Raw genomic sequence first — 71,361 nt, 5'->3', positions numbered from 1 at the left:
TATATAGTTGCTTTTTCTCTATTTATTCAGTAAGTTCTCACTTAATGTTGTTGATAGGTTCTGTAATTTGAAGCAAAATGATATATAATAAAACCAGTTTTACCATAGGCTAATTAATATAAATAAGAATTAAGGCCCTAACCAGTTTGGCTCAGTGGATAGAGTGTCTGCCTTCAGACTGATGGGTCCCAGTAGGGGGTGTGCAGGAGGCAGCTGATTAATGTTTCTCTCTCATCGATGCTCTAACTCTCTATCCTTCTGGCTTCCTCTCTGTAAAATAAAACATATATATTAAAAGAAAAGAATTAAGTTCCTGTGGCATCTCATCAACATTATAGCAATACAACATTGAACAAAACAATGTTATTCAAGGACCTGCTGTATATACATTTTTAAATTAAACCTTCTGAAAGTAAGTTTCAGTCACCAAGATGATTCCCCCACTATGTTTCAGTATATTTTTCTTTTCTTTGTTAAAATATTTTTTTATTGATTTCAGAGAGAAAGGGGGGAGAGAGAGAAAGATAGAAACATCAGTGATGAGAGAGAATCATTGATCAGCTGCCTCCTGCACACCCCACACTGATCAAGCCCACAACCCGGACATGTACCCTGACTGGGAATCAAACCATGACCTGGTTCATAGGTCGACCCTCAACCACTTATTATTGTTGACAGTATTACAGATGTTTCCCATCCCCCCTCCCCCGCCCCCATATATATATTTCTTAAGTAAAAGGACATTTTGTTTCTCTTTTTCTTATATATATATATTTTATTGATTTTTTTTTTTTTTTTTACAGAGAGGAAGGGAGAGAGATAGTTAGAAACATTGATGGTAGAGAAACATCGATCAGCCGCCTCCTGCACACCCCCTACTGGGGATGTGCCCGCAACCCTGGTACATGCCCTTGACCGGAATCGAACCTGGGACCCCTCAGTCCACAGGCCGACGCTCTATCCACTGAGCCAAACCGGTTTTGGCGGACATTTTGTTTCTTACCTATAATAATTAATGTGATACATTAAAAACAATACTAATGTAATATCTGTACTAAAATTCTCATATTTGACCTCAAAATGTTTAACTTTTAAGATTAAATCAGGGATTGCACCTTTATAGCCTTAAATCGAGAACTTCTTTAATTAGCTTGAAATGGAATATTTGGGGCAAGAATATTTTATAGACAATGCTATGTATTTAATACTGCATCACATCAGGAAGCTAATAAGGCCTGTTTGTTCAATATTTTTTGTTGTTTTTTGATTAATAAGAAATGTGTGAGGTGAACTTTACAAATATGAATTCCTGTTTTTCAAAGAACTTCCAATGATTTTAGCATTCATTGATGATTCTTGTGTGAATGTTTTAATACATTGGTGATTGTAGGATCATATTTTTAATTTAATGTCTTTTCTCATCCGTTGAAAGGATTTCTGTCTTAGACCCAAATCTACTTTCTCGAACAAGAAAGTCGTTAAGTTTGACTTCATGTCAGTGAATGGGAATAGCAGCAGTCCAGCCAATATGTTCTAAGATGCAAAAGTGGTGCATACTTGGCGCAGCCTATGGTGTATCCTTGGCAAAAGCTAGGTGGCAGAGGGATAGATAAGTTAGAAGATGCCATCAATATGCCAAGCCAGTCAAACCACCCTTGTCAGTTTGTGAGGCCTGCGGGGGGATATCCACTGCTGGCTGTCTTGAGGCTAAAGCCAGGCCTTACTAAAGGACACATTGCCTTATCCACCACCACCTTTGTTTACAGTTCAGTGGAGTTTGAAACTTTCAAGCAGGAGCTAGATGTCCCATCTGTTTGGACTACTTGAAAGACCCAGTGACCCTTCATTGTGGTCATAACTTCTGTCTCTCCTGCATCAATATGTCCTGGAAGGATCTAACGGATACTTTCCCCTGCCCCTTTTGCCAATTTTGCTGTCTAGAAAGGAAATTTGCAAGCAACCCCCAGCTGGGCAGTTTGACTGAAATTGCTAAGCGACTCCAGGTAAGAAGAAGCAAGAGGAAGAAACAAGAAGAGCTTTTATGTAAAAAACACAATCAAGTTTTGAGTTTTTTTCTATCAAAAGGACTTAGAGGTTTTATGTCCACAGTGCAGGTTCTCCAGTGATCACCAGAATCAATAAGGTCTGAATTTGAACAACTGAAGTTGTTTCTCCAAAATGAGTGAGAGACTGTTCTTCGGCAATTAAAAGATGAAGAAATGGATATTTTATTTTATTTTATTTTATTTTATTTTATTTTTTAAGAGGCCAGATCGCGACTGCCTTCTTTTTCTTTTCTTTTCTTTTTTTTTTTTAATATATTTTATTGATTTTTTACAGAGAGGAAGGGAGAGAGATAGAGAGTTAGAAACATCGATGAGAGAGAAACATCGATCAGCCGCCTCCTGCACATCTCCCACTGGGGATGTGCCCGCAACCAAGGTACATGCCCTTGACCGGAATCGAACCCGGGACCTTTCAGTCTGCAGGCTGACGCTCTATCCACTGAGCCAAACCGGTTTCAGCAAGAAATGGATATTTTAACAAAACTAAACGAAAACCTAACAAAATTTTCAGATCATGTTTCCACATTAAAAAACCTCTTAAAGGAGATAGAGAGCAAATATGTGAAGTCAGACCTGGAATTCCTGACAGAAGTTAAAAAGTATCTACCATAGATATAAAACCTTAAAGGCCCCTCTACCTTTTCATTCCAATTAAAGGAGTTATGGTTCCCATCTTCCTCCACAATATTCTGGCCTAAACAAAATTATCAAGCGATTTCAAGTTGATGTATTTCTAGACCCTGAAACAGCACATTGTAAACTTACTGTCTCAGGTGATAGAAAGACAGTGCAGTATGGACATAGGGTGAACAACTTATCTCGTAACCCAAGGAGATTTTATCATGGCCCAGCTATTCTGGGTTCGAGGGATATAATTCTGGAAGACAGTATTGGGAGGTAGAATAGAAAGACAAGTTTGAGTGGGTCTTGGGTGTCTATAAAGACTCTATTTCCAGAAGGAGTCAGAATCCATCAGTTTTTTTTGCAGGGTGGATTGTGGTGTATCGAGCAAAGTGGTCAGAATAATTATATTGCTTTGGGTCCTAAAAATATATATTTTGTGCCAAAAGTAATGCCTAGTAAGATTGGCATTTTTTAAGACTATGAATTGGGTGAGGTTTCCTTTTACAATTTGAGTGATAGATCTCTTCTCTATATTTTTAATGATTGTTTTACAGGAGCACTTTGGCCTTATTTCTATACTGGGATGGACTCAAAACCTCTCAGAATCTGTACACTAACAGATTCTGAATAATGAACTATTGTAAGACTCTTGTTTCTTTTAAGTTCGTGGACAAAACTAAGCTAGTGTATCTGCCTCAACAATTCCGTGTTTATTTTTCCTTTAGACAACCAGAATGGTTTTTATCTCAGTTTGGTCAACTTCTAGAGAAGGTGGCTAAATGCCTAGTTTACAGATAACTTATCAGATCCAATTTGGAAAGTGGTTTAGAAATTCTAAGATCAAATACTTATTATTAAAATATATTACTTTAGCAGTCCAATATTGACAAAATCCAATAACTTTTCTGTATTAATTGCCTCCATGTTTTCCCTTAAAAAAGAAAGCCTTTACTAAAGGCATGCATGGCCACTCCAGGACCACCTGCTCTGGAAAGGCAGCCACTCGACTTTCATCTGTTTACCGCAATAATTCTCTGTAATGTGTTTTGTTCTTTTTATTATGTCTTTGTCAATTTTGACTTAGTACATTGGATTTTCTGCGGAGACGCTCATATCATTTATAAATAAAGACTTTTTTACTTTTTTTTTTGTAATCTAGGTCCTTTTTCTTTTCTTGCCCATTTGCACTGACTTAGGACCTCCAGCACAGTGGTGATTCTTATTTTGATTGGTCTTGCTCCTCATTTTACTGCTCACATTTACTCAATTTTTATACTTTTTTTTTCTGTTACATTTTCGTTACCTAACTTTGATAGCTCCCAGTCTTCACATAAAATAATTTCTGTTTAATTCTGTCAATTCAATATTACCTAACCATTTCCCCACTGATGAATGTTTATTTGGGTCATGTCTAACTTTTGCAAATAAGGTACATTGAATATATATTTACACTTTTAAAGTGTGGTGAGATTCATCATTCTTTTTCTTAAGATTTTACTTTACTTTCTTTCTACTTCTAATAGATATTCAGTTTGAAACTTTCAAACTACATCTAGTGTTTTTGCAGAGTGAATTTCTGGATCTTCATCTTTATTGGGTAAAAAGTCTCCTTTTTAAATATATTTTTATTGATTTCAGAGAGGAAATAAATATTTTAAGAACTTAATGTCTGTAGGTTATCCTGATATTTAAAAGTTTTTCAGGGTATAGAATTCTAGTTTTGAAATAACTTACCCTTATATATTATTTGCATTTTTATTGTGAAATCTATTGTTATAATGTCTGAAGTAGACATTACAACAATAGACAATGCGCATTAAGCACAACTGCTAATACTGTATATAGAACTGGTCAGTTGCCCTAATCATGAATTCATATCCAGGGATTGTCACCTGGCTTCCCAATGAAAAAAAAAAAAACCTTAGGTTCCATATGCTACAGTTTCAATCATCTTAATCTCTCATAAATTCTGAGACTAAAATTAAAATACTGGACACCAAAATAATGGAATGACATGGGTAGAAATGGACATCATGATTGGCTGAAGTACTTGCGTAACTCCACACTTTGGCATGTATAGGACGATAAAGTGTAGGGAAGGAAACCTGCAGTCTGTACTTCATCAAAGATAAGCCTAGAGCTCAAAAAAGTAAAAACCTGTACAGCCAGTGGTTTTGAGGAAGGTGGTAGCCTCATGATAACTATAATATTAGATGAGTCTTGCTTTCTGGATTGTTTCTGCTTGAAGTGAACCTTTCACAAGATCAAAGCACCTAAAGGATATTATGCTGGGAACATTGAGCTTACCAAGACTATGAGTGTATAGTGACTCTGCTAAGTAAATGGCTACTTAAAAAATGTCTGCATGTAGGGCAGAATTTTGACTGAGACTTGATTTTGTTATTACATGTTTGGTTTTGCACAATTATTGCTCTCTCTGGGCTTAATTAATTGAACATTTTTTATGATTCCATTTCATTTCCTCTATTGAATTAATATTTTATAACTTTTTAAAAAAATATGTTTTATTGATTTTTTACAGAGAGGAAGAGAGAGGGATAGAGAGTTAGAAACATCGATGAGAGAGAAACATTGATCAGCTGCCTCCTGCACACCTCCTACTGGGGATGTGCCCTCAACCAAGGTACATGCCCTTGACCAGAATCGAACCTGGGACCTTTCAGTCCACAGGCCAGCGCTCTTATCCACTGAGCCAAATCGGTTAGGGCTTTTATAACTTTTAAAAATATTTCTAGTGGTTCCCTAATCCTCACCTGAGGATATGTTTTTATGTATATTTGAGAGAGAGAGAGAGAGAGAGAGAGAGAGAGAGAGAGAGAGAGAGAGAGAGAAACATTGATTGATTGCCTCCCATGTGTGCCCTGACAAGGAATTGAACCTTTTGGTGGAAGGAATAACACTCTAAGCCAACTGAGCCACCAGGCCAGGGTTACAATATACATTTTTAAGTAATCTGGGGCCACCTTTAAATAATATACCACTTCCCCCCCCTTTTTTTTTTAATGTTTATTGATTTTAGAGAGGGATGGAAACATCAGTGATGAGAACCATTGATCAGCTGCCTACTGCACGCCCCCCAGGGTGTTGAGCCCATAACCTGGGCATGTGCTCTGACCGGGAATCAAACCAACAACCTTTCTGTGCATGGGACAACACCCAACTGGCCAGGGCGTATTTCACTTTTATATATGCTAGAAACTATACTATAGGTTTTGCTATTATTACTTTAATTAGCAGTTATCTTTTAGAGTCATTACCTTCTTTATAAGTATTTATCCTGCACTTTTGAGAAGTATTTCCATAGGTTAGTGAATTATGAGTTGACAAGTTTTTTTGTTTTAGCACTTTAAAGATGACACTTTTAAAATATATTTTTTTATTGATTTTAGAGAGGAAGGGAGAGGGAGAGAGAGATAGAAACGTCAATGATGAGAGAGAATCATTGATCAGCTGCCTCCTGCACACCGCACACCAGGGATTGAGCCTGCAACTGGGGCATGTGCCCTGACCAGGAATTGAACCATGACCTCCTGGTTCATAGGTCGATGCTCAACCACTGAGCTATGCCAGCTGAGCAAGATGACACTTTTTTAAAAAAAAAATCACCAAAAAAGCGTTTTCCACTTAAAAGTGGTGAAGACAATTAAGATTTGTAAAGACTATATTTACTGATTGAATTATACAGCATATGGCTTCTCTCCTAAATAAAATCAAGCAGAATGCACAATAGTTTTTAAATATTTCATCATAATCTTACTGTACAGATTGCAAGAAGTTATCAATTATATCCAGTATAAAATAAGGCTAAATATTATGGTAAATATATCACTTGAAGAATAGATATGAAACCTGCCATTCAAATCTTAAAATTAAACCTTTCCAATTTTAACCCAGAAAAATGTCAGTCATACTGGGTTTTACTTTTAGCAGAAACGAGATTGCCCCTGTAACTAGTGCAGGAAAGCTATCACAGTTCTGTAGCTGAAGATTCTATAGCATAAATCTTATTGTGCTACTGTCTTCCTCCTTCTTCTGGGAAGGTAATTTTTACAAACTCTTATATCCCAGTCATGTTTGATGTTGTTCTTCCTCCATCTCTTGCTCTGAATGATGCTACCCTGACAGAATGTCTTTTGATTATAGTTTTCTGGTGTATTTCCAAATTTCAATGTTTTTCTTCTCCTTAGTAAAATTAGGCTGTAGCTGTTTCAGGATCTAGAACCAAATTAATCATGAATTGATAGTTTTGTAGACTGTAATGTGACAAAAAGCCTGTAATCATCATTCTGTAGTTAAAATGCCCTGGAGTTTTTATCATTTGATAGCTATTGTGGGTACTTTAATATCAATATTGTCAATCTGACTGATGCTGTTTCCTCTGCTCTCTCACTTATTAGAGCTTTGAGTATGAAACAAAAATGATCTAATATCTTATTTTTATACTTTAAGGCTTTCGATGCTTCAGCCTGTTCATTTTCTAATAAGAGCATATATTGCTCAAAACCAGAGTTTAATCTCTCTAATATTCTGCAGCTTTAATGTATTTATAATAGAGTATAATAATACTCTTTGGGCTTTTGCCTCTTTGAGGCAGCTGCTCTGTGGAAGAACAGGTGAGCCCAGTGGGAAACTCTATTGCAGACAAACCCTCTAGGTCCTCCCCAAAAAGCTAGACTCATAGTATTTCCCTTCGGGCCATTCCTCATGCTACTATTTGGAATCAGTTGGCAATCTCAGCGATCTGTCAGGGTATCCTATATAATAAAAGGCTAATATGCAAATCAACTGAACAGCAGAACCACTGGTCACTTGTCGGTAAATGTTTCCCTCCACGTCCCGCATGGTTCAGGGTTCAGTATCTGGAAGAGGAGCCACACACAAATGAAAGAGAAAAGACAAGAGATAATTTGGGAATATTGGGGGACCAGGTGGGTAAGTCCAACTCAGGAGAAAGGACTTCCACTGGTGCTCAGGCCGCACCAACCTTTTGTAGTCAGAGGTAAACAAGGTAGGTAGTTACCATAGTTACACAGTTCTTGAAGTTTCACTTGTTTTGACCATAGTTACACTTCCTGCACTTCCCTCAGCCCTTTAGCTTCCCAGATAAGATCTAGGGAGTGTTATAAGGTCAAGCCTAATTATGCTAAGAGGACTGTGCCCTCTAAGCTGAGACTTGTTTGTGACTTTGCCAACAGGTCAGTCCGAGGCTTAACCCTATATCAGTTTCCCACAGGCACTATGACACGCACTGACCACCAGGGGCAGGCGCTCAACACAGGAGCTGCCCCCTGATGGTCAGTGTGCTCCCATAGGGGGAGCACCTCTCAGCCAGAAATTGGGCTCACGGCTGGTGATTGCAGCAGTGGTGGTGGGAGCCTCTCCTGCCTCTGCGGCAGAGCTAAGGATGTCGGACTGCCGGCTTAGGCCCGCTCCCCATCCTCTCGTTGGTAATAAAATTCCTCCCAGCATAGTGAGCAGCAGACAAGGCTGGGAGAGAAAGCTTTTAGCTTCTCCCAGGTTATTGCAAGAGCAGTGGCAGTTGTGCCACATGGTTAGTCAGTGGGTCTCTGAGAACAGGCCCAGTCAAGGCTGCCACGCTTCAAGTACAGTCTGTCAAGACGACTAACTCAATGCCCTGAGCAGAGAACACAGTGCTCACCCAGCTGACCCTGCATGGCCAGCTCTCCAGTCGCTGAGTCCAGGATGAAGAGGACAGCTCTTCTGCCCATCCCATGTGCCTTTCCATCCACCTCCTTGTGTCTCACCTGGAAGCCCAGACCCAGAACCTGCTGTGTGCCACTGCTAATCACAGGTTGGCCACCAGGAGCCCCCAGAGCTGCTGACCCATGGGCAGGAGGCACAGGGTCCTCCTATGAGCAAGAATCCTTGCACTCTGAAGGACCCCAGGGTAGTTTTATTTGTTTCCTGATGCCTGTCCCCACCCCTGCTGGATTGTGCACACTCTCTGCCACCTTCCAGCCTAGTACAGATTTCTGGTCCCACCCTTAAATCTCATTCTAATACCACAGTGGATCCTCCCCACATCCAATGCACCCTACTCTGCTGCCATGTTCATTATATCCTATATAATCCTATATAATAAAAGCCTAATATGCTATGTGTCCAGTAGTCTGTTTAACCAATGAAACCATAATATGCTAATGATATGCTAAGGCCACTCACTGTTCACTATGACATGCACTGACAACCAGGGGGCAGATGCTCCAACCAGTATGTTAGCTTGCTGCTGGGGTCCAGCTGGTTGGGACTGAGCAAGATGGGTTGGACATGCCTTGGAGACCTCCTGGTTCATAAGTCAATGCTCAACCAGTGAGCCCACCGGCTGGGCTCAGAGGTCTTCTTTCAGGCCTCCCTTGTCACCCAATCTAAGATTGATGAAAGAACAGACTTTTCAGTGAGACACTGCAAGTGAGATTTTCTAGGCTCCACTAGTCTAATAGGGAAAAGATTACTAAACTTCCCAGACTGTCAGGGATACCAGCAAACGATGGTAACAGCCCCCTGGGTTTCCTTCTGACTTGTGAACATTTAGCATAAACCTAATCACAGCATTTGGCACATTTGCCCTTGATCTACTAGAGTATCTTAGGCAGATAAGTGTAACATACTTCAAATTTTGGTTTAATTTTTACACTTGTATTTCCTTTTATTTTAATCTGCTGGTTGTATTAAGCATGAAAGTATTAATCTAACAAAAGAAAAAAGCCCAGCAGAGTGGCTCAGTTGACTGTGCACCTTGAGATTGTCAGTTTGATTCTGGTCGGTTGGAACTGGGTTGTGGGTTCCATCTGATCGTAGCTTTTCTCTCTCTTCCTATCTTTAACTCTCTAAACATGTCCTCGAGTGAGGTTTGTTTTTTTAAAGGAATTAATCTGTATAGATGACTTGGCTATTACTTCTGATTCTTGATATTCCATGTGTCATATAATATTGAATCCCACCTTTAAAGTGTAAGCATAAAAATACACTGAAGGCATTTAGGAAGATTTTAAATATTTATTTAATTTCTGAGGAAGGAAGACTATGTATATATTCCCTTAAACCCCAAAGCCATACAACACTGTCAAAAGTTTGACTTTAAACGAAAGTGCCAAAATATATTTGTAACATTACGGATTATGATTCGTATCTGTAAGGGTTCAAGGACATACGATAATAATAATACATGACTCAAAAAAATGAAAGGTTAGCCTGGCTGGTGTGGCTCAATTGATTGGACATCATCCCATGAACCAGGAAGTTGTCAATTTAATTCCTGGTCAAGGGCACATGCCCACTTGCAGGCTCGATCCCAGTGGGGGGGCCATGCAGGAGGCAGCCCATCAATGTTGCACTCTCACATCAACGTTTATTTCACCTCTCCCTTCCTACTTTGTTATTTTTCCCCCCAGTATTATTTTGTCTATTAGGTGTCTCTTACAGCACCATATAAATTCTATCAGCTATCCATTTCTGCCTAAAATGACCATTAGGGTTTTGATGGCAATGATTCTGTATATTGCTTTTGGTAGTATTACTATCTTAGTAATATAAAGACTTCCAGTCCATGAGAATGTGATATCTTTCAATTTACTTAGGTCTGTAATTTCAGCAATGTTTTATAGTTTTCAGTGTATAAGTCTTGCTCTCCTTGGAAGGTTCAACTTCCTAGTTACACCAAAGGGTGGAACACCTGGAATTCTCAGCTGTCTCAGGTGTGAGAAAAAGAGTATGAAAGAAGATGAGACCTAAAAGTCTGATCAAGACACCATTTTTAAAAATAGACTTATAAATAGCTGGAAGACCTGCTTGGTTTGGTTCAGTGGATAGAGCATCTGTCTGTGGACTGAAGAATCCCAGGTTCGATTCCTGTCAAAGGCATATGCCTGGGATGCAGGCTTGATTCGAGTAGCGGGTGTGCAGGAGGTAGCCAATCAATGATTCTCTCATGACTGATGTTTCCATCTCTCTCTCCCTTCCTCTCTGAAATCTATCAAAATGTATTTAAAAAAATAGTTGGAAGCAATCAGTACCTTACTCTCAACACATGCAAAAATAAAATAACTGCAGGGGATTGTCAAGGGCGGGGGAAAAGAAAAAGACATATGTAATACCCTTTGTGATACTGTAAGCAATAAAATAAAAAAAATAACTGCAAACTACTGAGTCCCCCCTGATTCTATTGTCTCTGCCACTTGGAATGTATAAGGAACTTACGCATAGAGCTGCATCCTAAAACACAGACAAAAACATTCTAGTCCTAAAATTTCAGAAACACTTCAGAAAGAATTGATCAATCATTGTTCCAAATATTCCACACTTGCATTTGTTCCCATTCACATTGCTCTTAAAGATAAATGGGGAGAAAAAATGAGAGAAAAGTCCCAAGTGTTGAAGTCACAGAAGTGCCTTTTTACAAAATTTTGGTGCTAACCCTGGCCAGTGTGGCTAAGTTAGTTGGAGCATCATCCGTGAGCCAAAGGGTGGCAGGTTCGATTCCCAGTCAGGGCACATACCTCGGTCCATTCTGGAGGCAACCAATAAATAATTCTCTCTCACATTGATGTTTCTCTCTTTTCCTCTCTAAAAATCAATCAAACAAAAAACAATTTTGATGCTAGATCACTGATAGTTGCACAAAATTCTACCTACACAGGGACCTATGTAATACTTTCAACAATATTTAAAATAGATATGAAATAAAAATAAAAGTATGATTTAAAAAAATTCTACCTACTGCCTATAAGTTACAGGAAGAAAATGAACCAAAGTGACAGTTCATCCTTCGTAATCTCTTAAAGCACAGATGGTAAGAGGTTTGGGATCACACCCGACATAGAAGTAAGGCTTTAGCACCTCAGAAAAAGTATCCCTGAAGGAATAGATGTGAGACATGTCATTCAAACTGTAAAAGGAAACCTGACCCAACTCATAGTCCAGATAGATGCCAATCCCTCTGGGCATTTCCTGCAGCACAAGGGTGACAGGAACAGGCCCTCGAGCCACATAGTCACCATCCTGCAGCTGAATCGTCCAACATCTCTTCCCCCGTCTGAGCAGGGGCTTCTTTCTCTCCTTGGAAAGGGAGTCTTTACAGACCCCCACGGCCCACTCAGGCTTGCCATCCACCTGGACCTCCCAGTAATGTCGGCCACAGTCAAACCCTTCAGAACCCAGGACAACTGGGTCGACTGCAAATCCCTTCGGATTTTTATGAACTCTCTGCTTTTTCCTCACAAATGTCACAGACTTTTTATCCTCAGACACAAGCAGATGAGGATGTGCAGTTTCGGGATCCAGAGTAACTTCTTCTCTAAATGTCTGCATGATTTGCAGCAGGGCTGAACACTGTGGAGGAAGACTGAATTCTTCTCTCTTATACTCCAAGCAATAGACACCTGGAGGTTCTAGGTTATCACAACGGTGGAGGACACCCTTGATGTTCATCAGCAATTTCACATCTGACACCACACTCGTCTCTGCCATCTCCTTTCGTAGAACTCTAAGTTTGGACATGTGGTCTGAAAATGCAGCTTTGTTTGCAGTGAGATTCCATAGAATGTGCTTCTCTTGTTCAGCTAGCCTTGAGAGAACTGCCGCTTGCTCACACTCTATGGATGCTAGCACACTCTCATATTCAGAGGCTAACTTCGCTCTCCGCCTTTCCACCTTTTCTCTCAGTTCTGATCGTTGCCTGTCTTGAGTGGCTAATAGTTTCTGAAGGTCTGCCAGCTGCTTCTTCAGGGGCTCAATGTAACTTCTGAGCCTTTGCCTGTGATGAGAGGCAGCCTCCTCCATGGGCCTCACCTGGTGGCCCTGGTGGTCAGGGGGCTGAGTGCACAGGGGACACAACAACTTTAGGTCCTCCTCACAGAAGAGGGTCAGGGCCTGGTTGTGCTTCTCACACAAGCGCCTCTCTTCCTGCTGCTTCATCTTGGCCCCGGTGATCTGGAGGAGCTTGGCCATGTCAACCATCCTTCCCAGCTGGGTGTTGCTCCACAGGTGCCTCTCTTTGCATGGGTGACGGCACACAGGGCAAGGGAACCTGTCCTGCAGATCAGCCCAGGACTGCTGGATGCAGGAGCGACAGAAGTTGTGTCCACATTCGATGGTGACAGGGTCTTCCAGGTTACTAAGGCAGATGGGACAGTTGATTTCTGTCTGGAGTTTTGCCACAGCTCCTTCACCTGCCATTTCTCTTGGTCAACTAAGGTCAGCCCCTGGTGTCCTGTGAGGTCCTTAGCTACAGAGGTAGGTGCCCAGAGGAGCTCCACTGCCCACCTGCAGACAATCAAAGTAGCTGGATGACTACTGTCCTTGGCAGCTCCGAGGATATGAATCCAAGTTCAGCAATTCTCGATGACTCTTAAGTACCGATTGGTTCCTGGGGATGAGAAAATACAGTTTCATGTAAAAAGAAGAAAAAAAGACTACTTACTATTTGTCTTGTTGCCCTGCCTTGTTAGCTGCCACCTTTAAGGGAACCATTGATTTCTTTTCCCCAGCCCGACAGGTCACCTACGCCCATATTAATCACTGTGGTCTGCATGGAACTGCAAAAGTGTGAGAATGTTTCCTGCTAGATTCTCTGTCCTTGGGCTAAGTTTCAGCTTTAGTCACTTATTATCTAGGGCCATGGTCCACAAACTGAGGCTCGCGAGCCACATGCGGCTGTTTGGCCCTTTGAGTGTGGCTCTTCCTAAACCTTAGGATACCCTAATTAAATTAATAACAATATGCCTACCTATATAGTTTAAGATTTAAAAATTTGGCTCTCAAAAGAAATTTCAATCGTTGTACTGTTGATATCTGGCTCTGTTGATGAATGCGTTTGCTGACCACTGAACTAAGGGATTAGGGGAAGTCCTTAACATCAGGTTAAGAAATGTAAAAATCCCAACTTGAATCACTTCCGATTTTTGAAAAACCTCAGCAACAGATTTGACACTTTTTGTCTTAAAATACAGTTATTTCTGCCCTGGCCAGTGTGTGCCACCGATTACAGTGTTGACCCATGTACATAAGAGTCTTGGGTTTTCTGGTGAAGAGCATGTACCTAGTGCAGGTTTGATCCTTGGCTCCAATGGGGGCGAGCTCAGGAGGCAGCCAATAGACTTGTCCTTCACAGCAATGTTTTTCCCTTTCTCTTCCACCCCACTCCCTCACTGCCTTCCACTCTCTCTAAAACCATCAATGGAAAAAGATTCTCAGGTAAGGATTAACAAACAAACAGAACACAACAGTTATTTGTGGTAACACTGAATTCATGATACAGTCAAACCTCATCTCCCATCTCAAACAATTCAGTTCTCTTGAACAAACTGTTCAGAGAAAATGTCTCAGTTGTCGACCAAAGCTTCAGTTTTCCACCTGACAGCTTTTTCATACTGACACATTGGCATGACAAAAAGTGACTCAGACCAAAAAGAAAGAAGAAAGAAAGAAAGAAAGAATGCTTTTTTGTTTCTGGCTAAATCAATAATTAGCACAATTTTAAACCCTAAAGTGACCATCCAGAGAGCTAATGCAAGCTTCCTCGGTTTGGCTCCGTGTATAGAGCTTTGGCCTGAGGCCCTAAGGGTCCCAGGTTTTATTCCATTTAAAGGCATGTGCCTGGGTTGCAGGCTCCTCTGGGCCCTGCACCTGGTCTGGGCATGTTCAGGAGGCAACCAATCAACATGTTTCTCTCACATCCATGTTTCTGTATTTCCCTCTCTCAAAAAGTCAATGGGAAAATATCCCTGGGTGAGTATTACAAAAATAATAAAGATAACTACTGTTGCTAAGGGTGTGAAAGTGCTCACAAAACAATCAGAGCTAATTGAAAAGGAGAAAAACTTGTTGATTGGATAAGTGAAAAGCAGATAGCCAGTCACAGCATTTCCTAAACAGTTGAGAAGACAGTTGAACTTTCCCTTACAGTCAGCACTGATCCTAGTAGAGGCCAAGAAGAGGCTGGAATGGCCTCCACGTTGGGTCAGTTTGGTTTCCACAAGGTCACCGAACAGCAAAGGCAGTATTATGAATTTTTACAACTCAGGCTGCAAATTAACACACATTTGGAAGACCTTAATTCCCCATTACTGTAACCTGCATGTAACCTTGGTTTCTGTGCAGCTGCCCTGGCTAAAGCTGTTGAATGACGAAAATACTGGCCGGGTCTCAGGGTTTCCTTTAGGGATTGAGAGATTTTGGGCCACCTGCTTGTACTCTGAGTGTCTGCAGGCCTATTAAGAAAGTCCAGTCAACAGGGGGTCTGAGCATCTGGGACTCAGGCAATATCTCTAACCTCAGCAGGCCCTCCTGTACAAAATCACAACCACCGATCGCCGCCTCTACCCAGACCCGCCCTCCCTGAGACATAATGGAAGGAAGTCCACATGCGGCTCCTGACCAGCACCGTTAGGGGCTATGTCACCCCCTTAGTTCGGGTTGGGATCCTGGTTCCCATAATTTTAGCAAAAGCATTTGATGGCTTAGGAAGGCCCCGAACCATAATGAAAGCATGGGTCCTAAAATAACCTGAATCCGCATGAGAATTCCCTGGCCAAGTGCCCAATGGGCCCTTCCAGGGCCGCTGCACAGAAACCATGGTTTTTAGCGCCCACGGTTCTGGGCAACTCTATGCAGCAGGTGTTTGAGGACCTTTGCCTTGGCTTTACCACATACAAACGTTCCCATTCCTGTTCCTGACCCCTTCGGGGTCATATCTGGATATTTAAAAATTTGAAGAGCATTTAAGTGACTTAAGGTTCCGGCAGGGACCAGGAAAACATAAGTAACCGTATGTGTTTTAAATAAGCGGTACCCCAGGTTGGATTCCCTTTGGAGGTAAGTGTCTCTCTGCGGGGCACAGAGCAGGCCCTCAGGAACACACGGGTCTTCCTTCACTCTGACCTCGAGAACCTACTCGGTCCCATCTCTGGACTCACCAGCAGTCGGCTCTTGTCCGGTTCGAAGCACCGAAAGCGAAAGGAGAACCTCCCACAAGGCTCTCTAGACAGTCTGGCACAGGACTGCAGGAGCCATGACTGACCCTGGTATATATACACCATTAGAAGGACCCAGTTATTAACCACACCCACCAAAGTCCAGTGGCCCCTCCCCCAGAGGGGAGGGATGAACCAGAGTAAGAGGATTTTCAGTGCTTTCCTGAAGCCCAGGAGGATTAACTGTTAATAGGCATGATCTAATTTGCCCCTGGTAGTCTCTTGATCCTGTCAACACCATTTATTTATTTACCTATTTTTTTTAAAATACATTTTTATTGATTTCAGAGAGGTAGGCAGAGGGAGAGAGACACAGAAACATCAATGATGAGAGAGAATCATTGCTTTGCTGCCTCCTGCACACCCCCCATTGGGGATGGAGCCCACAACCCTGATGTTGGCCCTGATGGGAATCCAACCAGTGACCTCTTGGTCCATAGGTCTACACTTAACCACTGAGCCATGCCGGCAGGGCATTTATTTATTTTTTAAAATCTCTAGGGTTGAGCCCTATCCGGTTTGATTCAGTGGATAGAACCTCAGCCTGCAGACCTAAGGGTTCGGGTTCCATTCCATTCAAGGGCCCCTAGCTTGGTTGCAGACTCCTCCCCTTCCTGGGCCCTGGAGGAGTCAACCAATGGATGTGTTTCTCTCACATCCTGGTTTCTCTAGGTCTTTCTCTCTCTCTCCCATGCTCTAAAAAGGGATGACATAATACCCTTAGGTGAGGATTAAAAAAAAAAGAGAATAGAGTGCTAACTTTGCTAGGGGTGTGACAGTGCTCACAAACAATCACATGCTATTGAAAAGGTTAAAAAGAACTGTTGTTGATTGGATTAACTGATAGCGGTTAACCAGTGATAGCATTTCCAAGGCAGTTTTATATTTAAAAAAAATCCTTTTAGCCCTAACCAGTTTGGCTCAGTGGATAGAGCATCGGCCTGCGGACTCAAGGGTCCCAGGTTCCATTCCAGTCAAGGGCATGTACATTGGTTGCAGGCACGTACCCAGTGGGGGGTGTGCAGGAGGCAGCTGATCGATGTTTCTCTCATCGATATTTCCAACTCTCTATCCCTAACCCTTCCTCTCTGTAAAAAATCAATAAAGTATATTAAAAACAAAAACACACACAACAAAAAACAAACAACCAAACAAAATTCCTTTAAGGCACTGATCTTAGCAGAAACCAAGTGGCTGAAATGGCCTCCACGTTGGGTCACCTCGGTTGCCACAATATCAAGGAACAGTAAAGGCAGTATCATGAATTTTTTCAACTCAGGTTGCAAATTAACACGCATTTGGAAGATTTCAATTCTCCATTACTATCATCTGCCTGTGAATGTCGCCATGTATCCCCAGTCCCTGGCTAAAGCTGTTAAATAACTAAATACCGGCCTAGTCTCGGGGTCTCCATTAGAGACTGAATGACATTGGACCACCTGCTTATACTGTGGGTGGCTCTCTCCAGGCTGATTAAGGAAGATCAAATCAATCTGGTTCTGATCATCTGGGATTCAGGCCCATGGCTCTAACCTCACCCCTGTCCTCCTATACACAAACACTCTCACCTACCTCCACCTGTACACAAACCAGGCCTCACTGAGACATAAGGGAAGGAAGGAAGTCCACTTGCAGTTTCTGACCAGCACCGTGAGGCCTTTGTCACCCCCTTCGTTCAGGTTGAGATCCTGGTTTCTGAAATTTTAGCAAAAGCATTTGATGGCTTAGGAAGGCCCTGAACCATAATGAAAGCATGGGTCCTAAAATAACCTGAACCCGCATTAGAATTCCGCCGTGAAGTGCGGACTGGGGCCTTCCAGGGCAGTTGCACAGAAAGCGAGGTTTTTAGCGCCCACGGCTCTGGGCAACTCTGTGCAGCGGGTGTTGAGGACCTTCGCCTTGGCTTTACCCCATACAAATGTTCCCCTTCCTGACTCCTAGGGGGTCAGACCTGGATATCTAAAATTTGATAGGGCATTTAGGTGACTTACGGTTCAGACGGGGGCCAGGAAAACATAATTAACCGCTTGTGTTTTAAAATAAGCCAATCCCGAGTTTGGGTTCCCTTTAGAGGTACATGTCTCTCAGCTGGGCACTGCTCAGGTGCTCAGGAACCCACAGGTCTTCCTCACTCCGGCCTCCCGCACCCACTTGGTCCCATCTCCGGGCTCACCAGCAGCAGACTGCTCTTCTCCGTCCTGAAACGCCAAAAGGGAAAGCTGAATCTCCAACAAGGATCTCTCTACAAAGCGTGGCACAGGACTGCATGAGCCCTAACCTGAACCTGATATATATACTCCATCAGAAGGCTCCACTTATTAACCACGCCCACCAAAGTCTATTGGCTCGTCCCCCACGGGGGAGGGGTTAACCAGGGTAAGGGGATTTTCAGTGCACTCCTGAGGCCAAAAAGGATTAAAGCTGTTAATATGCATGATCTCATTCGCCCCCTGGCTATTCTCTCTTGGTCCTCTCAGCACCAGGTATTTACCTACTTACATACTCACAATTTTTTTTTTTTTTTACAACTATCCTGACTTAGGCCACACTTTTTTTTTTTTTCATGACTAATGCAACAGTCTCTTACCTCATTTTTTTTAAAAAATATTTTATTGATTTTTTACAGAGAGGAAGGGAGAGGGATAGAGAAACATCGATGAGAGAGCAACATCGATAAGTTGCCTCCTCCGGTGTGCCCGCAACCAAGGTACATGCCGTTGACCAGAATTGAACCTGAGACCCTTCAGTCTGCAGGCGGATGCTCTATCCACTGGGCCAAACTGGCTAGGGCCGTACTCACTTTTTTTTTTTTTTTAAATCTTTATTGTTGAGCTCTATCCAGTTTGGCTCAGTAGGTAGAGCATTGGCTTACAGACCTAAGGGTTGGTCAGACTCCATTCGGCAAGGGTCCCTACCTTGGTTCAAAGGTCCTCCCCTGCCTTGGCCCTGGTTGTGGCATGTGCAGGAGGCAACCAATCAATGTGTTTCTCTCACATTCAGGTTTCTTTCTCTCTTTCCCTCTCTCTTCCACTCTCTCTAAAAACCAATGAGCAAATATCCTCGGGTGAGGAGTAAAAAAAAAAAGTAATAAAGAGTGCTAATGTTGCTAAGGGTGTGAAAGTGCTCACAAAACAATAATCATGGGCAATTGAAAAGGTACACAAACTGGTTGTTAATTAGATAAACAAAAGCCAGTGATAGCATTTCCAAGACAGCTTCATATAAAAAATCTTTCAGGATAGTAGGGGTGATTGGATCAATTTAAGAAGTGTTTATTTATAAATTAAACAGTACATAAGACCTGTACTGTGTTTATAAGAAACGTTAGAACAGAGAATCATTTGAGGGTCTGCTGGTATTAATTCAATTTACATTATTTCTAATGGGAGAAATAGGATTCAGTTTTTGAACAAATCGCTTTTCCAACAGGCTACCAGGATGAATTAAGTTAGGGAACCCAGGCTCCACTATATATCAAAATTTACTTGCTTTTCATTTACACTTCTCAAATGCAGGATATATCCAACTGTGTACCTAAGTCAGTGGGATTCGGAGCTGATTAGATTTACTCTGAACTCCAAGCCACCTAGGAAAACTGATTTATCACATGCATAGAATGCAATTCAAGGTCAGGAATTCAATGTGAGAAAAAGCTGGGAAGCAGATACACACACATTAGTCTTTGAAGTTGGTGAGCTACAACTAGTCAAGATAATTGAGCTTTCCCTTACAGTCAGCACTGATCTAAGTAGAGACCAAGAAGAGGCTGAAGTGACCTCCGTGTTTGGTGTCCTTGGTTGCCACAGTGTCGAGGAACAGTAAAAGCAGTATCATGAATTTTTTTCAACTCATGTTGCAAATTCACGCACATTTGGATGACCTCAATTCCCCATTACTGTAACCTCCCTGTGATCCTTGCCATGGCTATATCTCCAATTATCACCTCAGTCCCTGTTTAAAGCTGTTGAATAACTAAAATACTGGCCAGGTCTCTGCGTCTCCTTTAGGGATTGAGAGACTTTGGGCCACCTGCTTATACTGTGGGTGGCTCTCTCCAGGCCGATTAAGGAAGATCAAATCAATACTGGTTCTGAGTATCTGGGATTCAGGCCCATGGCTCTAACCTCTCCCCTGCCCTCCTATACACAAACACTCTCACCTATGTCCACCTGTACACAAACCCGGCCTCCCTGAGACATAATGGAAGGTAGTCCACATGCAGCTCCAGGCCAGCAACATGAGGCTTTTGTCACCTGCTTAGTTCAGGTTGGGATCCTGGTTTCTGAAATTTTAGCAAGCATTCTATGACTTAGTACAAAACTCCCCAAAGGACCCAAACCATAATAAAAGCATTCGTCCTAAAATAACTTTAATATGAAATAGGATTTTCTTTCAAAGTGAGGACCAGGCCCCCATAGAGAGCAGCTGCACCCAAAGCGGGGTTTTTACCACCCACGGCTCTGGGCAACTCTGTGCAGCGGGTGTTTGAGGACCTTCGCCTTGGCTTTACCCCATACAAACGTTCCCATTCCTGACTCCTCGGGGGTCAGACCTGGATATCTAAAATGTTAAAGAGCATTTAGGTGACTTAAGGTTCTGACGGGACCAGGAAAACATAGTTAATTTCATGTGTTTTAAAATAAGCCAATCCTGTGTTTGGATTCTCTTTGGAGGTACATGTCTCTCAGCAGGGCACAGAGCAGGCACTCAGGAACCCAGTGGTCCTACTTCACTCCAGCCTCCCACACTCACTTGGTCCCATATCACGACTTACCAGGAGCAGACAGCTGCGGTCAGGTCTGTAATGCCAAAAGGAAAAGGCGAATCTCCCACAAGGATCTTTCTACAGTCTTACTCAGGACTGCATGAGCCATGACCTGACCCTGGAGTATATATACCATTAGGCGGACCTAGCTATTAACACAATGCCTGCCAAAGTCCAGTGGCTCCTCCCCCACTAGGGAGGGGTTAGCTAGTCATATTTTCAATGCTTTCATCAGTCCAGAAAGGATGATCTCTGTTAATATGCAGGATCTAATTTGCACCCTGGCTATTCTCTTTTGATCCTCTCAGCACCATTTATATATTTATTTATTTACTTACTTACTATTGAGCCCTAACTGGTTTGACTCAGTGGATAGAGCCTGGGCCTGCAAACCAAAGGTTCTAGGGTTCGATTCAGATCAACGGCATGTACCTTAGTTCCAGACTCCTCCTAGGCCAGGGCCCTGGTCAGGGCTTATGCAGGAGGCAACCAATTGACGTGTTTCTCTCACATGTTTCTCTCTCTTTCCCTCTCTCTACCACTCTCCCTAAAAATCAATGGGAAAATATCCTCATGTGAAAATTAACAAAAAAAGGAAAAATAAATATTAAAATAAAAATATCCATAATAATGGATGGAAGCTCTATCTGGTTTTGCTTAGTGGAAAGAGCATCAGCTTGTGGACTGAAGGGTCTGGGTTCCATTCTGATCGAGGGCACATGCCGGGGTTGTGGGCTGATGATCAATGATTTTCTCTCATTATTGAATTTTCTATCTCCTCCTCTCTCTTCCTCTCTGAAATCAATAAAAACATATTTTAAAAATAGTTGGAAGCAATCAATTCCTTACTCTCAACACATGCAAAAATATTAGAAACCCACTGAGAGTCCCGCCATTCTATCTTCTTTCCCACTTGGAATATGTAATGTACTTATGCATAAAGCCAAATCCTGAAACACAGACAAAATTTGTAATACATGTAAATATACAAAAACTTTATTGAAGCTGTGACTTACAATCAATACATTCAAGTCCTAAAATTTCAGAAACACTTTAGAAAGAATTGATGAATCAATATTCCAAATATTTCACACTTCCATTTGTTCCCACACACCTTGCTCTTGAAGAAAAATGGGTGGAAAGAGATAGACAGAGAGAGAGACAGAGAGAGACATATCCCAAGTGTTCAGGTCACAGAAGTGCTTTTTACAAAATTTTGGTGCTAGCCCAGCACAGTGAAGCTCAGTTAGTTGGAGCATCGTTCCATGTAACAAAGGGTGGGCAGGTTTGATCTGGGTCAGGGCACATACAGATTGGGGTTCAATCCCTAGTCTGGGTGCACTCTGGAGGCAACCAATCAATGATCCCCTCTCACACTGATGTCTCTCTCTCTCTATTCCTCTCTAAAAATAAACAAAATAAATTTTTGGTGCTAAATCACTGATACTCATACAAAATTCTACCTACACAAAGAAAGACCTATGTACTACTTTCAACAATATAGATTAAAATATATCTATACTAATAAAAGGGTAATACGCTAATTAGACCAGGTTGACTGGACATCTTCCAGTCATCCAGGCCTCCTTCCAGACAAAATGACGGTGGTGGGGGCCAAGGCAGAGGTGGTTAGGGGCGATCAGACTAGCAGGGGAGTGCAGTTAGGGCCAATTAGTCTGGCAGGGGAGGGCAGTTAGGGGCAATCAGGCAGGCAGGCAGAGATGGTTAGGGGCGATCAGGCAAGCAGGCAGAGGTCGTTAGGGGCGATCAGGCAAGCAGGCAGAGGCAGTTAGGGGCAATCAGGCAGGCAGGCAGGCAGAGGGGTTAGGGGTGGTCAGGCAGGCAGGCAGGTGAGCGGTTAGAAGCCATTGGTCCTGGATTGTGAGAGGAATGTCCGATGGACCTGGATTAGAGAAGGTGCAGGCTGGGCTGAGGGACCTCCTCCCTGCGCACGAATTTTGTGAACCGGGCCTCTAGTATATATATAAAATAAAAATAAGGTCCAGCTGGTTTCGCTCAGTGGATAGATCTTTGGCCTGTGGACTGAAGGGTCCCAGGTTCAATTCGGTCAAGGGCACATGCCTCGGTTGGGGGCTGGATCCACAGTAGGGGGCATGTAGGAGGCAGCCAATGAATGATTCTCTCTCATCACTGATGTTTCTATCTCTTTCTCCTTCTCCCTCTCCCTTCCTCTCTGAAATCAATAAACATACATTCAAAAATAAAACGAAAATAAAATTATGACTAAAAAAAATTCTACTGTCTGTAAATCACAGGAAGAAAATGAAACTAAGTGACAGTTCATCCTTCCTAATCTTTTAATGCAAAGACAGTAAGAGGTTTTGGATCACATCCGACATAGAAGTAAGGCTTTAGCACTTCAGAAAATGTATCCCTGAAGGAATGGATGTGAGACATGTCATTCAAACTGTAAAAGGAAACCTGACCCAACTCATAGTCCAGATAGATGCCAATCCCTCTGGGCATTTCCTTCAGCACAAGGGTGACAGGAACAGGCCCTTGTCCCACATAGTCACCATCCTTCAGCTGAATCGTCCAACATCTCTTCTCCTGTCTGAGCAGGGGCTGCTTTTCCTCCTTGGAAAGGGTGTCTTTACAGACCCCCACGGCCCACTCAGGCTTGTCATCCACCTGGACCTCCCAGTAATGTCGGCCACAGTCAAACCCTTCAGAACCCAGGACAACTGGGTCGACTGCAAATCCCTTCGGATTTTTATGAACTTTTTGCTTTTTCCTCACAAATGTCACAGACTTTTTATCCTCAGACACAACCAGATTAGGATGTGCAGTTTCAGGATCCAGGGTAACTTCTTCTCTAAATCTCTGTATAATTTTCTGCAGGGCCGAACACTGTGGAGGAAGACTGAATTCTTCTCTCCTAAACTGGAAACAATAGACACCTGGAGGTTCTAGGTGTTCACAATGGTGGAAGACACCCTTGATATTCATCAGCATTTTCACATCTGACATCACACTCTTCTCTGCCATCTCCTTTAGTTGAACTTTAAGTTTGAAAATGTGGTCTGAAAATGCAGTTTTGTTTGCAATGAGATTCCGTTGAATGTGCTTCTCTTCTGCAGCTACCCTTGAGAGAACTGCCTCTTGCTCATGTTCTACAGATTGTATCAGATTCTCAAATTCAGAGGCTAACTTCGCTCTCCGGTTTTCCACCTTTTCTCTCAGTTCTGATAGCTTCCTGTCTTGGGTGGCTACTAATTTCTGAATGTCTGCCACCTGCTTCTTCAGGGGCTCAATGTAACTGCTGAGCCTTTGCCTGTGATGAGAGGCAGCCTCCTCCACGGGCCTCACCTGGTGGCCCTGGTGGTCAGGGGGCTGAGTGCACAGGGGACACAACAGCTCTCGGTCCTCCTCACAGAAGAGGGTCAGAGACTTGTTGTGCTTCTTGCAGAAGTGCCTCTCTTCTTGCTGCTTCATCTTGCCCCTGGTGATCTGGAGGAGCTTGGTGATCTCAACCATCCTTCCCAGCTGGGTGTTGCTCCTCATGTGCCTGTCTTTGCATGGGTGACGACACACAGGACAAGGGAACCTGTCCTGCACATCAGCCCAGGACTGCTGGATGCAGGAGCGACAGAAGTTGTGCCCACATTCAATGGTGACAGGGTCTCGCAGGTCATCCAGGCAGATGGGACAGTTGATTTCTGTCTGGAGTACTGCCAGAGCTGCTTCAATTGCCATTGGGCCCTGAATGAAGGACGGACTGAGGTGGGTGGGTTTCTTCAGGAGGTTGAGCTCTGTGAAACCTCTCCACTGAGAAGCAGATGCACCTTCAGATCTCACTGGCCTTCCTGTGTAAATTCTCTTTATCGATTAAGGTCAGCCCTTGGTGTCCTGTGAGGTCCTTAGCTATAGAGGTAGGTGTCTAGAGGAGCTCCACTGCCCACATGCAGCCAATCAAAGTCGTTGGAAGACTACTGTCCTTGACAGCAAAGAGGATATGAATCCACGTTCAACAATTCTCTTGGTCAGAGAGCAATTATGATTCTTAAGTACCTATTAGTTCCTGTGGATGAGAAAATATGGTTTCATGTAAAAAATAAATAAAGAGATTACTATTTGTCTTATGGCCCTGCCCTGTTAACTATCATCTTTGAGGGAACCATTGATTTCTTTTCCCCGGCCCTACAGGTCACCTACATCCACATTAATCACTGTGGGTCTGCATGTAACTGCAAAAGTGTGAGAATGTTTCCTGCTAGATTCTCTGTCCCTGGGCTAAGTTTCAGCTTTAGTCACCTATTATCTAGGGCAGCAGTTCTCAACCTGTGGGTCGCGACCCTTTTGAGGGTCGAACGACCCTTTCACAGGGATTGCCTAAATACATCCTGCATATCAGATATTTACATTACAATTCATAACAGCAGCAAAATTTCAGTTATGAAGTAGCAACGAAAATAATTTTATGGTTGGGGGTCACCACAACATGAGGAACTGTATTAAAGGGTCACGGTATTAGGAAAGTTGAGAACCACTGATCTAGGGGATTAGGGAAAGTGCTTAACATCCTTAACATTAAGAGAGTCAGGTTAAGCCCTAAACTGTTTGGCTCAGTGGATAGAGCATTGGCCTGGGGACTGAAAGGTCCCAGGTTCAATTCCAGTCAAGGGCATGTACCTTGGTTGCGGGCACATCCTCAGTAGGAGGTGTGCGGGAGGCAGCTGATCGATGTTTCTCTCTCATCGATGTTTCTAACTCTCTATCTCTCTCCCTTCCTCTCTGTAAAAAATCAATAAAATATTTAAAAAAAAAAAAAAAAAAGAGAGAGAGAGTCAGGTTAAGAAATGTAAAAATCCCAACTTGAATCACTTCCAATTTTTGAAAAACCTCAGCAATGGATTTGGCACTTTCTGTCTTAAAATACAGTTATTTCTGCCCTGGCCAGTGTGTGCCACCAATTACAGTGTTGACCCATGTACCCAAGAGTCTTGGGTTTTCCAGTCAAGAGCATGTACCTAGTGCAGGTTTGATCCTCAGCTCCAATGGGGGTGAGCTCAGGAGGCAGCCAATAGACTTGTCCCTCACAACAATGTTTTTCTCTTTCTCCTCCACCCCACTCCCTCACTGCCTTACACTCTCTCTAAAAACATCAATGGAGAAAGAGTCTCAGGTAAGGATTAACAAACAAACAAAACACAACAGTTATTTGTGGTAACACTGAATTCATGATACAGTCAAACCTCATCTCCCATCTCAAACAATTCAGTTCTCTTGACCAAACTGTTCACAGAAAATGTCCCAGTTGTCGACCAAAACTTGTTTTCCACCTGATAGCTCTTTCATGTTGTTACCTCAGAATGACAAAAAGTGTCTTGGACAAAAAACAAAGGAAAGCATGCTTTTGCTACTGACTAAATCAATGATTAGCACAAATATAAAATATAAAGTGACCATCAACAGTGCTAATGTTGCCCTAGCCAGTTTGGCTCAGTGGAAAGAGTGTAGGCCTGTGGACCTAAGGCTCCTGTTTTCGATTCATATCAAAGGCACGAACCTCCTTTGCAGGCTCTTCCCTAGCCTGAGTCTTGGTCAGGGTGTGTGTAGGAGGCAACCAATCCATGTGTTTCTCTCACATTGATGTTTCTCTCTGTCTTTTCCTCACTCTTCTACTCTCTCCAAAAAGCAATGGGAAAATATCCTATGGTGAGGATTAAAATAAAAAGAGAGAGAGTGCTAATGTTGCTAAGGGTGTAAAAGTGCTCACAAAACAATAATCACAGGAAATTGAAAAGGTAGAGCCTGGCTGGCGTGGCTCAGTAGTTGAGCGTTGACCTATGAACCCAGGAGGTCACAGTTCAATTCCCAGTCAGGGCATATAACTGGGTTGCAGGCTCCATCCTCAGGGGCATGAGGAGGCAGTGGATCAATGATTCTCTCTCATCACTGATGTTTCTTTCTCTCCCTTCATTTCTGAAATCAATAAAAAAATATATATATTAGAAAAGGTAGAAAGACTCTTGTTGATTGGATAAACGAAAACTGGTTAACCACATATAGCATTTCCGAGGCAGTTTTATATAAAAAAATTCGTTTAAGGCAAGTATTGGGTGATTGGATCAATTTAAGCAGTGTTTATTTATAGATTAAAGAGTACATGAGGCATGTACTGTGTATATAAGAAAGGCTAGAACAGAGAATCATTTTGGAATGCATTAAATCAATTCACATTATTTCTAATGGGAAAAATATGATTCAGTTTTTGAAAAAATCGCTTTTTGAGTATCCTTCCAGAATGAATTAAGTTAGATACCAAGGCTTCACTATACTGTATATCAAGATTTACTTGCTTTTTTCATTTATACTTCTCAAATGCATGGTATATCTAACTGTGTACCTAAGTAGGTGGGAACTGGACCAGATTAGATTTACTCTGAACACCTCCCCACGTTGGAAAACTGATTTATCACATGCATAGAATGCAATTCAAGGTCAGGAATTCAATGTCAGGAAAAGCTGGGAACCTCCCCGCCCCCCCCCCCCCCCCCACACACACACACACCAGCCTTTGAAGTTGGTAAGGCAAAACTAGTGAGCCCTATACTGTTTAGCTCAATGGACAGAGTTTCGGCTTGTGGACCTAAGGGTCCCAGGCTTGATTCAGGTCAAGGGCATGTACTTGGGTTGCAGTCTCCCCAGCTGCCTGAGAACTGGTCAGGGAGTGTGCAGGAGTGAACCAATTGATGTGTTCCTCTCTCACAGATGTTTCTCTGTCTTTTCCTCTCTCTAAAATCAATGGAAAAATATCCTCTGTGAGGATTTAAAAAAATAATAATTCTTTATTGTTGAAAATATTTCATAGGTCCTCCTTTTCCCCTCATTAACCTCTTCCAGCCTCTCAACACCTTTAATCCCATCTTTGCTGAAGAAGAATAAATTTGAAAGACTGAGGCCTGCTTTTTCTCACCCAGGAACATACAACTTCGGAACTCACCAGTTTCACCCTCTCTGTGCAATCCTGCCCTCTCTCTCCATACTCAGGTTATGACATCCCCTACCACAGTACTTTGCACAAGCAGGTTTTGTCCATGGCAGCTCCTTGCCCCTTACACACTGTTTACTCCCTTTTTACTGGCATTTTTCTTCAGATCCCAGCCAAATTGTTACTTTCTTTGAGAAATATTCATTGAGCTTTAAAATTCTGCCTCACAATTTATTTTTGGCAGATTACTTATTAGGCAAGTTGGTATTCACATCGATTACTAAAAAATTACCCACATTCTCTTCTTTATTTTTCAATTATAGTTGACATCACCCACATTAAAAAAAAAAATCAAAACATTTATTATATGCTATCAATCTGTAAAACAGTGAGTCCTATAAAGCAAAAACCTAGTACAGCGTTAGCCAGTTTGGCTCCGTGGATAGAGTGTCAGTCCCAGGACTGAAGGGTCCTGGGTTACACTCTAATCAAAGAGATGTACCTTGGTTGCAGGCTCCATCCTGGCCCTGGTCAGGCCTGTGCTGGAGGCAACCAATTGATGTGTCTCTCTCACATCGATGTTTCTCTCTCTGTGTCTCTCCCCCTCCCTTCCACTTTCTCTAAAAACAGCTCCTAGGCAACATATCCACAGAAATATTTCCCAATTGAGCTCCCCCCCCATTCATTCCATTATATTTAGACTTTACTCCCAATGATTCCTTCTCTAATGAGTATTACAAATGCAGGATGTTAGAGTACCAAGGCTTCACTGTGGACTTAAGGCTCCCGGGTTCGATTCATGTCAAGGGCACATGCCTTGGTTGCAGGCCCCTTATTTTACTTAAAAGAAACATCTCCAGTGTTGAGGGAAGTTACTGAACAACTGCCATACAATTAAGCCAAAATAATGTAAATTTCTGTTAATTTCTTTACAAGTTCTTTTTTTTTTTTTTTAAAATATATTTTATTGATTTTTTACAGAGAGGAAGGGAGAGAGATAGAGAGTTAGGAACATCGATGAGAGAGAAACATCGATCAGCTGCCTCCTGCACATCTCCTACTGGAGATGTGCCCGCAACCCAGGTACATGCCCTTGACCGGAATCAAACCTGGGACCTTTCAGTCCGCAGGCCGATGCTCTATCCACTGAGCCAAACCGGTTCCGGCTCTTTACAAGTTCTAAGTAGAGAGTTTTAATTCTAGCACTCATCATTACTATAAATGTCACAAATGTTTAATTGGATTCTGAAATTATGGCAAACAGCAGCTTTTCACTCATGTATTCTTGAATTTTTGTGTGCATGTATTTTTACCTGGCCCGTGCTGATAAGTGGGACTTTACAGTCAGTTTTAGAAGATGGAATACAAGAAAATGCGTGTCAATAAAAATATGTAAGAAAGAAAAAGAAAATGCGTGTCAGTTCACGGTGTTGGCCTTCAAGTCTCAGCGTGCTCCCTCTTTTTTTAGTGACAGTGACCCTTCGCTCTGATCACCCATGACTGAGGGGTTGGACCCCTGGGCGGGTAATGGCGGGGCGCCCTGCGGGCCTGCACTGCACTTGACCGGAAGCACCAGGCTGTCTTGCTCAGCACCTGGGAGCACCACAGCCTGACAGGGCGCTCGGGTCAGTGCAGTGGTCCCGGTACCGCGACGAAAGCCCTGCTGAGCATCTTTTCAAGATCCGGAGATAGACGAACAGTACAGAGATAGGCAAAGTAAAGCTCTACTTGCCAACGCTATAACCAATACACATGCAGACTGCCGAACGGAAGCATGTTCCAAAATGTCGGCCGTTTCACATGTGAAACACTAAAGTATCCACTCTGCCGCCAGAGAACCTGCTCCAAAATACCCAGTGAAAGAAAAGAAAAGAAAAACAGAAGAAAACAAACAAACACACACACAAACAAACAAACAAAATACCCAGTGAGAACGTCCGGCCGCTGGCAGCCCTCACAGCGCTCTGACGGCCATTTCCGCCATGGCCGCGTCACCCACCACAAGGAGGCGCCAGCGCGGGTCGCCGGCCGCGCCCCCACCCCGCCCGTCCCCGCCGTCTTGCCCGCATCTGGTTCTTCCTTGAGTCCCGCCCACCGGCGGCCTGAGACCCGCTCACCTACCCTCTCTCCGCTCGGTCTCTGCTCGGCGCTGAGGGCGGAGCGGAGCTGTGTCCTCAAGGCCTGAGGGGCGCTGTGCGCTCCTCCCCGCAGGCGAAGCCAGGGGTCTTCCACGTCCGGGTCAAAGGGCGCGACACCGCCCCAGTTTCCTGTTCACGGTTGTGAACCGAATATGAACCCGTCGGCTGTACAGTCCTGTCGGCAGCGTCCGGAAGGTGACTGGCCCCTACGACAGGCAGCGTCCGGAAGGTGACTGGCCCCTACGACATTCTCCGTCTTCCTCTCTGACTTTCCACCTCTGTTTACGGTGGCAGTTCACCTCCGCTCCAGTTCCAACAGTGTCTGGTTTCTTACTCCATTCTTGAATATCTTGAAAAGCCCCCATTTTGTTTTTCTCAAATGAAATTGCCTAGGGTGGGAGGGTGGGAAGAGATCAACAAGAGAACTTGTGTGCACATGTGCACAACCCATGGACACAGACAATAGGGCGGTGAAGGCCAAGGGGGCGGGGGCGGGGATGGGCAATAGGAGTCAAGGGGGGAAAAATCGGGACACAAGTAATACTTTCCGCAATAAAGATTTAAAAAATAAAAAAGAAAGAAAGAAAAAAAATTGCCTAAAAGTCTCATCCTGTTTCTTTAGAGGTTCTCTTAATAGCTTCTGCCCTGCCCGGTTTGGCTCAGTGGATAGTGTCGGCCTGTGACTTAAAGGGTCCCAGGTTCCATTGGCCACGGGCACATGCCCCATTGCGGGCTCGATCTCCCCCTGTAGGGGGCGTGCAGGAGTCAGACAAGCAATGATTCCCATCATTGATGTTTCTATCTCTCCCTTCCTCTCTGAAATTAATAAAAATATTTTTTAAAAAAACAGCTTCTGCCCTTAAAGGAAGTGTTTCCACAATCTGTCCTTGTCTCCGTTTTTGTTTTTTAAATATATTTTATTGATTTTTTTATAGAAAGGAAGGGAGAGGGATAGAGAGTCAGAAACATGGATCAGCTGCCTCCTGCACACTCCCTGCTGGGGATGTGCCCGCAGCCAAGGTACTTGCCCTTGACCGGAATCGAACCTGGGACCCTTCAGTCCGCAGGCCGAAGCTCTATCCACTGAGCCAAACCGGTTAGGGCTTGTCTTTGTTTTCTGATTCACAAAATCATTCTGCAGTTCTCAACCGCCACAGGCTCCCACGCAGCAGACAAGCTCCCAGCAGCAGCATTTCTCCTTTCCCTGCTCACTGGGGAGACGGCGGCCTTTGGGGGTGCGGACGGACTGTGAGGGGGTGGGGGCTGTAACAGGCCCGAGGTTCGCCTGCCCGATGCTTGGAAAGAAAGGCCGGTGCTCGCTTGGGCAGCGCATATACTAAAACTCGAGCCATACAGAGAGGATTGGCCTGGCCCTTGTGCAAGGATGATATGAAAATTCGTGAAGCATTATATACTAGTATTTTTTAAAAAGGCCAATATTCAACAGATCAGAGTTTGGGGCAAGTACAGATTTATTGATGAAGGAGATGGGAGGACTAATTCTCAAATCCATTTTAAGAGTGTCTGGAATCCAGGCATTTTTTATTGTTAAGGGAAAGGATGGGGTTGGGATGGAGGGGAGGTGTGAGTTGTGGGTGCTGGCCCCTTCCTTCCATAAAATGCAGAATGTTGGAAAAGTTTTTACTCTATATGTTTGTCGGCAGATCCAGTAAAAATATGCGTACATTCTATGCACATCCATCAGTCTATCGAGGATAACGTTTGCTTTTTTAAAGAAAACACTAGAAATAAGGTTTTGGAATAAATAACTCCTGAAGTCTCTTTGTACTCTGAGGTTTTTTTTAAAAAATAATAAAATATATATTTTTTTATTGATTATAGAGAGAAAGGAAGGGAGACAGATAGAGAGATAGAAACATCAATAAGAAGGAAACATCAATCAGCTGCCTCCTGCACACCCCTTAAAGGGGATCAAGCCCACAACCTGGGCATGTCCCCTGACCAGGAATTAACCAGTGACCTCCTGGTCCATGGGTCCACGCTCAACCACTAAAACACACCAGCCAGGTAAAAAAAAATTTTTTAAGCTATTAATTCCTTACTCATTTATTTGTCATGGGGCACTGACCTAATGCTAGTATCATTTATGGAATAGCTATTTTTATGTCTGTTACTAAAATAGTGTATATCCTCTTCCATTATAAACACCATCACTATGACTTTTGTCAGTGGAGGGGAAAAAAAGAGGGTAAGAGGGTTCTATGGATAGTAACCTCACAGGGTGATCTTGATCATAAATTCCTAACTGGGCAGGTCATGGTGGGTAGTCAGGTCCCAAGCATATAACATATATATGTACATTCTCACCCGATGATATGTTTTTATTGAATTTATTTATTTATTTATTGCAGGGTAACTAGTTTATTCAAACTGTTGGACAGAGCTCCCACCATGAGAGCTGAGCCATGGGGCTGACCTGTGTGGGGATGACCAGGTATCAGAAGCTCAGCTGAGCAGCAGGAGCAGCATGAGGGCCAGGCCAAGCAGGAGAGGCCAGGCCCCATAGAGCCCAGCTCTATTCATGGTCTCCGCATAGAACCTGGCCACCTCCTCGTTGGGGTTGCCCTGTGCTGGGTCAAACCACAACTAGATGCAGCGGCATTGCCTCGGCTGTAGTTGCTGACTTTGTAGGAGTGACTCCAGATTTCCTTGCACAGAGCAGCAGGCGTGGGGAAGTAGAAGTCAAAGCGGTGGCAGGCAGCCTTCACGGGGCACTCATTAGATAGACCCTGAGGTCCAGCTCCAGCCCTTGTGCCAGTTACTCTTGCAGGTGTAGGAGGTGAGGCAGTCTTCCCACCAGCTCTCACAGTCCTCTTTGCACAGGGGCACGTTCAGGATCCACTCTTTGCGCCAGCTCTGGTTCACCTCCTGGATCCAAGGCCCCAGGTTGGGGGAGCACTCATACAGGCAGGTGTCCTGGATGGAGTGGCGCTTGCAGGCGGGTTTCATCGGGCCGCAGTGGCCCCAGTTGAATCTGTACAGGTAGGAGACATCCTTATGGGTTTCCTGGCTGGTGTTGACAGAGCAGCAGGCGTTCTTCCAGGGACTGCACTGCTCATGCAACTTGTCCTCCGGGCTTGGCTTTTCCTTGTGGTGCTTGGCATTCATGCAGACATTGAGAAGCTCAGTCCTGGGCCCGGCTGCCCATACTTTGGCCCCCCACACCAGAAGGAGCCACAGCTGTGTTGTCATCGTTCGAGCCATGTCAGTCCCTCCACATTACACCCATCTCCTATAGAACTAGGGTGTCTTGCCTGGGCCTCATAGACAGGACCTGAGCTGAGCAGCGGCTCAGTGGGTAGAGTGTGTGGACTGAAGGGTCCCAGGTTCAATTCCAATTAAGGGCACATACCTGGGTTGTGGGCTCAGTCCCTGGTAGAGGGTGTGCAGGAGGCAGCCCATCAGTGATTCTCTCTCATCATTGATGTTTCTATCTCTCCCTCTCCCTTCCTCTCTGAAATAAATAAAAAGATATTTTTAAAAAATAATTTCTGCCGAAACCGGTTTGGCTCAGTGGATAGAGCGTCGGCCTGCAGACTGAAAGGTCCCAGGTTCGATTCCGGTCAAGGGCATGTACCTGGGTTGCGGGCACATCCCCAGTGGGAGATGTGCAGGAGGCAGCTGATCGATGTTTCTCTCTCATCGATGTTTCTAACTCTATCTCTCTCCCTTCCTCTCTGTAAAAAATCAATAAAATATATTTTTTTTTAAAAAAAATAATAAGAATTTCTTTTGGGGTCTTTTTTTTTAAATTGGTTTTCGAGAATAGAAGGAAGGGACACAGATAGAGAGAGAGGGAGAGAGGGGGGGGGAGGGGAGGGGAGGGGAGGGGAGGGGAGGGGAGAGGAGAGGAGAGGAGGAGAGGAGAGAGGATCCTCTATTCATTGTATCATGGTCACTCCTGACCCTTGGAAAGAACATGCCACCGTTTGATATACAAGAAAATGCTCCAACTTACTGCACCACACAACCCAGGGTTGGGGCCTGTTTTCTTGTGCTTAACATGTTTATTAGAATTAGTGGGATTATAAGGGCAAAGCAATGATTTTTCAGTTATTTATGGATAGTTCAGCATGGCTTTCTTATGAAAAGGTTTCCACTCCAGCTGTCTGCAGTGCTGGAAGGCCTACCTCCCAAAGCCAAAACAGGCTACTACCAATTTGTTCAATCTTCCCAATACAATAAGCTTAGTGAACAGGGCAGACATGTAATTTCATATTACTAATAGGTTTCTGCATTTTTTCCATAACTGTTGCTTCTTTTTCTACATGGGGAGTTGTGTTTTTGTGGTTGTTTATTTCTTTGACTTCTTTGTATTGTAGGCATTCTTTATTTAGAGATGATATATTTTTTTAATATATATATTTTTATTGATTTCAGAGAGGAAGAGAGGGATAGAGAGAGAGAAACATCAATGATGAGAGAGAATCATTGATAGGCTGCTTCCTACATGCCCCCTACTGGGGACTGAACCTGCAACCTGGGCATGTGCCCTTGACCAGAATCGAACCCAGGACCCTTCAATCTGCAGGCCGATGCTCTATCCACTGAGCCAAACTGGCCAGGGCTAGAGATGATATTTTACTACTAAAACTGAAAATATTTCCCCTGGTTTTGTTTATACTCAATTTGCATGTTTTAAATGTCTTTATTCTCTGGATCACATTTCACAAATGAGGCTTTTGGGGCACATACTGCTATTGAAAGGGACAGAATATGCCACCCTAACATGTGCCTCTTTGGGGGCTGATGCTTTTTGAAAGGCTGCTGGTGCTGCAGAATATCTGGAACCGGTGAGGCTGCCCTTTTGTGAAGGAGATTTACATTTACAGTGGGGCCTTGACTTACGAGTTTTTTGAGATACTAGCTGTCTCTCCCCCGATTTTTTGCATTGAGTTGACAGAGTAATTTGAGTTAACGAGCTCCTTAACGAGCTTGGTCTCGGAACGAATTAAACTCATAAGTCAAGGCTCCACTGTATAAGGGAAATCTCCACTTGTAAGGGTGTTTCTGTATCAGGAAGAAGAGGATGACTCTGAAGCTCTAGAAATTGTTTATCAATGGAGAAGGCACCCATTGAAATCTGCCTAACAATCTTTCCCTTGTTCAGTCTACTTTGCTTGGTAACCCACCATAACTGCCCCACCCCCACCACCCTTATTTTGTGTTTCGCTGCAAATTATATTTAAGGTGATGGCTTAGGCCATTCTGGGGAGACAATCTGTTCCTGGGTCTCTTCCATGTGTATAGAAGGTGTACATGTTATTAAACTTGTTTTTCTCCTGTTAATCTGCCTTTTTATTGCTGAGATGTCTCAGCTCAGATAGTAGAGGGATAATTGTATTTTCTTATACAAAACTAGGGAGTAGGGTCCCTAGGCCTGGCCAACAATCAGGGCTGAGTGGGGCCTTCTGGCTGCTGGCCAAGGCCTTCCTTCGTTTCACGCCATCCCCTGGTGGTCAGCGCACATCATAGGGAGCAATCGAACTCCTGGTCTTTCAGTTGAACTCCCAAGGGACACTTTGCATATTAGCCTTTTATATATATACTAGAGGCCCCGTGCATGAAATTCATGCATGGGGTGGGGGTGTCCCTCATTTCATCCTTCACCTTCTCCAGTCTGAGACCCCTTGGGAGATGTCCGACTGCTGGCAGTCTGACATCCCTCTCACAATCCAGGACTGCTGGCTCCTACTGCTTGCCTGACTGCCTGCCTGATTGCCCCTAAACGCTTCTGCCTGCCAGCCTGATCACCCCCTAACCACTCCCCTGCAGGCTTGATTGCCCACAACTGCTCTCCCCTGCTGGCCATCTTGTGGCGGCCATCTTGTGATTACGTGAGGGTGTCACGTGAGGGTGCGAGAACCACCTAGGCTTTTATTAATATACTAGTAGCCCGGTGCACGAAATTCGTGCACTGGGGTGAGGGGGGGTGGGGAAAGGGGCCCCTCAGTTTGGCCTTCACCCTCTCCAATCTGAGACCCCTCAGGGAATGTCCAACTGCCTGTTTGTGCCCACACTTGTAACAGGTAACAGCTCCATTGTGGTTTCTTTCTTATGCTTAAAACCATTGGAATTAGTAGGTATTCAAAGTGTGTATACATTTTTGGGGGACACCTTGTATATCTCTAGTCAGCAGTGAAAGAAACCAACAGCCGATTTGGAACCCCCAGACAGGAACCTCACTCACTCCCCACATGTCTCCCCACTTCACTTTCCACCTTCGTGGGCAGCAGGAGAATCATTTTCTCTCATTAATTCGGAAAAGCACGTCCTGTCACCCGCTGCCCGGCAGGAGTGGGCTAGGCCCCAAGCAAGCGAGGCTCAGTCAGGGCAGCCTTTGCTCATGGGTGCTGGCACCCAAAGTGCACATTCCCCCTTTACAGTCGCCCCGACTATCCCACTGTTTCACTGAGAGGATGGAATTCCTCTCCGCCTCTGGGTTCTTGATCTTGAACGCTGACCGAAGGCACCTCAGCGAGGGCCGCCCGAGCCCACCAGGTGTGTCTGTCTGCACCTGATCCCACCTCAGCACCTGCATTAGCCCCCAGAGGTGATCTTGTAGCTGCACTGGCCTCCGTGGGAACAGGGCATCACCACTCCGCCCTCTCACTGTCATCTCACAGGCGCTCATCCTCAGCACCCAGAATACCCAGACACTCTCCAAAGGACATGAGCGCATCAGGGGGGATGTGTGCACATTCTGTGGGGGTGTTAGGCATGCCGGATTGATGGAAGTGCGGTGGAGAGGCAGGGGGAACTTGTGCATGCCTTGGTTTGCAACTGTTGCAGGCGTGGGAGGGTGACAGTGTGCTGGGGGATGTTCGCACAACAGGGGGGGATGTGCACACAGAGGCCTCTGGCTTTGCAGATCCGCAAACCCCCGTGGTGCGGCCAGGAGGACGTCTGTCTGGCCCGCCACGGTGGCTGTCCCTGCGATCCTGCACCTTCTGGGCCAGGAGGCGGATCTTGCACAGCCACTCCTGGGCGCTGATGGCCTGCAGGCATACTTCAGCTCAGCCTGCAGGCTCCGCTTGGCGCACTCACAGCTGCCGCCACCGCCATGTGGGGAGTACAGGCCGCCCTCCGTTGGCCTGCCTCCCCTGTCCAGAGGCTCTCTGCGCTGCTCACCTGCCCAGAGTGACTGGGGCTGGGCGGAAGCCAGGCATCCTGCCCTGCCCAACCCCGGCCGATCCACCCCTGTGCGAGCTGCTGCCCCGCCGGTAAGGGTCACGGATCTGGGTCCCGGGACCTTGGACAGCCTCAAGCACTGCCCCCTGCCAGGCAGGGTCACAGATCCGGGTCCTGGGACCATGGAAAGCGTCAAGCGCTGTTCCCTACCCCCATGTCACAGATCTGGGTCCCAGACCGTGGACAGCCTCAAGCGCTGCCGCCCCACTCGCCAGGACATGGGTCCGGGTTCCAGACTGCCGACAGACTCAAGCGCTGCCCCCCGCCCAGCAGGGTCACAGATTGGGTCCCAGGACCGCGGACAGCCTTGCCCACTGCCGCCCGCCTTCAGTAAGTAAATTACCCACCATCTTGTTACTTCAGGGTAGGGGTCCCCACTGGGGTGCCTGGCCAGTCTGGCTGAGGGGCTGAGGGCCATTTTCAGGCTGGCGGGTGACTGAAGCTCCCAACCTCTCCTTTTTTTCTTTTTTCTTTTATTCTGGGATTTATTTACCTTCTATGGCTGTCACTGGAGCTAAGAGCCGGCTTTAGCTCTGAGGCTCGGCTGCAGCTCTGAGACCTCGGCTGCTGAAAGCAGGTACTGGGTTTGTTTGGATTCTATAATTGAAACACTGTTGCGGTCCTGCTGGCTGAAGCCCGGCTGACTGAAAGCAGGTTCATGGAGTTTGTTTAGCTTCTATACTTGCAATATTGTTTCTTAGAGTGTAAGCTCAGAGGCCGGCAGCGGCAGTCGGGGAACCTTGGCTTCCTCCATCACTGGAGCAAGCAAGCCTCCTGTTCGCTTCAGTGCCTGGCTGCCGGCCGCCATCTTGGTTGGCAGTTAATTTGTATAAGGATATGCTGATTAGCCAATGGGAAGGGTGTCAGGATTATGGTCAATTTGAATGTTTCTTTTATTAGATAGGATATATATATATTTACCTAAGATGTTAGAGGACCATTGTATTTCCTTATACAACATACTGTAGAAGAGTAAGGATGAAAAAAAGCAAACTGAATTTGGTAAATGTGAATTTGGAGCCATCATAAATACTGTGTTTTAAGCCTGGGGCTTTCCTTAACATCTATCTCCTCATAAGTAAAAAAAAAATTATAGTGATATTATTATTCTTATATACCCAATTCCAAGAATTTAGGATTGTAGGAGAGAAAAAAAAAATTCCCTTCTACCATTGTAGGTTCTGTGGCTGGTCTAAGAATTAAATTGACATAAAATAGATTTGTTGTGGGCTGTGTGAACAGCACCAGGGGTCTGACTGGTGGGGTCCGTCCCAACCTGGGTTCAGCAACCTCGGTACTTGGGTTCTGGTTGGAAAGAATTCAGAGCCAAGACCCCAGACTGTAAGAGGACATTTATTTGGTAAATCACAGAGATACAAGAAGTAATTCCTACAACAAATGGGCTTAGGAAACCAATTGTGGAGGTAAAGGAAGGGCCCTTGGAGCTTGGGAGTGAGGAAGCTAAAGGTCACATGCCTCGGGCAGGGAGGGGGAGGGGAAAGAGCAAGGGGTGCTCTCAGGAGGGTCCTCTGTCCTAAAGGATTTAAGTGTTATCTATAGGGAGGAAAGGTCAGTGGGTCCAAACTGCTTAATCAGCATTACGCAAGGTAAGGAAAAGTCAGCCTGAGGGAAGGGTCCCACCCTACAATTGATTGTACCTTGTTGTGGGCCTGGGGCTTTCCGCCCTGGTGACCTGTACCTGGCCCTTGATCTTTCTGTGCTCTTATCTAACTGCCTACATACAACAGATTAACAAGAGACAAAATATTTTTAATTGCATTCTTTTATATGCAGGAATTTCACAAAGATTTGAGAAGTGAGACTTCTATACCATCTTGAGGTGAGGAAAGGTTAGGGGTCTGGAGCTTCTGAGGTTGTGGGAGGCAATTCACTGGAAGGTGAGAGGAAGAAATGTTTGGTAAGCAAAGGTGATCCTGTTAAACATGTAAGCCAAGAAGAAAGTTTTATTTTGTTTCAACAACACAGGACAGATACCATGGTCTGCAGTCTGCAAGCAGGAGACCCAGGAAAGAAGGTGGTGTTGTCAGAAGGCCTGAAAGTCTGAGAGCAGATGGTACAGATTCCAGTGCGGGTCTGAGGGGCTGAGAACCAGCAGCACCCAGGACAGGAGGTGGGTGTGCTGGTTTATTCATCCAGCAGAGAGTGAATTCAGCCTCCCCCGGCTTTTGTTCTATTCAGGCCCTCAGTGGAGTGGATGATCCCCACTGACATTGGATTGGGCCATCTGCTTTGCTCATCCATTGACTCAAATTCTAATCTCCCCCAGAAATCTCATAGTTATACCCAGAACAAGTGTTTTGCCTGCTATCTGGGCATCTAGTGGCCGAATGAAGTTGGCATGTAAAATTGACCAGTTCATCCTTCACATCTTTCTCCATCCCTTATATTTCTTGTAAATACGTAATTTGGAACTCTGTTAGGTTCATTTTACTTATAAATCTTCTTCACAAATAATAGTATATAGTCCCTTCAACAGTTCTATGATATCTGATTGTTATTTTTTTATTATTTTTAGAGAGGGAGAAAGATAGAAAAAGAGCCATGGAAATATCAGTGAAAGAGATACCTTGATTAGTTACCTCTCTTAGTACCTCAACCAGGGATGGAACCCATGACCTTGTGGTGCATGGGACAACACTCCAACCAACTGAGCCACACCAGCCATATATATATTTTTTTTTTTTCCTGAGAGGAACAGGGGAAAGAGAGAAAGACAGAGACAGAGATTTATTTGTTCCAATTATTTTTGCATTCATTGCTTGATTATTGAATGGGCCCTAACCATGGACTGAACCTGAAACCTTGATACAGCTGGACCATGACGCAAACAATTGAGATACCCGGCACACATCACTTTTTAAAACATGTATTTTTATTGTTTTCAGGGAGGAAGGGAGAGGGAGAGAGAGATAGAAATATCAATGATGAGAGAGAATTACTTGTCGGCTACCTCCTGCACACCCTCTACCGGGAACCAAGCCCACAACCCAGGCATGTGCCCTTAATCGGAATCGAACCTGGGACCCTGCAGTCCACAGGCTGACGCTGTATCCACTGAACCAAACCGGTAGGGAACTATTTTTAATGATGATTGAGATCAATGATAAATTCGCCTAGGTTGACTAATTCCCTTAAAGTTAAAAATAGATAGTCTTTACTTCTAACTCCTCCTAAGATATTGTCATGATTAAATGGCTTGGTCTACCTGACATACTCTTCATACAGGGATAGAAGGATTAATGGTGCTTGAACATTTAAATGGCCATATCTTGTTGTCCACAGAAACTATATGATTTGGATAGTGCTTGGTTTTTTACCAGAGTCCACAGCTGATTTTCACTTGGGGCAACTGACATTAAATACAGAAGGAAAAGGTGACAGGAAGACAACATCATCTGGACACTGGGATTCTGTGTGGAAGCTCCTACTGACTTCCACAGGGAGGGAGCTCTGAGCCAACCTCAGCTTCCCACCTGTCCTTGCTCCTGAAGGATCACGCTGATTGAAGAGTCTCTTCCTATAGACACCTTCACGGCACCATGGCCTTTGCAGCTTCCCTGGCTGAGCTGCAGGCACAGGCCAGCTGTCCCATCTGCCTGGATTACCTGAGAGACCCAGTGACCATTGCCTGTGGGCACAACTTCTGTCCCTCCTGCATCCACCAGCGCTGGGAAGGTCTACGGGGCACCTTTCCCTGTCCTGTCTGCCTCCACCACTGCCCTGACAGGAGCTTGGAGAGGAACAGCCAATTATGTCACATGACTGAGATTGTTCAGCAGATTCCCACCTCAGGGAGCCAGAGGAAATTGCAGGAAGAAAAACCCCTGTGTGGGAAGCACCATGAGGTTCTGACCCTGTTCTGTAAGAAGGACCTGGAGCTGTTGTGTCCCCAGTGCTGGGTCTTGTCAGACCCCCAGAATCAGCCCCTGATCCCCATTGAGGAAGCTGCAGCTATTCACAGGAGGATGCTGAAATTTTACATGGAGGCCCTGATTATGAATGCTGAAGAGTATGAAGCAGCATATAACATCCAAGAAGCAAAAACTTCCCATATGAAGAGATGGATGACAAAATGGAGGGGGAAATTGGAAGATGACTGTAAAGAACTTAAGAGTTCCTTGGAAATGCAGTGAGATGAAATTAACGACAATCTACTTACAGAAGAGAAGGATGTTGAAGAAAAACTAATTGAAAATGGAAGGCAAATTTCATACCATAGGTTCAGACTAAACAAACTGTTAGGTGAAATAAAAGAGAAGTATTTGCAGACAGACGTGGATTTACTCACAGGTATTGAAAGTATCTACTACAGGTTTAGAAACCTAGAGGCCCCAGCAGATTTTACATATGAATTAAAGAAGGCGATTTTCACTCTCGCCCCACATTACTTGGGACTCCAGAAAATGATCACTGAAATCAATAAAAATATATTTTAAAAAAGAAAAATTTAAAAAAAAAGAAAAATTCCAAGAAACCAACCTGCCCATAGGCTATTGATATAAAAAAGAGTTAAGTTCCTATGGCATCCCATCAACATTTTAACAAAATGACATTGAATGAAATGACATTATTCAAGGACCTACTGTATTTGATTATTAAGTCAATCTTTAGATTTTCTTTCTGCTGTCATTTTTGCTACTCAGCCATGACACAGACAAAATAAGAGAAACAACTGGGCTTACCAATGGAGTGTGTCATTAGTGGGAGTCTCTCTCTCTCTTTAAGGAGTCATCTTTTTAAAAAATATATATTTTTTATTGATTTCAGAAAGGGAGGGAGAGAAAGATAGAAACAATCGGGAATCATACCGTGACCTCCTCATTCATAGGTCGATACTTAAACACTGAGTGACACTGGCCGGGCTTAAATATATTTTTATTGATTTCGGAGAGAGGAAGGGAGAAGCAGAGAGAGAAACAGCAATGATGAGAGAACCATTGATTGGCTGCCTCTTGACAACCCCTACTGGGGACCAAAACCTGATCTCCTGGTTCATGGGTCTATGACTCTATGCACAGACAATGAGCCACAGCGGTTTGGCAAGGATATAGATTTTTTAAGATCATCACCTCTATGCTGTCTCAAAGACACCCCTCTTTTTTACAGCTGCATAATATTTCATTGTGTAAATGTACCACATCTTTTATCCACTCATCTACTTATGGGCTCTTGGGCTATTTCCAGATCTGGAAAAAAAAAAAAAAAAAAGATGAAACTTTTACTCTTTGAGACAGCATGGAGGGACCTGGAGAGTATTATGCTAAGTGAAATAAGCCAGTGAGAGAAAGACAAGTATCACATTATCTCACTTATATGTGGAATCTAATGCACAAAATAAGCAACAAATAGATGCAGAGATACTGAAACATGTAACAGGCTGACAAATTTCACAGGGTGAGGTGACAGGAAGAGGCTACTCAAAGAACTTATTGGGTATACACATAACCCATGGACTCACACAAAGGTGTGGTGAGGGGGGGCGGTGGGGGGAAGAGATGGGGGATGAGGAGGAGAGGCAAGGTGGGCTGGCAGGGGTTAATGGGGAGAAAAAGGGGACATATGTAATATTTTCAACAATAAGGAATTATAAAAAAATAAAGTAAGCATGTAAGGAATAATGTGAAAGATGCTGGGTGTCTAGAGGAGGGTAATCTTTAGCTCAGTGGTTCTCAACCTTCTGGCCCTTTAAATACAGTTCCTCATGTTGTGACGCAACCATAAAATTATTTTCTTTGCTACTTCATAACTGTAATGTTGCTACTGTTATGAGTCGTAATGTAAATATCTGAGATGCAGGATGGTCTTAGGCGACCCCTGTGAAAGGGTCGTTCGACCACCAAAGGGGTCACGACCCACAGGTTGAGAACCACTGCTTTAGCTCTTTGGGATGGATCCAAGGAACCCTGGGTGTGGAAAAAAGGAACCAAGCCATAATGACCACTTTCTGGATTATGTTTCTAGGAACAACTTACTAACCTATAAAGCTTTAGAGAGCATTATACAAGTGAGAGGCAAAAAAACATACTCCCTACCTAAAGCCAATTTTGTCAATATACCATAAGCCTCTAGATAACTTCAGTATAGAAACTGGTGAAAACAACAATCATTAAAACAGGTAGAGGAAGTCTTAATTCATTTATCTTCAAACAAGGTAATACATAATGGAAATTAAAGCAAATACTTTTCTTTAAGCCCTCAAAACTTAGGTATTGATTTATTTATTTAACATTATTGATATTATTGATGAAATAATTACATATGGTTGCAATTCTTCAACTATGTCTCTGTGCTCCATAACATTCTGGAGAGGTGGTGAAGGCTTTATTCAGAGGTCTTAAAACAAACTTTCAGCTATGATAGAAATATTTTAGGGCACTAATAGAAACAGAGCACCCGGACAGACCTTTGAGGAGACTTTAGTGTAGATGTCAGATTCTCAATGAAAACAACCATTACAATGTCACTGAAGTAGTTGACAAAAGTTCAGCTGCTACTTAAAAATCTAGTGAATCATGTTTAACAGTATTATTTTGACCGGACAGTAGTTCCCAATCTCTGGATTATACAACAATCTCTCAATTTCAGATTCTTAGGGAAGCCCAGCCAGTGTGGCTCAGTGGTTGAATGTCAGCCTATGAACCAGGAGGTCAGGATCCCCAGTGTGGGGTTGTGCAGGAGGATTCTCTCTCATCATTGATGTTTCTATCTCTTTCTCCCTCTCCCTTCCTCTCTGAAATCAATAAAAATATATTTTAAAACAGATTCTTAGGGAAAGCTGTTATATATTAGGCACTTGACCAAGACAAAAGAACTTAAGACACAGTCCAAAAGGAGATCACATTTTCATTGTCGAGATTAGGGATAAAAGCATGCAGACCTAAGCAGCATACAATAGACTATAGTGCAGGGGATACTAAAGAGAGGTAATAATAAATTAGTAAATGAATAGCATGGATAATGCAAGAAATTTAGGTTAACTAGGTATCCTAGAATGAGAGGGAAATGAGTCCTTACTAGTATTTGGCAAAAGGGAAGCCCAAGAATAGGATTAGGAGACAAAGATAAGGGCTTTTTACTTTGGACAGGGTGGAGTGTGGTGGTAGGGCCATAGGATTATATAGATAATTCAGTAATCTGGGGCATGATCCAGATCTGGGGTGGGTTCCTTGATTTCCAATCTCAGGCATTCTGTGCTGCTCCACAATTTTTAAAATTATTTCATTAAATCTTCACCCAAGTCGTAGCCAGTTTGACTCCGTGGATAGAGTGTTGGCCTGTGGACCAAAGGACCCTGGTGTTGACTCTGGTCAAGGGCATGTACCTTGATTGCAGAATACTCCCTGGCAAGGCCTTGCTGTGGCTCCTGCGGGAGGCAACCAATCAATGTGTTTCTCTCACATGGATGTTTCTTTCTCTCTCTCCCTCTTCTACTCTCCCTAAAAATCAATGGAAAAATATCTTCGGCTGAGGATTAACCAAAAATAAACAAACAAATAAATCCTAGAACCAGAGTCATAGAAGCATCGAATATACTGTCCAACCTATGAGGGAAGGCTGGGGGTGAGAGGGTAAGAGATCAACCAAAGGACTTTGTTAAGGTAAAAAAAACCAAACACACACATTGAAACCTGTAAAGAATTTTTGTGAGTGTATTGGAGCCAAACTGTCGACATATGCCAGGAAGCAGAACCTCAACGAATTGAGATAATGCTCCAGAGAACGGCGGGTTACATCTGTATTTATACATTGCAATCAAAGGAAAGGGATGTAGGTGGGTTACATAAAATCCATTTGTGATAGACTAGAGAGGCGGGAGAAAGCAAAGCAGGGAAACCCCTGGGATTGGATAAAAAGTAAAATGATACACACATGCTTAGGTGGGTGCAGGAGCAATTAACATAACAATGAAGGAATTTGTGGTATTTGTCCTGGAGCCCAGGTACATTAGGTTGTGCCCCAAGGGGTCCAGAAAAGGGGAAGTTACAAGTTACCCATACATTTCAAGAGTATGTTATCATAGATGCAAAAAGACAAATAGGCTCAGTTAAGGTGAAAGTTGACATTGTCTGTGAAGATTCTGGCCTAGGAGGTAACTACCCACCATAACTGCTTCTAGTTAAAGTTTAATTTCAGACCATCCTTTGTGGTTACTTTAGGTCTGAGTTTGCAGGACCACCATGCAGGGCTTCCCTGAGCTTGTCAGGTCAGCATGTGGCCCCTTCCGTCCACAACTTGTATGCATGCATCTGAGCATAACCAATGGACACAGAGAGTAGTGTCCATTGAGGGTATGTGATGGGGGGTGGGGCTGGCCAGGGAGAGGTCAATGGGGAAAAACGGAGACTTATGTAATACATTAAACCATAAAGAATTTTTAAAAAGAAAAAAAAATTCTCACCCAAGTATATGCTTCTACAAATTTTATTTTATTATTTATTTTTTTTAAATACAGTTTTTTTAAAATGTGTATTTTATTGATTTTTTTTACAGAGAGGAAGGGAGAGGGATAGAGAGCTAGAAACATCGATCAGCTGCCTCCTGCACACCCCCCACTGGGGATGTGCCTGCAACTAAGGTACATGCCCCTGACCAGAATTGAACCTGGGACCTTTCAGTCCACAGGCCAATGCTCTATCCACTGAGCCAAACCCGTTAGGGCTGTTTCCACTAATCTTAGAGACAGAGGAAGAAACATCTATGTGAGAAACAAATGATTGCCTCCCAAACTCTCTGGCACCACTGAGGATCAAACCTGCAAGCTCAGTATGAGCCCTGGCCTGGAATCTAACCCACAACCTTTTGGTGTATGGGACGGCATTCCAACCAACTGCACGCCCACTCCCCCCCCCCCCCCCCCGGCCCCCCAGGGCACTGCTCTGCAATTTTTAAAATTCAATGCCTAGACAGTTTCCTGTTTAGTTTGCCAAAACTCATGGTGCAATTCTGATTACTTCTGTTCTCTTCAAGACTCCTTTGCCTCTGGCTCTTTCTCGGTCAGCAGATGTTCTGGTTTCCACAGCTCTTTCCTTATCCGTGGTCAGCAAACTGTGGCTCGCGAGCCTTGAGTGTGGCTCTTCCTAAGCCTTAGGAGTACCCTAATTAAGTTAATAACAATGTACCTACCTATATAGTTTAAGTTTAAAAAATTTGGCTCTCAAAGGAAATTTCAATCGTTGTACTGTTGATATTTGGCTCTGTTTACTAATGAGTTTGCTGACCACTGCCTTAGCTAATGTCCATGCAGCCTTCCAGGCTCAGGTGGGACAATTCCCATGGGTAGCCTTCCCGGTCAGCCAAGCATCTGGATCATGCCACCCCGCCCAGTCTTCCCAAGCATTTGGTGCTGACCTCCTCCCGCATACTATCCTGTGATGGTCTCTTACTTATGTCTTCCCCAATAGACTTTCTGAGACCCACTGTGTCCCCACTCCCTATGTCTTTGTAATGCCAGTACCCATGGTCGGCACTCAGCGAACATGTGATGAATGAATGAACGTTCCAAACCTGTCCTTGCAGTGTTCCCTCACCCAGTGATGGGATCATCATAATCAGGAGAGATTATCGAGAGCTGTAGGGACAACCAGCAGTAAGTGCTGTGGTGAAGGGCAGGCTCCCAAGACAAACTGCCCGGGTTCAAATGTAAGTTCTACTGCTTCCCAGCTGTGGACAAGCTACTTCATCCCTCTGTGCCTCAGTGCCCTCCCCTTTAAAAGGAGAATAGTTATAGCACCTGCTTCATAGCTTTGTTGGGAAGATTAAATAAGTAACTACACATAAAAGTCCTTAGAACACTGCTAGGTACAGAGTAAGCAATCAATAAATATTAGCCAATATTGTCGCTGATTCTTTCTTTTCCCTTGTTTCCTATAGTAATATTCATTACCACATAATATTCATTATATAATATGCATTACTATATATTACAATATTCATTACCATTTTAACTCCTGAAACTGTTCTTTTCTCTCTATTTTCACTATCTCAGTCAAGGCTCTCATCATTTTTCATGGCCTTTGCTAATACCTTCTCTTCTGTAGACCTTCACAACCCCCTCTCACTGCAGTCAAAGTTCTTCCAAAAGGAACATTCATATTTCCCTCCCTCAAACTCTCCCCATTATCCTCATGACAAAGTCCAACTTTGGACTGTGTGCTTTACAATCCATTCCCAAGTTATTTTTCAGGATTTGCCTCTCACCATCTCCCTCCCTCTCTCCCGATGCTAGCTGCTCATTGTTCCCATTTCTCATGGATACTCCTTCAATCCCTGTGTCTCCAAGTAGTTTTTCCCACCTTTCAAATAATTGCCTCTCCCGCGCCCCCCCCCCCCCCAAAAAAAAATACTTGTCTCAGCTAAAATGCTGTCTTCTCTGGGGCTTCAATGCTGTTCCTATTGCCCTCTTCACCTGACATTGTAGTTTTCATCTCTACAAGTTTGGGTCTATTTTATACCTTCCATGTGTCTTTTAACCTTTGGAACACATAGAAGACAGTTATAATAATTTTTAATGTCCCTGTTTATTTCTAGCATGACATTTCTGAATCAGCTTCAATGGACTCATACATATCTCTTTCATAGCTTACTATAGGCCCAGTGCACAAAATTCATAGCGGGGGGGGGGGGGGGGAGGGCACCCCTCAGTCTGGCCTGCACCCTCTCCAATCCGGGACCCCTTGGGGGATGTCCGACTGCCGGTTTAGGCCTGATCCCTGTGCCTAAACTGGCAGTCAGACATCCCTCTCGCAATCTGGGACTGCTGGCTCCTAACAGCTCACCTGCCTGCCTGCCTGCCTGACTGCATCTAACCATTCTGCCTGCGTGCCTGATCATCCCTAACCTCTCTGCCTGACTGCCTGATCACCCGTAACTGCTCTCCCCTGCTGGCCTGATCGCCCCTAACCACCTCTGCCTTGGCCCCCACCACTATGGGTTTGTCTAGAAGGACGTCCAGTCTAATTAGTATATTATCCTTTTATTAGTATAGATGATACTAAGCACAAGTCATCAAAGTTTTTGGAATAGGTATGCTTCATAAGACAGAAGTCTGTACTGTATTATGTTTTTTGCAACTTTAGCACCAGATATACATCAGGGGCTTAATGTGTGTGTGGAATGAATAAAATATAGCCCAACTTCTTGAACAGCTGGGACCTGGGAGCTTAACTAAGCCAGCATTGAGACCTTAACTGTAAAACAAGAATCTAAAGTAAGTCCTCACTTAACATTGTCCATTGGTTTTGTAACTTGAAGTAAAGTGCCGTATAAGTAAACCAATTTTATCATAGACTAATTGATATCCAGCAGAGTTAAATTTCTAAGGCATCTCATCAGTGTTATTTGAGCAACTGCTGTACTTTATTGTCCAGTGGATCCGATAGGATATATAGTAAAACCATACAAATAGCACCCCATCATTCTCTAATTCACATCTGCAAGTGAAAGGCGATGGGAAGATGCCTGCTGAATACAAATAATTTCTTCATTTTCCCTATTAGTAACTACATTCCTACCTGTAGAAGCTATCTCTTGTTTCTGCCCATGCCGTATCACTTCTCTTTTCTTTTGTGACAACAACTCTATTTTCTTTGGGGACTCACCATCTGCCTTTACATCAAGTCTCAATGGGAACATCTTTCAACACTCTGCACCCTCCTCTGGCCTAGGGGTGGTCATGGAACTAAAGAGATCTGGGCAACTCAACTCTGCGAGCAGCAAAGCCAAAGGAGACTCTGGCTAAGGCAGATTCATTCCAGGGCAGACCCTGACAGGACTTGAGCTGCCCTTGTTGGGTCCTTTCAGAGGCCTGTGTTCATCTGCCCTATTTCAGAGAAATGCCTGCCTTCCTTAAGTTAGCCAAAGTCTGTTTCACTGCTTGCAAACAACCTCAACTAAAAAGCCGTTGCCTTTTTGAAGTCATTGAAGTGTCTGGGCCTATACATGGCAGATCATTTTTAGCTTTTTACTGAATGGTGGAATTCATACCCACAAAATACCAAAGCAGGCAACTTGCTCAGATTGAAAGTGACCTAGCTATGTGATTGTTGGTGAAACAGGTTTCTGGGATTGTACTCATTCTAAAGCTAAAAGCTACACAGATCCAAGAACCCTGGGGTAGCTTAGCATCAGCCAAGAAGCATTTACTGCATGCATTTTTCTAAGTCTCTCAATTTACTTAGATATTCATTTTATTTCCATACATTGTCAGTTCATGCATCCCACCCTTAGAAATATACAAACAATCAAATTGTCTTTAAATATATGAGTCTTAAATCTACTTCCAGGTAGAAAAGGAGGAATTTTCAGTATTATTAGAAATTGTTCAGTCTTTATTTAGTCAAGATAATTTAACTATGGTCGCTATTTACTGAAGAATCTCAGCTCTCATACGATGGACCTGATGGACCTCATTCAGTGATAAGATCACAGTAATATTTATATTAATTTATTAATCCAAATTAGTGCTTTAATGTAAATCTCAACCTTGCGTTTTCCAAGGTCACTAATTTTATTTGTGCCCATAGGGTAACTCAGTTAATTCTAAGCACAAATATCTTTCCCCTGAAAATATTGTAATATACTTAAGAAAAGACTTTTTTGCAATTACGATATCACTCCGTACACTGTAAAATAGGACACTGGGGTGTTTTTGTTTGTTTGTTTTTGGGTTTTTTTTTTTTAGTAATCTGGTTTGGATCTGTCTAAGAAAGGAGACTAAAAAATCCTTTCATTCCTACCATGCCTGCCTAAATTCAAAACAGCCCATTGTTTTTCTCCAAGGTTTCCTGGTGATGATGGCCACAGGTCTGATTGTTGCAGCCGCTCCAAGTCGGTCCACAGCCTTTCAGAGCCAAGACAAGGAACCCCCAAGGAGGGGAAATTCGCCACATGCGCCCCAGCGGGATGAGCGGAGCCCAGCGGCCGGGCGCCCAGGCGCGCAAGGAGCCAGGGCGGTCAGGCCAGGCGCGCGCAGGGGAAGCTCCCAGTTCTCGGAGCAGATGCGCCAGCACGTGGGCTGGGCACCCGCCTGGGAACAGGCACGCGCGCAGCCACCGCCCAGCAGTACACCCGGGCGGGGACCCTGGAAAATAAGCCGGCGTGTCGTGGACCCCATCCCGCCCTGGTGCCTTCTCTTACAACCCCGCGCACCCGGCCAGCCCCGCGCAGGAAGCACCGCCTCATGCCGCGAGGGCCAGGGGGGTGGGGGGTGGGGGTGTGTGTGTGGGGGAAGGGGGGGGTTGAGGGTGGCTTCCCCGCCCAGCCTCCGCCCAGCGTATTCGGGACCAGCCGCCCCCCACTTTTGTGCGCTCACATTCTCTAGCCTGGCCCCCACCGCGATTTCTGGACCAAAGCCCTAGGCAGCGTGACCTCTCCACCGGTTCCCAGGAGCCTCATTCATCTGGTTGTACTTAGACATTAGTCTCAATGTCTCATTTTCTAATTAATCACCAAAATTTCAAAATAATAGAGTTTTACATTGCAACCAAATAACGAATGTTTTGCCCTGGCTGGTTTGGCTCAATGGATAGAGCGTCGGCCTGTGGACTGAGGGGTCCCGGGTTCCATTCCGGGTAAGGGCACATGCCTGGGTTGCAGGGTCGAATCCCAGTGGGGATGTGCAGGGGGCAGCTGATCGATGATTCTCTCTCATCATTGATGTTTCTATCGCTCTCTTTCTCCCTTCCTCTCTCTCAAAACAATAAAAATATTTTTTTTTTAAAAAAAAATAACGAATGTTTTAAGGCTTATTTTACTTAAATGAAATGTCTTATTTATTGGGGGAAATTACCCAATAACTGCTGTAGAATTAACTCAAACTATTATAAATATCTACGTTAAGCTATTTACAAGTTTTTGTCGTTTTTTTTTTTTCTTTTTAATATATTCTTACTGATTTCAGAGAGGAAGAGAGAGACAGAAACATCAATGATGGGAGAATCATGGATCTGCTGCTTCCTGCAGGTCCCCTACTGGGGATGGAGCCCGCACCAGGACTTGAACGTGACCTTCTGGTTCATAGATCCACCCTCAGCCACTGAGCCATGCCGGCAGGGCCTATTTACAAGTTTTAATGACTTTCCATTCTCGCACTCATCAGTAATGTACATTTCACTGATGTCTAATTGGATTCGGGAATCATGGCAACCAGTAGCTTTCCACCTCACAGTACATGCATGCTTCTTCACCCCTTGCAGAGAAGTAGGGCCTTGCAATGACTTTGAGAAAATGGAAAAAGAGAAGAGTGTGTGTCTCTTCCTGGTGTTGGCCTTCAGTGCTCAGGGTGGCCCTTCAATGCTCCCTCTTTCCCTAGCTGTACTGACCCAGTGCTGTGACAACACATGACTGAGGGAGTTAGATCCCTGGTGGGTAATGGAGCAGCGCCTGCTGGCCTACATTGCACTTTACAAGAGTAAGCACCTGAGATCAGCACAGCATAGCAGGGCCACTCTGGTCAGTGCAGGGTTCCCTTGTACCTCAAGGAAAGATTTGCTGAGCATCTTTTTTTCTTTCTTCTTTTTTCTTTATTAATTAAGGTATTACATATGTGTCCTTATATCCCCCATTGTCCCCCGACACCCCCCCACTCATGCCCGCACCCCCCTGGTGTCTGTGTCCATTGGTTAGGCTTATATGCATGCATACACGTCCTTTGGTTGATCTCCCCCCTTACCCCTCCCCTCCCCTACCTTCCCTCTGAGGTTTGATGGTCTGATCAATGCTTCTCTCTGCTGAGCATCTTTTCAAGTTATGGAGACAAATAGTCAGAGATATGCAAACTAAAACTTTATTTCCAAACATTATTAACAATACACATACAGGCATATAAACAGAAGTGTGTTCTAAAAGGTTGCAAATTTCACATAATGTAAAAAAAAAAAAAAAAAAAAAAGAGTATGTTACCTTTGGAGGCCATACTGGGATTGTCAAAGGTATGTTTACAGCTTGGCCAGGTGGCTCAGTTTGTTGGAATGTGGTCTCCTCCACCAAAACGGCTGCAGATTCCATTCCCACTCAGGGCAAAGTTTTAGGTTTAGCCCCCCTTCAGGGCACATAAAGGAAACAACTGATGGATGCTTCTCTCTCACATAGATGTTTCTCTCTCTCTTCCTTTCTGTGTCTCTATATCAATAAACATATCAGTTGAGGATTTAATTTACTTTATAAATATTTTTAAATATAATTTTTATTGGTTTTAGAGAGGAAGGGAGAGTGAGATAGAAACATCAATAATGAAAACCATTGATCTGCTGCCTCCTGCACACTCCCTACTGGGGATCGAGCCTGCAACTCCAGGCATGTACCCTTGACTGGAATTGAACCCAGGACCTTTCAGTCTGCAGGCCAATGCTCTATCCACTGAACCAAACAGGCTAGGTCTCAAGTGAGGACTTTTTTTTTTAAAAAAAATGTATTTTTATTGATGTCAGAGAGGAAGGGAGAGGGAAAGAGAGATAGAAACATCAATGATGAGAGAGAATCATTGATTGGCTGCCTCCTGCATGCCCCACTGGGGATCAAGCCCACAACCTGGGCATATGCCCTGACCAGGAATCGAACCGGCGACCTCTTGGTTCCTGGGTCGACGCTCAACCGCTGAGCTACACCCAGCTGGGCATCAAGTGAGGATTTTAAACAAAGTGTGTTTACAGTTGATAATACACAAAAGTTTATTCTTGTATTACTTGTTATTTATTACTGTACATATTTGTATCACTACTGTCAACCTGCTTTGCTCAGCCCTATACATGAACATTTTATAAAACATGAGACAACAGCAAGGCAATTAGGATTCCAAAAAATTATATGAAAAATAATAACAAGCAAATAAAATGAGTTTCTCTTTTAAAATATATATATTTTATTGACTTCAGAAAGGAAGAGGTAAAGAGATGAAAACAGAAATGAGAGGCAATCCTCCATTGCCTGCCTCCCACACATGGCCTACTGGGAATAGAGCCAGCAACCAGGGCATGTGCTCTGATAGGAATCTAACTGGGACTCCTGGGTTATACTGACCAGGCTAGAATGTGTTTCTTTTTTAAAATGTGTTTCTTATGGAATTTCTGACTTAGGTCAGTCAAATCTACACAACACAGCCTCATAGAACTCAGCAAATGCAGCACAAACTGCAAGGACAGCCTTGCCTAGGGAACCAGAGGTGTTACCACACAAAGCCAGAGGAGGAAGCCCTGGTGGTGGTGGTGTTGGGGGGACATATCTGGAAAATCCTGCTCACAATGCCCATGGTGGTGACCAGCTTACATAGTCAGGGTGGAGCCATCCAAAATTGGTTTCAAATGTTCACACTGATGACTCACCACATACCTGAAGAGTATGAAAGTTGATTACTCACATGATAAGGTTTTGTGGGAAGCGTCAGTGGATCTTAGAATAGGAACCAAAATGACTAAGAGCACAGGGAAAAGGGACTAGCTAGCTTGTGGTGTTTTCATGTTGGTTACTGGGTGCTATCGGTGGGAGCCTGCTGACATGATGGAAACTTGCTTGATTGGAACTTTCCCCCTGCCCCCAAGGATGGAGCACCTGGACTTTCTCATTAGCTTTCCCAGGTGTAAGGTCAGGGAGGAGAGAAGGGTGAGTCCTTGAAGTTTTCAACATTCAAACATCAAAACCAGAATCAGGGTCTTTATTATAAGTATTTTTTTTTTTTTTCGATAACAAGGGAAGGAAAAAAGCACATACAAAAATCCATCCAAATTGTCATCATTTGCCTCAGATGACATTGATTATAAGGGATGCTGAAGAAGATGCAATGGAAAAATAAGGCATAAGTTTTTCTGTAAATGTATCAGTGATTCCATGCAAGCATGACCCGTTATTCAAATTATAAAATGAAACCTCTCCCAACTCATAGTCCAGGAAAATGCCAATCTTCGGTTGTCCTATGGGGGAAGGGCCACTTGTAGGAATCCAGAGCGAAAATTGCCAGCATCCATTTCTTGCTGATGGCGGTATGTCAGTATTTCTGGGGAAAGATTCCTTACACACACCTAAAAAACATTCACCTGTGCCTGTTATTTTTACCGCCCAAAAATGCCTGCCAGCATCAAATCCCTCAGAACTCAGGACAGCTGGGTAAGAAGTAAGATCCTGGATATTAGGAAAACCATTTGGTGTCCTATATGTCACACTTTTTTTATCTCTTGACATAATGAAGTTTGGATGGGCAGTTTCAGGATCCAGTGTCAAATCTGCCTGAAACATTCGGATCATTTTATGCAGGCCCAAGTAGTGTGGGGGGAGATTGTAAGTCCCCTTCTTTAAATCACATGAAAACACTGCAGGGGTCTCTCGGTTTCCATACCTGTTGTGAATGCTTTCAATGCCTGTGAGTAAATCCTCATCTGTCTGCAAACACTTCTCTTTTATTTTACTTAACAGACTGCTTACCCTGAACCTATGGTTTGAAATTTGCCTTCCATTTTCAATTAGTTTTTCTTCAATATCCTTCTCTTCTATAAGTAGATTGTTATCAATTTCATTTTGCTCGATTGCTAAGAAACACTTAATTTCTTTACATTCATTGTCCAACTCCTCCCTCCATTTTTCCATCTTTCTCTTCACTTCCCAAGTATTTTCAACTTGGTTTTTATATAACATTTCTACAACTTCAAGATGATTAATCTTGGCCTCAATGTTCCTTTTGAGCATCCCCCTGTGACTAGCTGCTGCTTCCTCAATGGGGACCAGGGGCTGATCCTGGTGGTCGGATGACACCCTGCACTGGGCACACAGCAGCTCCAGGTCCTTCTCACAGAACAGGGTCAGAACCTCATGGTGCTTCTTACACAGGGGTTCCTCTTGCCTTTTCCTCTTTCCCCTCATGCCGGGAATCTGCTGAACAGTCTCACTCATGTGACATAGTTGCATGTTCTTCATCAAGCTCCTGTCAGGGCAGTGGTGGAGGCAGACAGGACAGGGAATGGTGCCCTGTAGACCTTCCCAGCGCTGGTGGATGCAGGAGGGACAGAAGTTGTGCCCACACTCAGTGGTCACTGGGTCTGTCAGGTAATCCAGGCAGATGGGGCAGCTGGCCTCTGCTTGGAGCTTGGCCAGGGAAGCTGCAAAGGCCATGGTGCCGTGAAGGTGTTTATCAGAAGAGACTCTCTTCAGTCAGTGTGATTGTCCAAGAGGGAGGAAATGTGAGAAGCTGAGGTTGGCTCAGGTCTACCTGTCTGTGGAAGCCACTAAGATCTTCCAAGCAGAGTTCCAGCGGGCAACTGACGTCCAGTCTTCTGTCACCTACTCCTTCTGTGTTTAATGTCACATTGCCAAGTGAAAATCAGCTGTGGACTCTGGTCAAAAACCCAGCACCATCCAAGTCATAAGTGATTTCTGTAGATAAAAAGATATCACCATTTAAAAGTTCAATCAGCATTAATCCTTTCCTCCCTGTATGAACAGTAGGTCAGGTAGTCCAAATCATTTATCATGACAATACTTAAGGAGGAGTTAGAAGTAAAGTCTATTTTGCAACTTAAAAGGAATTAATCAGTCTAGGCAAATTGATCATAGGCCTCAATCTGAGAAGGCAGGAGACGGGGGAAAGAGATCAACCAGTGAACTCATATGTATATATACATAACCCATAGACACTGACAGTGAGTGTCGAAGGCTTGAAGGGGAGGAGGGTGGAAAGGGCAATGGGGAAAAAAAGGTGACATATGTAATACTTTCAACAATAATGATTTATTTTTTAAAAAAGGAATCATGTGCTATGGGGAAGACAGAAGGATTTGTAAATCTAGGAGCAAGGTCCTGCCTACCTAAGGCTGCTTCTGTGTGGAGACCTCAGGTAAAGCACCATCACCATGTCTGACCAGGAGGTAAAACCATCAACTGAAGATTTGGGGAATAAGAAGGAAGGAGAATACAAAGTCATTGAACAGGGCAGCAGTGAGTTTCACTTCAAAGTGAAAATGACAACACATCTCAAGAAACCCGAAGAATCATGCTGTCTAAGACGGGGAGTTCCAATGAACTGGCTCAGGTTTCTCTTGGAGGGTCAGAGAAATGCTGATAATCACACTCCAAGAGAACTGGGAATGGAGGAGGAAGATGTGAGTGAAGTTTATCAGGAACAACAGCGGGTCATTCAATGGTTTAGATATTCTTTTTCTTCTCTCCCCTCAATCCTTTCTTATTGTTAAAAATAGTTCTTTTGTAATGTGGCCTTCACAATGGAATTGAAAAGTGATCACACAACGCCCCCATCTCTTTAAAACCTGTGGTAATTTGAATTCTAGTGCCCATTATTCATTATTGTTGGTTTTCATTGTGCTGAGTGTTGGTGATCAAGCCTCAGCCTCCTTCATATCGCCCTCTCCTTTTGAAATATTAAATGTGTGCACAGGGAGGCCACCCTTTTCAGGACTGTGCATTTTGAGGCTTGTGATAAATTAGGTGGACCAATGCAAGTGTTCATAATACTTCTAATTGTCACAATAGTTCTAGAATGTGATTGCTTCACTCCTGGACTATGACTTTTAGTGGGAGGTGGAGTTTTTCAGTGAACTCAACTGTGGAATTATGACCTTTCATCAGCTTGAAGCTACTTTTAAAATCTGAAGGTCTGGATCAAAAGAAGAGGAATATCAGGTTGGAGTCAAGATGACAGATAAGGTGAGAGTAAAGACTAACACCAAAGACAGCTTCACTGAAGAGAAAGCATTCTTTTTTTTTTAAAGAAAAGATTTTTAAAAATATTTTTATATTTTCATTGATTTCAGAGAGGAAGGAAGAGGGAGAGAGAGATAGAAAAATCCATGATGAGAGAGAATCATGGATTGGCTGCCTCCTGCAAGTTCCCCACCGGGGATCGAGCCCACAACCTGGGCATCGAGCCCACAACCTGGGCATGTACCTTTGACTGGAATCGAACTGGGACCTTTCGGTTCGCAGGCTGACGCTCTATGCACTGAGCCAAACTGGCCAGGGCAGAGAAAGCATTTTTTTAAAAAAATATATCTTACTGATTTTTTACAGAGAGGAAGGGAGAGGAATAGAGAGTTAAAAACATTGAATGAGAGAGAAACATCGATCAGCTGCCTCCTGCACACCCCCTACTGGGGATGTGCCCGCAACCAAGGTACATGCCCTTGACCGGAATCGAACCTGGGACCTTTCAGTCCGCAGGCCGATGCTCTATCCACTGAGCCAAACCAGTTAGGGCAGAGAAAGCATTTTAAGAGTAAAGAAAAATCTTGTCAGAAGATCCCAGAAGAGTTTTAATTTTCATTAGCATTTCATAAATTTATTCATGCAAAAGTTTGTGCAACAGAACACTGCTCTTTTTTATTTTATTTGTATTTTGTGTCCTGGGATATGGGTTTTAAATGGATATTGATTGTACCAGCTTTATTAAAGTAAGCAAAATAGTTTTTGGGAAAAACAGTGATCTTGGCCAGGTAGCTCAGTTGGTTGGAGCATGGTACAGATGTGTCAGGGTTTCAAGTTCAGCTCGTGGCCAGGGACGATGTAATAATCAAGCAATGAATGCAAAAACAAGTGGCACAAATAGTTCTCTCTCTCAAACCTCCCCCCCCCCCATTCCTCTCAATCTAAAAACCTATTACTAAATGGAAAAAAGAATATTTTTTATAAAAGAGTGGCCAGTTTTGCTCAGTTGGTTGCAGTGTTGTCCCACGTACCACAAGGTCACGGGTTCCATCTGCAGTTGGGTCATATAGAGAGGCAACTAATCAAGGTATCTCTCTCACACTGATGTTTCTCTGGCATTTTCTTTTCCCTCTTTCTCTAAAAAAAAATAATAATAACAAAAAGATATCATAGAACTGTTAGAGGGAGTATACCATTATTTGTGAAGAAGTTTTGCCAGATAAATGAACCTAAATCTCATCATCATTCCAAACTATCTAGTTACAGGAAATATAAGTGATAGAGAAAGGTCTGAAGAATAATCTGGTCAATTTAACCTGTCACCTTGGTTGGACCACTGCATAGCCGGTAGCAGGTGAAACACTAGTTCTGGGTGTGACTATGAGGAGATCTGTATTTGAATTGGATGAGCAAAGCAGATGGTCCTCCCATTATCAGTGGACATTATCCAATCCACTGAGGGCCTGAAGAGAACAAAAACTGGGGAAGGCTGACTTCAATCTGCTGGACTCAATAAGCTAGCACATCTACCCCCTGTCCTGGATGCTCTGGGTTCTCAGTCCTTCAGACCCATCTGTTCTCAGACTCTCAGGCTTTCAACACCACCACTGTCTCTCCTGGGTCTCCTGCTTGCAGACTGCAGACCATGGGACATCTCAGGCTCCATAACCTTGTGAGTCACCTCTTTTTAAAAAAATGTCTTACATACTATTGGTTCTGTTTCTCTGGTAAACCTTTAATAATACACGGAGTAAGTAATCAGTAAAATCCTGACTGTAATATGCTCTACTGAAAATTCGATCTTGTTGCTTCAACACAAATATAAACAGAAAGTAAAAACACATGGAAGTAGGTTATAGGAATTAAAATAGACTTACAAGATATACACATCAGTTATTACTAGCATGCATAAATCTAATTTCATTTCATTTTGAAAAATATTTGATCAAAATTTAGTTGGATATTTGAGGATTAAAAAAACTGATTGATAATGATGTTACATTGATGTAATCAATGACATTAGAGGTATGCACATTGCCTTGGCCTGCTTTTTCCGTTAGTCCCAATATGCTGAGGTTTCAAGTTAAATCCAAGATCAGAGGACATAGAAAGAGCAACCAATGAATGCACGACTGAATGGAACCACAAATCAATGTCTCTTTCTCATTTCCAATCTCTCTCTCTCTCTCTCATCTTGCCCCATCCTTTCACTCTGTAAAACAAATAAATTAAAACAAGAACATGCCCTAACGGGTTTGGCTCAGTGGATAGAGCACTGGCCTGCAGACTGAACGGTCCCAGGTTCCATTCCGGTAAAGGACATGTACCTTGGCTGCGGGCACATCCCCAGTAGGGCGTGTGCAGGAGGCAGCTGATGGATGTTTCTCTCTCATTGATGTTTCTAACTCTCTCTCCCTCTCCCTTCCTCTTTGTAAAAAAATCAATAAAATATATTAAAAAAACAAGAACAAAATTTTAATGCAGAAGTATGTAAATTAAGAGTTTCTTTTAGAAATGTACAATGAAAAGCTTAGAATTAAAATCTTAAGAGATTTCCTACACAGAAATGGCAAAGTTTTGATACGAGTAGAAGTTGTAAAAAGGTTAGATATAGAATATGGGTTCTTTTTTAAAAATATATATTTTATTGATTTTTTACAGAGAGGAAGGAAGAGGGATTGAGAGTTAGACACATTGATCAGCTGCCTCCTGCACACCCCCTACTGGGGATGTGCCCGCAAACAAGGGACATGCCCTTGACCAGAATCGAACCTGGGACCTTTCAGTCCACAGGTTGATGCTCTATCTACTGAGCCAAACCAATTAGGGCTAGAATATAGGTTCTTCATACATGAGTTCATAAAATTTTCTCACCTATTCTGGATACCTAGAATATTCTATAATTTACTTTTTTTGAATATACCACTTTAATTCTATTTCAGTGTTACTCTGCTCTCTTTAGCCAAGAAGGTTTCTCCTACTCCTTTCCTTAAGCTTCATCCATTTTCCTTCATCTCAGATGCATTTCATCGCCTTTCTTTCTCACAGTTGTTTCAAACTGGTCCCCTTTCTCCACTCCAAATCCATCATCTTCTTCCCTGTTTCCACATCCCATCCCCCTGTACAAATCTCAATATTGAGACAAATTGAGATTAGAGAAAGACCAAGGCTGGCATTAAAGTTCCATCTACTTGTAGGTTATATGGGCTGGATTTCAGGTCTGATCTGAGTCTGCCTGTCATTGGGGGTAGGTTTTTTGATCATCTGTTCCTCCAGAGACAGATGCAACCAGGAAAATAGCACTCAGTTACCCCAGTTTGGTGTCAGCATACACACCAATTTAGGTAAACCTCTTGGAACCTGTTTTTTATTTTTCAGATATTTAAATATTTTTTTAATTGATTTCAGTGAGGAAGAGAGAGGGAGAGAGAGATAGACACAGCGATGAGAAAGAGAATCATTGATTGGTTGCCTCCTTCATGCCCCACACTGGTATTGAGCCCACAACCCTAGCATATGCCTTTGACTGGAATCTACCCTGGGACCCTTCAGTCCTCTGAGCCAAACCAGCTGGGCAGAAGCTCTGTTGTTGTTTTTTTAAAATATATTTTATTGATTTTTTTTACAGAGAGGAAGGGAGAGGGATTGAGAGTTAGAAACATTGATGAGAGAGAAACATTGATCAGCTGCCTCCTGCACACCCCCTACTGGGGATATGCCCACAACCAAGGTACATGCCCTGGACTGGAATCCAACCCGGGACTCCTCAGTCCACAGACCGATGCTCTATCCACTGAGCCAAACCCGTTAGGGCAGAAGCTCTGGTTTTAAACAAAAAGAATTTGACAACAGACACTGAGACATTCTAGAAGAGGATTCCCACAGGCAGCTTCAGACCAGCACTTTGGGGCACTTTGCATGAGCAGATATTTGTCACCCCTTAGGTCAGATTGGGATTCTGATATCTGTATTTTTAGCAAGCATTTAGATGAAGTAGGGCAAGGCTAACTGAGGGACACCAGCAATAATGAAAGCATGTGTCATAAAATAACCTGAATCCAAGTGATGATTGGCTTGTCAGGTAAAGTCAAGGCCCTGCTGGAGTAGCCACCCAGAAAGCCAACTCCCAGCTTACCTGGAGCCTGCTCCTTTGAGTGAGTCCCTGAAGTGTGTCTCCAAGAAGAGTCTCCGGAGCCAGTCTCCTACCAGATAAATGCTTAGTAATGTGAGCCTGGCCTCTTTAGACCTCACCCACCAAAGCCTCCTCCCTAGAGGTGGGACATGGGTAGGTAGGGTATGGGTAGGAGGAAGTTCAAAAGTCTGGTTGGTGGGATCTCCTCTTATTCCTGCAGGCTAGGGAGGACTAACCTTGTTAGTAAACAAATTAGTAATCTAATTTGTTCCTTTGTAATCCTCCCTTGAATTTCTCAACACCCTTTAATTCCATTTTGCAGAGGAAGAAACTGAAAAGTCAAATCTTGTCCTAACTGGTTTGGCTCAGTGGAGAGAGCATTGGCCTTCGGACTGAAGTGTTCCCAGGTTCGATTCCAGTCAAGGGCGCATGCCTGGGTTGGGGGCTCAATCCCCCAGAGGGGGCGTGCAGAAAGGAGCTGATCAATGATTCTCTCTCATTGATATTTCTATCTCCCTCTCTGAAATCAATAAAAATATACTTAAATAATAATACTAATAAAAGGAAAATCTTTGCTTCCTTTCCAACTCGGGCCTAGCATAGTGGCTCCCGTAAAGAAGGGTGGAGAGAAGAAGGGCCTTTCTGCCATCGAGGAGGTAGTGACTAGAGAACACACCATCAACATCACAAGCACATCTATGGAGTGGGTTTCAAGAAGCTTGCTGCTCTGGCACTCAAAGAGATCCAGAAACTTGCCCTGAAGGAGATGGGAACTCCAGATGTATGACTTGATGCCAGGGTCAAGCTGTCAAGATCAAAGGAATAAGGAATGTCCCATACCGCAGCCGGGTACAGTGGTCCAGAAAATGTAATGAGGATGAAGATTCCTCAAACAAGCACTAAGCGTTGGCTACCTACGTACCTGTCACCACTTTTAAATATCTACCAACTGTTAATCTGGGCGAGGACTAACTGCTGACTCTCAAATAAACGTATAAAACTTCAAATAAAAGTAAAATCTTTATAAAGAAAGGTAGGAGTACAGTACTTACTGTTTCTTGAAAGAAAACTGGCCCTAGCCGGTTTGGTTCAGTGGATAGAGCATTGGCCTGTGGACCGAAGGCTCCCAGGTTCAATTCCAGTCAAGGGCACATACCTTGGTTGCAGGCTCCTCCCTGGCCCAGGGTCTGGCCAGGGCAGGAGGCAACCAATCAACATGTTTCTCAATATCTCTTTGTCTCTCCCTCTCTCTTCAACTATATCTAAAAATCGATGGAAAAATATCCTCGAGTGAGGATTAAAAAAACAAAAAAGAAAGAAATCTGACAAACATAATCTCATTTGGCTGTAAAGTGAAGCGGCAATGAATGCTTAAAGCAATCCATGAAATATATCTATGCATGTAGGTGTGGAAAACCCTAAATAACCTCTAGATATATTTTTTGTAAAAAACAAATTGTAGGGAGCATTTGAGATCTTGCTTCCCAGCAATTGTTATCAGTTTGGGGTCAAATAAACACAATTTTTTTTTTTAAAGGAAAGTGTAGAACACAGCACATAGTAGTCTCATATTGTATTATTAATTAATTAAAATATAATGCCCTGACCGGTTTGGCTCAGTGGATAGAGCGTCGGCCTGCGGACTCAAGAGTCCCGGGTTCGATTCCGGTCAAGGGCATGTATCTTGGTTGCGGGCACATCCCCAGTGGGGATGTGCAGGAAGCAGCTGATCGATGTTTCTCTCATCAATGTTTCTAACTCTCTATCCCTCTCTCTTCCTCTCTGTAAAAAATCAATAAAATATATTAAAAAAAATAAAATATAATGAGTGTTCATGCTTGTGTGCTGTGTATGATTAGGATGTTTTTGGATGGATACAGAAGACACTTAAGGATGGTCAGGCAGGGAAAGAAGGCGCTGAGCTGGGAATGCGGCGGGAGAGGGCGAGGGCGAGGGCACAGGGGCGCCCGGCCAGCCCCAGGAGGCCCGCGGAGCAGCCGCCGCCGACCGCAGGTACTGCGCCCCGAGGCCGCCCCTCGCGCTGCGGGCGCCGCCGCCGCCAGGATCGCCTCCCCGCGGGCCTCGCCGCCGCCCCCTGCGGTCCCCGTGCGCCCCGCACCGCGCCCGTCAGCACTGCGGCTGCAGAACAGCCCGCGCAGCAGCCCCGCCGCCCCGCCCCGCCCCGCCTCGCCGGCCGGGAGGAGAGCGCCCGCCCGGGGCGCCGGGCAGCGGCTCGTGCGGCTCAGTGGCAGGCGGGCCGCGCCGTTTCTCTCTAGTTCTCCGGGCTCCGAGCGCGGCGCTGGTCACGGAGGGAGCCCGGCCCGTTTCCTCGGTCCCTCGTTCGCGCTCGCTCCGGGGGGGGGGGGGGGGGCACGGGGAAGCAGGTGCTGCCCGCCCCGGCGGAGACCCCGGCCGGAAGGTCGCCTCCAGGTGGAACGGATCCGCGCCCTTTGAACTTGCAGGTGTTTTACGGCGAACCCGCCGGCAGCGGGGACACGGGGACACGGGGAGCGGGGCTGCGGGGCTGCGGGTCCGGACCCGGGGACACTGCGTCTGGCCCCGCGAGGCCGCCCGCCTCCAGCCCCACGCCCGCCAGTTCGCGGAAGTACGTGAAGTTTGCAGAATCACCGCTATTAGGTTGTTTTCAGTTAAGATTTTTTTTTTTTAAAAAAAGTATGTGGATCATCGCTCCTTACTCATTAGAAAGTGGTTACCAGCAAAACCAATAGCATTTCGAGTCAGTTAAGTTTAACGGAGCTAAAGCACAAAATTCACAATCACGGGAGAAGTTCCCAGAGGCATTTCGTTATAACTTACACCAAGTCCGAAACCCTCCTTGTTCGGTAAGTTATGTAAATACGCGCCCCATAATCGGGTTCTTTTTGCCGTGGAAGATTGAGAAATGTTCCACTGCCCCAAAAGTCATTACTTTGCTTCTCCAAGGATGAGTGTTTGACACTCACACTTTCCTTCTTGGCCGCAGCTGGGTTTTGAGGACGGACCCAAGCGGCTGCTCGTTTCGGGAATTGACCTGCAAGACACTGGGCTGCCGCTGAGCAGCCATGCAACCTTCCAGTCACCGAAAGGCACTGCGGATTCCTGATTTGTATATCAATAGATCCTCCCTACGATCAGACAGCTTACGGGTTGATACAGACTAGCAGGGAGAGCCTGTTTCTTTTCCGTGTCACTACTTATACACTTTGTTCTCACTGAGAAACAAAAGGAAATGGGTGTATTGAGGAAGAATAGATTTAGACTCATATACCCTTGGATTCCAATTCTTAAGCCATTTGTTACTTTATGTCTGTGTGTCTCAGATTCCTCGTCTGCAAAAAAGAGATTAATATTACCAGGGGCAGGATAGAAGAGGTCAAGGGGGGGGGGCGGCATATATAGTACTTTAAACAATAAAGATTTCAAAAGGAAAAAAAAAGCTTCACATTACCAGGAATTACATGAGCGATACACAGAATCTGCACAGACACTGTCAAAGGCAAGGACCCTCCCCCACCCCCATCATCTTCACGGTCTCCTGTAGGCATTGTAGGTGCTCAATAAATGTTAAATCTTACCTCTTAAAAAAAAAAAAAAAGGATGGTCAGGCAGGAAGTGTAAAAGGAGGTTGGGTGACCTCTCTCCAGGGTGAGAGAGCACTTTGGTTTTCAGTGTGTCCTACTTAACAAGTGATTTTTTTTCTTTATTGATTAAAGTATTACATGTGTGTCCTTATCCCCCCATTGCCCCCCACTCCCTCACTAATGCCCTCAACCCCCTGTTGTCTGTATCCATTGGTTAGGCTTATATGCATGCATACAAGTCCTTTGGTTGATCTCTCCCCCATACCCCCACCCTCTCCTACCTTCCCTCTGAGGTTTGAGGTCTGATCAGTACTTCTCTGTCTCTGAATCTGTTTTTGTTCATCAGTTTATGTTGTTCATTATATTCCATAAATGAGTAAGATCATGTGATATTTATCTTGCTCTGACTGGCTTATTTTGCTTAGCATAATGCTCGCCAGTTCCATCCATGCTGTTGCAAATGGTAAAAGTTCCTTCTTTTTTATAGCAGCATAGTACTCCATTGTGTAGATGTACCACAGTTTTCTAATCTATTCATCTGCTGATGGGCACTTAGGCTGTTTCCAAATCTTAGCTATGGTAAATCATGCTGCTATGAACATAGGGGTGCATATATCCTTTCTGATTGGTGTTACTAGTTTCTTGAGATATATTCCTAGAAGTGGGATCACTGGGTCAAATGGGAGTTCCATTTTTAGCTTTTTGAGAAAACTCCATACTGTTCTCCACAGTGGCTGTACCAGTCTGCATTCCCACCAGCAGTGCAAGATGGTTCCTTTTTCTCCTCATCCTCTCCAGCACTTGTCGTTTGTTGATTTGTTGATGATAGCCATCCTGACAGGTGTGAGATGGTATCTCATTGTCATTTTGATTTGCATCTCTCAGATGTTAACAAGTGATTTTTACTAAATTTATCTATATTGTTCTAATTTTTAAAATGCTTCCCAACAAATAAACCTAAATGATGTTCATTGGAAAATAGCTACAATCCAGGTGTTAGTTTTGCTCACTAAGGAAAACATTTATCCTAGTCCCTGTTTGGACAGCCATTCCTGTGGAGGAGGTCCTCAAGTCACATGATCTCTGTTGTCTGGAGGGTCATTTCTCTCATAGTGGGGACTCTGATCAGGCTTCTGGCTCGGCGCCCCACATCTGCTGAGAGCTCATAAAACATTTTCTGGATGGCCCTAACCCAGTGGTTCTCAACCTTCCTAATGCTGTGACCCTTTAATACAGTTCCTCATGTTGTGGTGACCCCCAATTTCATTGTTACAACTTGAACATAATTAAAGCATAGTGATTAATCACAAAAACAATATGTAATTATATATGTGTTTTCCGACGGTCTTAGGCGAACCCTGTGAAAGGGTCGAGACCCACAGGTTGAGATCCGCTGCCTAACCGGTTTGGCTCAGTGGATGGAGAGTTGGCCTCAAACTGAAGTGTCTGGGGTTAGATTCTGGTCAAAGGCACATACCTTGGTTACAGGCTCTGCCCCAGGTTCTGGTCAGGGCTCCAGGAGGAGGCAACCAATGGATGTGTCCCTCTCACATCGGTGCTTATCTTTCTCTGTCTCTCCCCCTCCATTCCACTCTCTCGATAAATCAGTGGAAAAAGTTTGCTGGATGCATAATTCAATGATATCTCTAAGTGGGATATCAGACAGACCTGGTTAGAAATGCAGATCTGACAGTTTCCAGCCTCCCCTGCAGATGATTTTGTCAGGAGCAATGGGCAGAACATATGACAGTCTCTATCCCAACCAACCAAGGGTTTGCTATTAAGCCCCTAGGGAAGCCTGGATGGCTGCTTCCCCCAGGCTGCTTGGTAGAATATCAGTGCAGCAATGAAGGTGTAACTGTCTGGCAGAACCTGTTCGTCCAAGGAGGCCTGGGCTGAAGAACCAAAGATGTTATCTGAGCATGGAGCCATGATAAGAAACCTGGGAATTCCACACTTTTTAATCCTTACCTGAGGGCATGCTTAGAGAGAGGGAGGGAGAGAAAGAGAGAGGCCAAGACTGTGGATGGAACCCACAACCTGTGCGTATGCCTGACCAGGAACGGAACCCATAATGGGATGATGCTTCAAGCAACTGACAAGGGCAAAACATTTTCTTTTTTTTTTCTTTTTTTTTAAATATATTTTTTTTATTGATTTTTTACAGAGAGGAAGGGAGAGAGATAGAGTTAGAAACATCGATGAGAGAGAAACACCGATCAGCTGCCTCCTGCACATCTCCCACTGGGGATATGCCCGCAACCCAGGTACATGCCCTTGACCGGAATCGAACCTGGGACCCTTCAGTCCGCAGGCCGACGCTCTATCCACTGAGCCAAACCGGTTTCGGCAAGGGCAATACATTTTCAAAACAGAACTGGAGTATTAACTCAGTAATGTTCATGGCATTAACATCATAGCCATCTCCCATCGAGCCCTGTGCCTAATTACATTTTAAGTGGTAGATTCAAACCCAAATGATCTGGTTAAATAGCTTTGGTCTTGCCCTGACCAGTGTGGGTCAGTTGATTAGAGAATCGTCCCATACACCAAAAGCTTCTTGGTTTGATCCCATGTCAGGGTAAAGGCCTATATTTTCTATTCCAACCCCAGTGGTGGTGTGTATGGGAAGCAACCAATCAATGTTTCTCTCACATCAATGTTTTTCTGTCTCTGTCTTTCTAAAATCAATAAGCATATCCTCAGGTCAGTATTTAAAAATAAGAAAAATACGTCTTATTTTTTTTTTTTTTACGTCTTATTTTTTTAAAATATATTTTTATTGATTTCAGAGAGGAAGGGAGAGGGAGAGGGAGAGATAGAAACATAAAGGATAAGAGAATAATTGATCAGCTGCCTTCTGCCTGCCTCCTACTGAAGATTGAGCTCCCAACCCGGGCATGTGCCCTTGACCAGAAGCATGTGCCCTTGACTGGAATTGAACCCAGGACCTTTCAGTCTGCAGGCCGATGCTCTATCCAATTAGCAAAAGTGCCTAGAGCTCAGGTGAGGATTTAAAAAAAAAAAAAGTATGTTTACAGTTAATACGCAAAAGTTTACTCTTGTATTATTTGTTATTTATTACTGTACATATTTATATCACTACTGTCAACCTGCTTTGCTCAGCCCTATACATGAACATTTTATAAAACATGAGACAAAAGCAAGACAATTAGGATTCCAAAAAAATTATATGGAAAATAATAACAAGCAAATAAAATGAGTTTTTAAAAATATAGATATATTTTATTGATTTCAGGAAGGAAGGAAGAGGTAAAGAGATGGAAACATCAATGATGAGAGACAGTCATCCATTGGCTGCCTACCACACGTGCTCTACTGGGAATCTAACCTTGAATCCTGGTTCATAGGTCAATTCTCAATTAATAAGCTATACTGGCTGGGCTAAAATGTATTATTATTATTATTTACATAGGGAGGGGAGAGAACAAAACATGGATTTGTTGTTCCGCTCATCTGTGCCCTGGATGGGGATCAAATCCCTAACCTTGGTGTAGCAAGACCATGCTCTAACTGACTCAGCTACCCTGCCAGGACCAGATGACGTGAATTTGAAAGCAGGAAGAATTTTCACAGAGGCAATAGGGAGCAACAAGAGCATCCAAAAGCAAACCAAGTTTGTGACGCAGAAATTTATTTCTATTTAAAAATGCTCAAGACTTTAAAAAGGCCCCAAAGCCCAAAGGTGTCCAGGTTTAATTTAAGATCATCCTGACTTGGTGTCCTGTTTCTCCTTTTGTGAGGCATTAATTTGATCCTTGTTAACGGGACGCCTTGGTAATTCTAGTTGGATTGTGGCGACATCTGGTGACTCCCAGTATCTGTCATAAATGGCCACCAGGTTATGAACGATGAGAAACGTAATACCAGAAATAATCACAAGACGTCTGCAGATTTTACTTGAATATCCTTTCTGAATTATTATTCCCAACCGGGCGCAGTGATCATCAATTTGAGTAGAGGAGATCATGATGCCACCTGCAAAGACTGGCACTAAATGCAGTTCTGCCCTGACCGGTTTGGCTCAGCGGATAGAGCGTCGGCCTGCGGACCGAAGGGTCCCGGGTTCGATTCCAGTCAAGGGCATGTACCTGGGTTGCGGGCATATCCCCAGGGGGGGTGCGCAGGAGGCAGCTGATCGATGTTTCTCTCTCATCGATGTTTCTAACTCTCTATCCCTCTCCCTTCCTCACTGTAAAAAATCAATAAAATATATTTTTTTAAAAAAATAAATGCAGTTCTTTCAGAAAGAAACCAGCAAATACCCTCCAAGATGAAACAACAACTGTATTTTTTTTTTTTTATTGATTTCAGAGAGGAAGGAAGAGGGATAGATAGAAACATCAGTAATGAGAGGGAATGATTGATCAGATGCCTCCTGCACGCCCCCTACTGGGGATCGAGCCCGCAACCAAGGTACATGCCCTTGACCGGAATCGAACCCGGGATCCTTCAGTACAAAGGCCAACGCTCTATCCACTGAGCCAAACCGGTCAGGGCTAAAATGTATTTCTTACAAAACTGACTTAGGTCAGTCAAATCTATAACACAGACTCCATAGAACTCAGCAAATGCAGCACAAACTGCAAGGACATCCATACAGGAAACCGGAGTGCGTTGCCACACAAAGCCAGAGGAGGAAGCCCGGAGCGGGGAGGGGGGGTAGGGGTGGGGGGCTTCATATCTGGAAAATCCTGCTCACAATGCCCATGGTGGTGACCAGCTTGCATAGTGAGGGTGGAGCCATCCAACACTGGTTTTAAATGTCCACACTGATGATGACTCACCACATACCAGAAGAGTATGAAAAGGTTTATTACTCACATGAGGAGGTTTTGGAGCAAGAGTCAGGTGGATTTTAGAATAGGTCCCAAAATGATTGAAAGCACAGGGAAAAGGGACTAGCTTGTGGTGTTCATGTTGGTTACTGGGTGCTATTGGTGGGAGCCAGCTGACACTCATGGAAACTTGCCTGATTGAAACTCCGCCCCCCCTGCACCCATGGATGGGGCACCTGGACTTTCTCATCACTTTCCCAGGTGTAAGGTCAGGAAGGAGAGAAGGGTGCATCCTAAAAGCTTTCAACATTCAAACATCAAAACTGGAATCAGGATCTTTTAATAACACGGGAGGAAATAAGCACATACAAAATTTCATCCAAATTGTCATCACTAGACTCTGATGATACTGATTGTAAGAGATTCTGAAGAAGATGCAATGGAGAAATAAGGAATAAGTTTTTCTGTAAATTTATCAGTGATTCCATACATATATGACCAGTTATTCAAATTATAAAATGAAATCTCTCCCAACTCATAGTCCAGAAAAACGCCAATCTTCCGTTGTCCTGTAGGGACAACGCCACATGTCCGAGTCAAGAGCTGATATTGCCAGTATCCATTGTTTGCTGATGATGATATGGGAGTATTTATGACGAAGGATTCTTTACACACACCTAAGAAATATTCACCTGCACCTATTACTTTTACTGCCCAAAAATGCCTGCCAGCATCAATTTCCTCAGAACTCAGGACAGCTGGGGAAGAAATAAGTGCCTGGGGATTAGGAAGACCATCTGGTCTCCTATAGGACACACTTTTTCTATCACTTGACATAATGAGGTCTGGATGGGCAGTTTCAGGATCCAGTGTCAACTCTACCTGAAAGGTGCCCATCATTTTATGCAGGCCAAAGTAATGTGGCGGGAGAGTGAAAATCTCCTTCTGTAATTCACATGAAAACACTGCTGGGGTCTCTCGGTTTCCATACCTGTTGTGGATCCTTTCAATACCTGTGAGTAAATCCTCATCTGTCTGCAAACACTTGTCTTTTGTTTTACTTAACAGACTGCTTAGCCTGAACCTATGGTATAAAATTTGCCTTCCATTTTTAGTTAGTTTTTCTTCAACATCATTCTCTTCCATAAGTAGATCTTTATCAATTTCATTGCGCTCTTCTTCTAAGAAACTCTTAATTTCTTTACATTCATAGTCCAATTCCTCCCTCTGTTTTTCCATCTTTCTCTTTACTTCCCAAGTATTTTCATCTTGTTTTCTATATACAGTTTCAGCATTTTCAAGGTTATTAGTGAGGGTCCCAATGTGCCTTTTGAGGATCTTCCTGTGACTGGCTGCAGCTTCCTCAATGGGGATCAGGGGCTGATCCGGGGGGTCTAAGGAGCCCTTGCACTGGGGACACAGCAGCTCCAGGCTTGTCTCACAGAACAGGGTCAGAACCTCATTGTGCTTCGCGCACAGGGGCATTTCTTCGTGCATTTTCCTCTGGCTCCCTGAGGTGGGGATCTGCTTAGCAATCTCAGTCATGTGGCATAACTGGGTGTTCCTCTCCAAGCTCCTGTCAGGGCAGTGGTGGAGGCAGACAGGACAGGGAAAGGTGCCCTGTAGACCTTCCCAGCGCTGGTGGATGCAGGAGGAACAGAAGTTGTGCCCACAGGCAATGGTCACTGGGTCTCTCAGGTAATCCAGGCAGATGGGACAGCTGACCTCTGCTTGGAGCTTGGCCAGGGAAGCTGCAAAGGCCATGGTGCAGTGAAGGTGACTATCAGAAGAGACTCCCTTCAGTCAGTGTGATCCTCCAGGAGGGAGGAAAAGTGAGAAGCTGAGGTCTGTTCAGGCCTCCCTCTCTGTGGAAGTCAGTAGGAGCTTCCCAGAAGAGTTCCAGTGGGCAGCTGATGCCCAGTCTTCTGTCACCTACTCCTGTAGTTAATGTCAGGTTCCCCAAGTGAAGATCAGCTGTGGACTCTGGTCAAAATCCAAGCACCCCCCAAGTCATAAGTGGTTTCTGTGGACCAAAACATGTAAAAGTGCAATCAGCATTCATCCTTCCCTCGCTATATGAACAGTATGTCAGGTAGACCAATTCATTTATCATGACAATATTTAAGGAGGAGTTAGAAGTAAAGTCTATCTATTTTGCAACTTAAAAGGAATTAGTCAATCTAGTCCAAAGCTCTATCCACTGGGCCAAACCCGTTAGGGCAGAAGCTCTGGTTTTAAACAAAAAGAATTTGACAACAGACACTGAAACATTCTAGAAGAGGATTCCCACAGGCAGCTTCAGACCAGCACTTTGGGGCACTTTGCATGAGCAGATATTTGTCACCCCTCAGGTCAGATTGGGATCCTGGTATCTGTGTTTTTAGCAAGCATTTAGATGAAGTCGGGCAAGGCTAACTGAG

The 71,361-nt window shown here is 44.0% G+C and overlaps 5 protein-coding genes, 1 non-coding gene and 3 pseudogenes across 6 annotated transcripts; 4 read left to right on the top strand and 5 right to left on the bottom strand.

Moving 5' to 3' along the window:
- Positions 1 to 3,321, top strand: part of LOC118658470 — an 8,582-nt pseudogene extending 5,261 nt beyond the window's left edge.
- Positions 3,322 to 11,489: 8,168 nt separating this feature from the next.
- Positions 11,490 to 12,905, bottom strand: LOC118658469 (putative tripartite motif-containing protein 75). Its single transcript, XM_036314014.1, has one exon. It carries the CDS (start codon positions 12,903 to 12,905, stop codon positions 11,490 to 11,492), a length of 1,416 nt encoding a protein of 471 aa, XP_036169907.1.
- Positions 12,906 to 22,775: 9,870 nt separating this feature from the next.
- LOC118658437 (putative tripartite motif-containing protein 75) lies at positions 22,776 to 24,182 on the bottom strand. The gene has a single exon (XM_036313972.1). The coding sequence runs from the start codon at positions 24,180 to 24,182 to the stop codon at positions 22,776 to 22,778; it is 1,407 nt and encodes a 468-aa protein (XP_036169865.1).
- Positions 24,183 to 30,870: 6,688 nt separating this feature from the next.
- Positions 30,871 to 30,977, top strand: LOC118659416. The gene has a single exon (XR_004968545.1). It is a non-coding gene; the product is annotated as a U6 spliceosomal RNA (small nuclear RNA).
- Positions 30,978 to 32,024: 1,047 nt separating this feature from the next.
- Positions 32,025 to 32,783, bottom strand: LOC118659162 (annotated as a pseudogene).
- Positions 32,784 to 40,330: 7,547 nt separating this feature from the next.
- LOC118658468 (putative tripartite motif-containing protein 61) lies at positions 40,331 to 41,206 on the top strand (the record flags this gene model as incomplete). The annotated part of the gene is given in 1 exon segment (XM_036314013.1): positions 40,331 to 41,206. A coding segment is annotated over 1 exon segment (876 nt), but the record flags the coding sequence as incomplete, so codon positions are not given.
- A 12,316-nt stretch (positions 41,207 to 53,522) lies between these two features.
- On the bottom strand, positions 53,523 to 54,884 carry LOC118658207 (tripartite motif-containing protein 60-like). Its single transcript, XM_036313389.1, has one exon. The coding sequence runs from the start codon at positions 54,882 to 54,884 to the stop codon at positions 53,523 to 53,525; it is 1,362 nt and encodes a 453-aa protein (XP_036169282.1).
- Positions 54,885 to 55,621: 737 nt separating this feature from the next.
- On the top strand, positions 55,622 to 61,533 carry LOC118658467 (annotated as a pseudogene).
- A 7,801-nt stretch (positions 61,534 to 69,334) lies between these two features.
- LOC118658135 (tripartite motif-containing protein 60-like) lies at positions 69,335 to 70,705 on the bottom strand. Its single transcript, XM_036313180.1, has one exon. The coding sequence runs from the start codon at positions 70,703 to 70,705 to the stop codon at positions 69,335 to 69,337; it is 1,371 nt and encodes a 456-aa protein (XP_036169073.1).
- Positions 70,706 to 71,361: the final 656 nt, after the last annotated feature.

The sequence above is a fragment of the Myotis myotis genome, unplaced genomic scaffold, assembly GCF_014108235.1.
Source record: "Myotis myotis isolate mMyoMyo1 unplaced genomic scaffold, mMyoMyo1.p scaffold_m19_p_6, whole genome shotgun sequence".
Classification (NCBI taxonomy): Eukaryota; Metazoa; Chordata; class Mammalia; order Chiroptera; family Vespertilionidae; genus Myotis; species Myotis myotis.
The sequence above is the reverse complement of the archived record's forward strand: the minus strand, read 5'-3'. Positions and strand labels throughout refer to the sequence as shown.

Coding starts and splice junctions, on each gene's coding strand:
- LOC118658469 (XM_036314014.1), bottom strand. CDS start 12,905: ATGGCAGGTGAAGGAGCTGTGGCAAAACTCCAGACAGAAATCAACTGT.
- LOC118658437 (XM_036313972.1), bottom strand. CDS start 24,182: ATGGCAATTGAAGCAGCTCTGGCAGTACTCCAGACAGAAATCAACTGT.
- LOC118658207 (XM_036313389.1), bottom strand. CDS start 54,884: ATGGCCTTTGCAGCTTCCCTGGCCAAGCTCCAAGCAGAGGCCAGCTGC.
- LOC118658135 (XM_036313180.1), bottom strand. CDS start 70,705: ATGGCCTTTGCAGCTTCCCTGGCCAAGCTCCAAGCAGAGGTCAGCTGT.